This window comes from Daldinia decipiens, assembly GCF_022478715.1.
Source record: "Daldinia decipiens strain CBS 113046 unplaced genomic scaffold F4813scaffold_5, whole genome shotgun sequence".
NCBI lineage: Eukaryota > Fungi > Ascomycota > Sordariomycetes > Xylariales > Hypoxylaceae > Daldinia > Daldinia decipiens.
Genome location: NW_026054548.1, coordinates 885,582 through 939,403, shown reverse-complemented (window position 1 = coordinate 939,403; position 53,822 = coordinate 885,582). Strand labels below are relative to the sequence as shown.

The 53,822-nt window shown below is 46.7% G+C and overlaps 17 protein-coding genes across 17 annotated transcripts; 10 read left to right on the top strand and 7 right to left on the bottom strand.

Annotated features, from left to right (window-relative positions):
- The first annotated feature begins 232 nt into the window (after positions 1–232).
- On the top strand, positions 233–3,236 carry F4813DRAFT_268906 (uncharacterized protein). Its single transcript, XM_049240358.1, has 2 exons — positions 233–1,105; positions 1,234–3,236. The coding sequence occupies exons 1-2, from the start codon at positions 767–769 to the stop codon at positions 2,662–2,664; spliced, it is 1,770 nt and encodes a 589-aa protein (XP_049102921.1). The 5' UTR covers positions 233–766; the 3' UTR covers positions 2,665–3,236.
- Positions 3,216–5,393, bottom strand: F4813DRAFT_348882 (Sec20-domain-containing protein). Its single transcript, XM_049242129.1, has 2 exons — positions 4,864–5,393; positions 3,216–4,772 (listed from the first exon to the last, which is right to left on the bottom strand). The coding sequence occupies exons 1-2, from the start codon at positions 5,196–5,198 to the stop codon at positions 3,809–3,811; spliced, it is 1,299 nt and encodes a 432-aa protein (XP_049102920.1). The 5' UTR covers positions 5,199–5,393; the 3' UTR covers positions 3,216–3,808.
- Positions 5,394–5,562: 169 nt separating this feature from the next.
- Positions 5,563–6,174, top strand: F4813DRAFT_268940 (putative ribosomal protein YmL44, mitochondrial). The gene is made up of 3 exons (XM_049240359.1): positions 5,563–5,584; positions 5,681–5,869; positions 5,936–6,174. Exons 2-3 carry the CDS (start codon positions 5,689–5,691, stop codon positions 6,049–6,051), a joined length of 297 nt encoding a protein of 98 aa, XP_049102919.1. The 5' UTR covers positions 5,563–5,584; positions 5,681–5,688; the 3' UTR covers positions 6,052–6,174.
- Positions 6,175–6,384: 210 nt separating this feature from the next.
- F4813DRAFT_386362 (inorganic pyrophosphatase) lies at positions 6,385–7,478 on the bottom strand (the record flags this gene model as incomplete). The annotated part of the gene is made up of 4 exons (XM_049246403.1): positions 6,385–6,610; positions 6,671–7,014; positions 7,102–7,221; positions 7,296–7,478. 4 exons carry the CDS (start codon positions 7,476–7,478, stop codon positions 6,385–6,387), a joined length of 873 nt encoding a protein of 290 aa, XP_049102918.1.
- A 3,237-nt stretch (positions 7,479–10,715) lies between these two features.
- Positions 10,716–13,076, top strand: F4813DRAFT_269073 (uncharacterized protein). The gene is made up of 6 exons (XM_049240360.1): positions 10,716–11,449; positions 11,498–11,636; positions 11,709–12,049; positions 12,104–12,401; positions 12,457–12,651; positions 12,713–13,076. Exons 1-6 carry the CDS (start codon positions 10,847–10,849, stop codon positions 12,844–12,846), a joined length of 1,710 nt encoding a protein of 569 aa, XP_049102917.1. The 5' UTR covers positions 10,716–10,846; the 3' UTR covers positions 12,847–13,076.
- On the bottom strand, positions 13,074–15,371 carry F4813DRAFT_268833 (Ppx/GppA phosphatase family-domain-containing protein). Its single transcript, XM_049240357.1, has 3 exons — positions 15,155–15,371; positions 13,562–15,016; positions 13,074–13,506 (listed from the first exon to the last, which is right to left on the bottom strand). Exons 1-3 carry the CDS (start codon positions 15,259–15,261, stop codon positions 13,317–13,319), a joined length of 1,752 nt encoding a protein of 583 aa, XP_049102916.1. The 5' UTR covers positions 15,262–15,371; the 3' UTR covers positions 13,074–13,316.
- Positions 15,372–18,788: 3,417 nt separating this feature from the next.
- On the top strand, positions 18,789–21,904 carry F4813DRAFT_348860 (uncharacterized protein). The gene has a single exon (XM_049242128.1). The coding sequence runs from the start codon at positions 19,516–19,518 to the stop codon at positions 21,262–21,264; it is 1,749 nt and encodes a 582-aa protein (XP_049102915.1). The 5' UTR covers positions 18,789–19,515; the 3' UTR covers positions 21,265–21,904.
- Positions 21,905–23,420: 1,516 nt separating this feature from the next.
- F4813DRAFT_400096 (uncharacterized protein) lies at positions 23,421–27,302 on the top strand (the record flags this gene model as incomplete). The annotated part of the gene is made up of 4 exons (XM_049248236.1): positions 23,421–23,578; positions 23,629–23,828; positions 23,916–24,254; positions 24,333–27,302. The coding sequence occupies 4 exons, from the start codon at positions 23,421–23,423 to the stop codon at positions 27,110–27,112; spliced, it is 3,477 nt and encodes a 1,158-aa protein (XP_049102914.1). The 3' UTR covers positions 27,113–27,302.
- A 160-nt stretch (positions 27,303–27,462) lies between these two features.
- On the top strand, positions 27,463–29,665 carry F4813DRAFT_268759 (HET-domain-containing protein). Its single transcript, XM_049240356.1, has one exon. It carries the CDS (start codon positions 27,662–27,664, stop codon positions 29,528–29,530), a length of 1,869 nt encoding a protein of 622 aa, XP_049102913.1. The 5' UTR covers positions 27,463–27,661; the 3' UTR covers positions 29,531–29,665.
- Positions 29,666–29,933: 268 nt separating this feature from the next.
- Positions 29,934–31,346, bottom strand: F4813DRAFT_386356 (arsenical-resistance protein ACR3; the record flags this gene model as incomplete). The annotated part of the gene is made up of 4 exons (XM_049246402.1): positions 29,934–30,590; positions 30,655–30,741; positions 30,832–30,974; positions 31,049–31,346. The coding sequence occupies 4 exons, from the start codon at positions 31,344–31,346 to the stop codon at positions 29,934–29,936; spliced, it is 1,185 nt and encodes a 394-aa protein (XP_049102912.1).
- Positions 31,347–31,607: 261 nt separating this feature from the next.
- Positions 31,608–32,375, bottom strand: F4813DRAFT_268757 (GTP cyclohydrolase 1 type 2/Nif3). The gene is made up of 2 exons (XM_049240355.1): positions 31,910–32,375; positions 31,608–31,824 (listed from the first exon to the last, which is right to left on the bottom strand). The coding sequence occupies exons 1-2, from the start codon at positions 32,203–32,205 to the stop codon at positions 31,770–31,772; spliced, it is 351 nt and encodes a 116-aa protein (XP_049102911.1). The 5' UTR covers positions 32,206–32,375; the 3' UTR covers positions 31,608–31,769.
- Positions 32,376–33,154: 779 nt separating this feature from the next.
- On the top strand, positions 33,155–35,178 carry F4813DRAFT_348854 (uncharacterized protein). The gene is made up of 4 exons (XM_049242127.1): positions 33,155–33,626; positions 33,709–33,724; positions 33,842–34,062; positions 34,121–35,178. Exons 1-4 carry the CDS (start codon positions 33,557–33,559, stop codon positions 34,660–34,662), a joined length of 849 nt encoding a protein of 282 aa, XP_049102910.1. The 5' UTR covers positions 33,155–33,556; the 3' UTR covers positions 34,663–35,178.
- Positions 35,179–35,249: 71 nt separating this feature from the next.
- F4813DRAFT_268715 (uncharacterized protein) lies at positions 35,250–36,672 on the bottom strand. The gene is made up of 2 exons (XM_049240354.1): positions 36,136–36,672; positions 35,250–36,072 (listed from the first exon to the last, which is right to left on the bottom strand). Exons 1-2 carry the CDS (start codon positions 36,348–36,350, stop codon positions 35,847–35,849), a joined length of 441 nt encoding a protein of 146 aa, XP_049102909.1. The 5' UTR covers positions 36,351–36,672; the 3' UTR covers positions 35,250–35,846.
- A 1,032-nt stretch (positions 36,673–37,704) lies between these two features.
- On the top strand, positions 37,705–38,989 carry F4813DRAFT_348844 (uncharacterized protein). Its single transcript, XM_049242126.1, has 2 exons — positions 37,705–38,768; positions 38,854–38,989. The coding sequence occupies exons 1-2, from the start codon at positions 37,858–37,860 to the stop codon at positions 38,873–38,875; spliced, it is 933 nt and encodes a 310-aa protein (XP_049102908.1). The 5' UTR covers positions 37,705–37,857; the 3' UTR covers positions 38,876–38,989.
- F4813DRAFT_268691 (uncharacterized protein) lies at positions 38,326–41,274 on the top strand. The gene is made up of 5 exons (XM_049240353.1): positions 38,326–38,761; positions 38,964–39,160; positions 39,300–39,861; positions 39,995–40,641; positions 40,719–41,274. The coding sequence occupies exons 2-5, from the start codon at positions 39,003–39,005 to the stop codon at positions 41,035–41,037; spliced, it is 1,686 nt and encodes a 561-aa protein (XP_049102907.1). The 5' UTR covers positions 38,326–38,761; positions 38,964–39,002; the 3' UTR covers positions 41,038–41,274.
- F4813DRAFT_268641 (phosphatases II) lies at positions 41,126–43,632 on the top strand. The gene is made up of 3 exons (XM_049240352.1): positions 41,126–41,140; positions 41,275–41,673; positions 41,763–43,632. The coding sequence occupies exons 2-3, from the start codon at positions 41,576–41,578 to the stop codon at positions 43,498–43,500; spliced, it is 1,836 nt and encodes a 611-aa protein (XP_049102906.1). The 5' UTR covers positions 41,126–41,140; positions 41,275–41,575; the 3' UTR covers positions 43,501–43,632.
- Positions 43,633–49,709: 6,077 nt separating this feature from the next.
- Positions 49,710–52,893, bottom strand: F4813DRAFT_268600 (uncharacterized protein). The gene is made up of 4 exons (XM_049240351.1): positions 52,493–52,893; positions 52,135–52,428; positions 51,973–52,082; positions 49,710–51,920 (listed from the first exon to the last, which is right to left on the bottom strand). Exons 1-4 carry the CDS (start codon positions 52,634–52,636, stop codon positions 50,066–50,068), a joined length of 2,403 nt encoding a protein of 800 aa, XP_049102905.1. The 5' UTR covers positions 52,637–52,893; the 3' UTR covers positions 49,710–50,065.
- Between the last annotated feature and the right edge of the window lie 929 nt (positions 52,894–53,822).

Sequence of the window (53,822 nt, the reverse complement as noted above, 5' to 3'; positions counted from 1 at the left end):
CGGTTGCCCGATACATCTTCGATATTCTTCCAGGATATCTGAATCAATAAGATACTGATTTCTACTTTGAGACGTCTTCTTCCTTGCCCCCTTGCTGTATATGTCTCTCTCGACCTCACTCACACTATTTGATCTCATCCGCGGCCTTATCACGCCCACCACGCTCTAAGTTAAGGCATTTCCAGGTAGCTACGAACCAGCTATCAGAGACACATCCGAATAGACAAATTGGAGACTGGCTGCCAATCTACGTCACGGTAGAGCTGGTGGAGACCATACACAGGCACGGAGACGCTGTGTGCTAGTACCTCCTTGTACCTACATTCATCTTATCGGTCTTTCTAGTTCGCAACTCATATCCAAAGATAATCGCCATAACCATCAGTACTTCATCCAGGTTGACAGACTTGGGATATTGGTGGATAAACGTAATATCTATTACTCACCAGTATTTTATCTGATAATAGTTACGCGAGAGTCTGGCTGGCTATTGGCTGTTTGATAGAAGGAAGGAATAGAACCGGCAACTAGTTGACAAGAAGCCATCCTCTGGATTCCTTTGCACGTGGGCGTACGTTGACTACATTCTTGCTCAGGGGAAATCCCGCGGCTCTCTGAAAGTGGCCTCCTCATTTATCTTCAATCTTTATGGACACCCATCTTCCCTCGATATTTACTACAGTTTCTCCCTGTACGCCTCAAAGAGCAATTTCAACGACTTACTCCCACTTGTCGCATAAAAGTGTAGTAAAAAACAACCTATGATATGGAGAAAGCCAGTCCGTCATCGCCGGCACCCTCAAACAATAACAACCCCCCTTCCTCTACAATCGCCGACGACGTACTCCAAAATCAATTCCAGCAGCTTATCCAGCATAATGCGACAGCGTCGTCTATCGAGGTGCACGGCCAGATAAATTCCAATCCCCCCTCACGATATTCAAGCCCGGTTCCGGCACCGGCACCGCAGCAGCAGCAGCAGCAGCAGCAGATGGTCATGCCTATATACGACCACGCCACTACGTACAGCAGCGGATATCAGCAGCAGAATTATCAGATGGAGCCAAGCCCGTATCCTCAATTGCCCGATACAGGCTCGTCGTTGGTATGTTATTATTAGAAATAAAGGATATTGATCAACTTCAATAGTCGAACAATCAACTTGATTTCCTTTTGTTCTTTATTGTTCGTGTACTTCAGAGATCAATCTTTACTAATGTTTACTTATAAAAGACACCCCACAATGCTTATAGCACTCCTGCGACTTCACCACCAACCCCTTTACAATCAGAAAGTATTAGAACAAGAAGTGGCCGAGCTATAAATCGGACGCGCGAAGGGACACCGATGATGAATTCTCGAGGTCTCAAAAGGCAATCCCCAATGTCCGGAGGAGAAGGCATAGGCGCAGGCGCCAAGAAGAAGAAGAAGACCAAGGGGCAGTCAGATGAGCCACAAGTGGTACTGGACGCGCCTCTGAGTGTATTAGTAAAAGATATTACGACAGTGCAGGACACTAATATCGAGGAATATGTCAACCGAGGCGCGGAGGTGCGGCAAAAGGAGGTAAGGGAGTCGAAAGATGGTAAGGTGAAGCGTCCGATGAACGCCTTTATGCTTTATCGGAAGTCTTACCAAAATCGAGCCAAGGAATGGAGAAAGCATGATAACCACCAGGTCATCTCGCGGATCTGTGGTGTTAGCTGGGCTATGGAGCCACCGTCTCTGAAAGAGCAATTCGACACCTATTCTAAGATTGAACGGTCAAATCATGGCATTGCCTTCCCCGACTATAAGTTCGCGCCAGCTAAGGCTAAGAACAGGAAGACCAGTAGCAGAAGCACCACTGTCAATGAGTCGGAAGACGATGGATCTGACCTGGAGGGTTACCACTGGGATACCGCCCCGCCGTCGAGAAGTTCCTCAAGACCGATATACGATCCAGATGGTGAATACCGACCACCAGGGATGAGAACAGGGTATCAGACATATCAGTCACCCGTCATGCCTCACCAACGACTGCCACATCCAGCACACCCATCTTCGTTTCATCACTCAAACCCGGGCAAGCCTCGACCAGCCGAGTACGGAGTTGGGCTTGGACCGGGCCAGTACTATCAGCAGACGAGCGATTATATGCGCCCAAGCTACCCACATCATATGTCGCCATACGGCAACCAAATTTCGGGGCACATTACCCCCTTTGTCGAGAACGTCTATATGAACAAGGCAAACTCACCTGTGGGGTCATATCATAGCTCCCCTGTTGATCACTACGGCAATATCATGGGATCCGCGTACCCACCACCACCTCATCCGCACCAGCGCATGAACGAGCACCCCATAGACCCGTCGCTCATGAGCCAACAAGGTAGCGAACATTTCGACGCGTTAGGTATTCTCGGACTAGGGGGTCAAGGTGAAGGGTTCCAACCTCACTACACGCTAGACCAGGGAAATCTAAGCGGACACGTAAGCGACGAGCAGCACCACCAGCAGCAGTTTGAACAGGCTTTCCACCATCCTAATCACCCGGTAGCCGAGGAACGGCCATCGTGGCACGACGACGTGCCGAAGCTGGAGGGCGAGTGGGAGACACTGGCCGCGGGCACCGACTTCGACATCGACGGCATCCTGGGGACGACGGATAGCCCCGGTGGTTAGTATATCCCTGGATAGACGTGAAGATCAAAGACGGAGATGATAGATCAAGAGATCAAGCGAGAAATAAGTAAACCGAAATAAAAAGGAACGGGAACGGGAACTGGAACGCAAAACCTCTTGCGTTTGGAGTTGGGAGTAGACACACACTTTATGTATTTAAATTTGACCTTTCTTTTCTCTCTCTCATCATGTTTTCCCATCGGCGCTATTGCGCCTTGGCTTACCTGTACGTTTCTCCACACGCTTGTGTGTGCTGTGTTTATGTGCCATTTGCTTGTGTGTGGGTGTGTGTGTGTGTCGGGCTATCCGCGCTCAGAACAGTGGTTTAGCGGCGTCATCATCGTTTCGTGGACATAGACTTGGGCGGCTTGGCTGAAGTGATGATGATGACGATGATACCCTCTCCCCCTTTTCCTCGTGGCCTGAAAGTTGGTTGGAGATCTAGAATGGATGGACATAGAGTCGGATTAGTCGAATTAAGTTAGACAGACAGACAGACAGACAGACGAAGCCGCATCAGATTTTGTTTTTGGGGGGTTATTGCAAAACGGCTGCGTGCGTGCTTTAAGTAGTTTGGAGTAAAGGAGGATGGAATTTGGGGATTAAGATTAGTAGAATGAAATGAAAATTAACTGCATCAATGCATGTATGTAAAGTGTGAAGAGCACCAGTAGCTAAGCTGTAATTGTTTTAGTTTTCCGAATTAGAATAGAAGTTGGGAATAGAATCGAGAATAGTCTCTCCAGGAGCCAAGAGAAAAATAAAAACAGCAGGGGGATGATGATATATACCAAGCCACTCCGCTTCATCTCTTTTGTCCCCGTCCACACACACACACACATATATATATATAAAAGAACCTACGTGGCTCTCTACTTGACGTCGTCCACCCTCCACCAGCCGTCTTTTTCATTGTGCAAGCGAAATGCCGGCCAAGTCAATAATAAAACGGTCGAGCCCCGTCTCCCGCGCGGGGACAAAGGAATGTTTAGCCTCAACTTACAGGAGCTTTCCGCGGCGGGCGGGGCCTTGAAAGGGATTAATATCCGTCGAAACAGACAGAACTATATGCTGCGGGACGGCAATAAAGAATTTGGGGATGATGATGGTAAGGGATGTGGTATTCGTTTTTTTTCTCTAAATGTTACAGCTCATCCCTAGGTCTTTCTTCGCTGCTGGAGGATTGCGGACCAGTGTGCTCTTCTACTTCTACTTGGACTTCTACTTCCATCACGCGCTTCTTCGGATTAGGGGCTTCGTCGTCGTTGCGTTCCCTTAGCACGGTTTCTTCCTTTTCCTTTCCCTCTGCCTGCGTATCATTTTCTGCTTCCGCTCCAGGGGCTTCTTCTTCCGCCGTTTCGTTATTAATAATCCTATCAACTTCCTCCATTATAGCCTCTGTGCTCTCATGTGACATCTCCGATTGATAACTGACTTGCGCCGTCTGGACCCCTTCGTTATTCATGTGTACCTGCGGCGACCTGGATTGTGTCGTAGACGTGTCGAGGTCGGGACTCGATACTTGTGCGTTCCGTCGGGAGACCGTATTCGACACGCCAACCGCGCCCTTAAACATAAGCTTCAAGGGGAGCCAGACGAGCCACCATGTCGGACCCCAGAGCAGACGCCGGAATATTAACCAGCCGATAGTGACGACTAATATATAAAAAGCCGACTGCAAATACCAAGTATCAGTCTTCTGGCTCTTGAGCAGCGTGCCAAGCAACGCTCTCGAATTCGACAGCATGGTATCCAGGCTCGAGTAATTCTCCGACAGCTGCGATAGCGCGGCCGTCGACTCCTTCAGCGCATTATGCGCGAAGTCGCTCTTGGACAGCTCGGCGGCCATCATATCGTGAGTCCTGCGCATCGACTCGGTCACATCGCTGCTGGCGCTAAGCATCTGCTCCTCCCTGGACATCTCGGCGCGGGCGCGCGGTTTCCGTCGGCTGGGCGGTAGCAATGTAGCTGATTCCGGGGGCAAGGGGGACGAGGCGCCGGATTGGGGGCTCGAAAAGGAGGCGTAGAGAAGCTCGCGCTCTTGGCGCTGGGCTAGTTGCAGGTTGCGCTTCGCCGAGACTTGGGCTCTCCTAAAGGCCTTCCGACAACTATAAGAAGTTAGAATAAATAGATAAATAGATAAATAAATAAACAATCTCATAAATATAACTTGTGTATAATTCAATTCCCCTTACGTACTTCTGCAGCTCCTCCTCAAGCCGTGTTGCGCCGTCTTTCAGCCTATCTTTGTCGTGTTGTAAACCGCCCCCTGGCTTTCCTGGGTGGATATCTATTATTTCCTCGTGCAGCAGCTCGAGCTCCTCCTCCTGTTCGCGCAGTATCTGGTTGATTTCGGAGCTGAGTTCCGACCCGACATTGTCGTCGTCGCTCGCGCCGAGGGGCACGGAACCGGGTTGGAACTTGAAGTTGGCCAGTCGGTCGATCAGCACCTTGAGCTGGTTAGTCGCATCTTGCAGGAGCGCGAGACGGTCTTGTAGATCGGTAAATCGCTTCTCTAGAGCTTCGGGAGACATGTTGTTGTTTTTGGTCGAGTAAATCGAGCCGAAGCTCTTTATAGGGGTTTTGTGGCACTGTTCATAAAGGCGAAGTGTGGATTTATGAGACCTGTAGGTTAATAAGGTAAGGGTTACTTTTATGGAATTATTTATTGTTAAACGGTGACGTTGCAGGTTCCGTCGAATTGCAACCGAAGCTTTGATGTGGCTAGTACCTATATGGAACCTTAGTGATGGCATAGCCACACCCCCTGCATCTCGTTCTTAGGTCCATCCCCGCTCATCCCACCTTATCAGCACCAGCCACACCTCGAATTGCCAGCTCCAGAAAATCTTCCGAAGCTCCATCGTACGTCGTGAATCTCGTATCTAGCACCGGAGGGACGAGCCAATTCGATGCACAGGTGAGCTATTCAAGTCAAATAATCTTTTTTTTTTTTTTAAAAAAAAAGATCAAGCTATATATATATACTAATAAATATACACATAAAAGTAGACAGCCGGCACAATGATCACGCGCTTCATCACCGAGGTGAACACCAAGTTCAACCCCTTCTCCATTCGCTCGCGGGCCACGAGGCTATTCCTCAGCGTTCTCCCTCCCAACGCGCGGCAGAACGGCATGCAGATAAACACCACTATCCTACCGCGAACATCTACTTTACCAGCTACCCTCAAAGTCAAATTCAGTGCGTCCAGTCCCAGCGACAGCGTTAGGCGCTTGCCATTCGGGCTATGCTAACTACTTGTTTAAGAGGATGGGAAGGAGATGACCTTGGATGGCGAGCAGTTGGGTATCAAGGGCATAATCGAAGAAGTCGATAGACATTCGCGGGCCTTGCAAAAACAGTCAGACTTAACAGATGGTTAATGAAACGAAGTCCTTCTTATAATTTATCCCTCGAGTTAATAAGCATTGGCCGGCGTTTTGCTCGGATTAATTATACGGGTATATATCATTGCACAAGAATCTGTCACTGCTTTTATCGTCTATGGAATCGCAAACATGTCAGGGCAACGAATGGGAGAGCGGATAGGATAAGTTTGATACCCATTTTACGAATGTGTATTTATTCATCCTAAGCCAGCGCATGCCGTCGAAGCATGCCAGACAGATATGCTACCAAGCAGAGCTCCGCTCCTTTTAAGATTTAAGCCCATCAGCGCGCCAAACTTTTCTCTACCGGACCCAAGGACATCCAGCCTACGCGGCGGCACCGCTGATGAAAAACCACTTGTCGATCGAGCTGTCGATCTTCTCGGGCGCGAGTTCCTCATTGGGCGGTAGGGGAGGTAGCTGCTCAGGTCCGACGCGGCTAGGCGAGTGGGCCACGGTCAGGTTGGTTGTAGAGATGCCGCCAGGCTGCGTCTTGCCGGTGATCAATCGTTCCCAAGCCTCACCGCATTCGCGAATGACATCCAGGGCGTAACTACGTGCTCCGTTAGTAGTGAATCCGGTATAAAGACAGGGGTACAGGGGTAATACTCACGCCTTGTTCTTGCATTCACCGGTGAAGGCGAACTGGTTCTCGGGCTTTCCGTCGGGGATCTTGTAGATACGGAACCACTCGTTGGTAGCACGGAGGAGACCAGGGAGGTGTCGCTCGACATCCTCAACGTCGTTTAGCTTGGAAGCCAAGGGGTCGTTGATGTCAACAACGATGACCTTCCAGTCGGTCTCTTCCTCGTCTAGCAGAGCCATAACACCGAGGACCTTGACCTGCTTGACCTGACCAACGTAGCCAACCAGCTCGCCGATCTCGCAGACGTCGAGCGGGTCATTGTCACCCTTAGCCTTGGTTTCTGGGTGAATCGAGTTGGGGTCTTCCCAGGTCTATGTAAGGTACACACGGTCTTAGCAAGTATATCAAGCAAACACGCAAGAGATACACAACGACGTGGAATGTGTGGAATGTATTACCTGAGGGAAAGCACCGTAGTTCCAGAGGTAGCCCTTGTGGGGGAAGCAGTTACGGACGTATCGTAGCTTGCCCTTCTTGATGTCCTGCTTGATGGGGTTTAGGAGTTCGTCTTTGGAAATCTAATAAGAGGAAGACCTCGGTTAGTAAAACAAGCTGCGCCAATATGTTGGAGCTGCTCTAGCATAGTGCATACCTCAAGCTTGGCATTGGTCCATCGGGGAATCTCAACGATCATGTTCAGGACGGTCTGCTCCGCGTTGGCGAAGAGAGGAACGTCGTGGAAAGGAGAGACGGGAACGCCATCCTTCTCGATGTAGACTCGGTGCTCCAAGGTGTTAGGAGCACCGACCTTGCGGACGCCATAAGACGAAGCCATTGCAGAAGCAGATCCTGAATTACCCGATTTCTGGCCGATGGTCGATGAAGTAGAGCCCTTGAGGTGTTGGGCGAGTTGAGTAGTACGACGAGACGCAATCTTGGAAATCTTGGAGGTTGGGGCTTTGGGAGCTGAAGAAATAGGAGTTGAAGAAATAGGAGAAGGTTTGATATGTGGATTTGGATGGCGAGAGTTAGATTTAATTAGGGGCAAGTGGTCAGAGGTGGCAGAAGAAGGAGGGGGAGGGGTCGAAAACGTGTTGCTGCAGGAGACCGCCAGCTTGGCTGATGGGATGACGTGATTGGCCTGATAATTTCGTTGTATTACTAGTTGTTTAAGTAGTAGCCGTTTATGTGGATAACGTGGATAACGATAAGTGAGCAGTCTTTTTTCTAGAGAAAAAATCTGCTGGCCAACTCTTGGTAATGACATGTGAGATAGCCTTATTAAGAAAAAAGAAAAGAGGCAAAATAGAAAGGGATGAGGGTTAAAAGAGGTTAGATAAACTAAAGAATGGCCATGAATACCTCAAACAATAAAAACAGCTGGCTATTATCCACAAGGCGAGCCGGACTTGGCCGTTTTCCTTTTTACCGCTTTCTTTACCGTGGTTGCTTAAACAAGTGTACGATTAGATTAACCTAGGTCAACATTTTATTCCAGTCTTGTATATCCCCGAAAGACTTACTATGCGAGCCACAAAAACGGACCGGTCAAGTGTGGCTCGAACACGGACTTTATTGCCCAGTTGGGGATGTCTTACTAGCCACAGCTCCCCGCCGGTCGCATCTTCTAATAATCTGTCTAACAAACCTCCATACGTCATCCTAACTTCGACGTATCAATATCAATATCAATATCAAAACATATGCAAATAGTCGCAAACTTACCTATGCGTCGCTTGTTTGAGGAACACAAAGCTCCAAGTACGAGCGGATACATACCTCATATAAGAATCGAGCTGTCACTAGTCAATTATTCTTGAAGGTCTATATTATATTTTGTAAATGATTGATCCCGTACAAGCCTTGAGGTATGACACGTAAAGCTGTACGCTACAATTTGAGCAAACATCGTCAACCCCTCAGAAGAAAACAAAGAGTGTCGGCCACGTATTGTTATGACTTTCGGGGCAGAACTTGGCTCACGTAACTCGAGTCTCCAGACTCTAAAGATATTGCTAAAGGGCCTTCACCTTAATCAGTCATTGTTGGATCCTCAGTCCACTAAGACACTGATGACAAAATGTCTCTAGTTAATATCATTGGACTCTTCCTCGTGTAGACATCATATATCAATAAGTCGTGAATGGTGTTTTCCAACCTGGAATGTCATTTTTTTATATATATAAAAAAAAAATCCATTTTCGGATGATAACATGTTAGAGTCGAAGTGGCGCTGGGTCGGCTTGTACCCGAAATTACCTAGGTTAGGAGGTAGCTGTCATGACAAGCCCCGTCGCCTGTCATCGGGTACTCGCAGAACGGAGCCACAACAATAAATGTACTGCCTACAGGTAAAGTACCTAGCTTCTGATTGAGAAGTTCCCCGGGCCCTTGCTGACTTGATATGACGCCGTATCGATCTCGTCGCCTCTCCAATTATGTTAGATACCCCATCAATGTGTAGAGCGCGTTAGAAAAAAAACTAGGACACGGTTACGTCAGGCTCGTCGTCTCAATGTATACCGGGCTATTTCTCGGATCAGTCGTCGGTATGATTTAGCTCGGACGTAGTAGGAATGCTTACTTCGCGTAAGATCTAGGTAGCCACGGGTCCAAAGGAGACTCATATCAGCTTGGATGCAGCAGGAATGCTACGAGATCTATTCCCCAAAACTGTTCGAGCTCTTCAGCGTCGAGGCAAATATCACGCTCGGCCTTTCTTGATTAGATGAAAATAGGTTTGGAAACCTAGCTAGCTACCATGAGTGATGGTATTGTCGGAATAGATTCCCCGCGCGAGTAAATAGGAAAATACAGCTCCGAAGACAGTGCCTTCAGATAATGAGAACTGGTCGCTTACCGGACTGCTCATGCCATCCTTTCAAGGTGGAGAACATGGTCATTGTTGACCGTACTACTTACTCACAGTGCGTCGCTCTCGGAGCTCGTCGGCGACTACTACTCAGGGGCCAGTGCTAGTCCGCTTCCCCAGTCCAATTTCCACTCGGAAATATCTGCACACACCAGCAGAAGGATTAAGAGGATAGAGGAAAAGGTCAAGAGTCTGGCAGAACGGATAGTCGGGGGACCAAGGCTTTATATACCAGACCTCTGGCCCATCCAGCCCATCGTTCCATCGTTCCATTAATTAGTAACGTGGGGGCATTCCCTCGGAAGATCGATACGATTATGCAACCACTTGCCCAAGTTCGGTGAGAGACTGGAGTCTGGAAATCTGGAAATCTGGATGGGCAGGATCATGGATCAGGGGTAAGCCAAATGCTGGTACGGAAACGGCCTGCCAATATTCGATACCCGCTGCTACATGCTACATCATACATGGAAATGCACACCCTACCTACCTAGCTACCTAACCTCATGTAGGCGCGTTGGACTCGTCTAGCACTCCAATACATACACACCTGGTACGTGTGACAGAATAGTCAAAAAGTAACAACTATGCGAATTGTGCAGAGCGACTGGGTTACCTAGCAAGGCCTGCACGGTCCTTGATTGGACCCCAGCAAAATTCCCGTGTCTGTTAGCGACTCTGTCGGCAGAGCTAGGTATTGCTAGGATTTTGGAGTCTTTTTTCCTAATGTATTTGGGACCTTTTCGTCTAAGACGTCTATAATTGTCTCGAGTTAGACTATACACCAAACCCCAAATTTACGATGGAGTTGCGATTTCTCAACTCTACATAGCTTGGAGATAATTGGCTAGTCCCCAATAATAAATGTCTAAAATCGGTGCTTCAGCCCAGAAGAAATTCCGTCATGGGCTTGCATGCTGTCACATGATTTCAGGACCCAGCGCCTTGGGTGCGACACAATCTTCCGCAAGCCGTAAGACTTCCAGTTCGGTACAGACCGGGGTATCTATAGGTCAATGGGGCGGCCCTGTGGTGGCCCGGTTCTGGGGTGTAGCCAATGAGAGTTGACGGCCGCAATGCGCACTCTCAGAGGTACTCGCAGATGCGGACTTGGGGTCGTCAAGGCCTCGACATGAGACGATGTCTTAGCAGGAATTCATGACAGTTCATCACTTGTGCCCCTTTGGTCCTCAACATCACTTATCGTCGTTTTCCCCCACTTCAGGTACCGAAGCGACCCGCTGGCGTGTGCTGATTTGTCTCGTGCACGGTCTGACAAAGAGACGTACCTACATATACAGGCGACTTACACGAGCCACGCAACTGCCAACATGAGCAACAGTGACCTATCCCAGATCACCTCGGAGATCCCTGACTTTATTGGCGGGCTCCCCAAGAGGAGACAACCCAAGGTTCCTGCCCCACCGGATGAATTCGACCAGTACTTTGATTATAAACGTTTCTATGAAGGATCCCCAGCCGCCGATGCCGACTCGCGGAGCCGCTCTGACGCCTCTTCTATCCCGGGGCTAACCTCCGGTCCCTCGGAGGAAGACGGCGCATCCTCCCCCAGGTCCACCGAGGACTCTTTCCACTTCAAGGAAGCCGTGGAGCAGATCAAGCAACACGATGATCGCTTCACTGTGCCAGCTCGTGAGATCAGACCTAACGGCGTCGAGCCTTACCCATGGCACATGGATATAGACGGCACGCTAGGTTCGAGTGGAGCCGAAATCCAGGGACTCGGTAGTAGTAGTAGCCCGCTCTCCCCAGCCTCTTCCAACGGAACTGCGTCGTTCTCATATCACAGCTCCTCGTCGGGAGAATTGCCACTTAGCCGTGGCAAGCGACATCGCCCCCTAGATAACCCAGATAAGGTCGCCCAGATGCGCAAAATTGGCGCCTGTTTCCGGTGTAAGACGCGCAAGGTCCCAGTGAGTAGCCACGGTCGTATCTCGGCTTCCTTCCTAATCAACTAGAAGTGTGACCAACAGATCCCTTGCTCGCGTTGCAAAAGTGACGCCAATAAGTACTGCAACGATGACGACGGCGAACTAGCAGAGCACATGTGTTTCCGCCGTCTCTCCGCTAGCAGCGACCTCGTCTTTCATGTGATCTGGAGTATGTTAATCCCATTATCACTGTCACCTGAGCTTAGGTTCGAATGGAATTCTGAATAGCTGACCCTAGCAGAGATGAAAGTAAACCCCCCTGTTACATCGCAGAGAGGTAACCCATCATTACGTTGGGACGTATACTTCAAGCCGTGTCTTGCGACCCAACAACCCCTAGCAATTTCGGTCACGCGCAACGACAGCAGCCACAATAATAGTCAAACATGGCAGAGGTGGCAAGCCAACCCAGGACAGTCAGCTCCTCAATACGTTTTGAACCCCCATGGCGCGCCCGAGGATGTTGTACTTATAAAATGGGCTTCGTGGCAGATGCTCACAGACGAAAGCTCTGACTTCCAATCGGCTCTAGACGTTCTAGTTAGCAGATATGCCCAGGATGAACACTCATTTCTACCATATGTTAGTCTAGTGTTACTAACCCCTCACGTTGTAAACCTACTAACATGTCGCCAGTACTCTCTTGTTCGCAAAGTTTATGACATGAGGTGCATGTATAAAATCTGGCGCCAAAAGAAGTTTTTCTGCCAAAAATATCCCGGATCCGGTCTAGAGGAGCTTCCTAGTCAGATCTGTCAAGACTTGAAGCGGATCATAGTTTTCAGGATGAAGACGCTCGAGTCTGATATCTTGGCGCAGTTCTGGAAGACCTTGGACGCGGCCTTGAAACCGCATGAGCGATTACCCCTATGGGCTTGTATGATGGAATTTATTCTGATGTACCGGGATATATATGAGCTCAATCAATCGGAAGGTAATGAGACCACCCCAATTTAGAACACAAGGACCTGGCTCACATTGTTCAATAGACCTTTGCGGGGACCCGCTGCAAATCCAAACCATAACCACGAGCGTCTTCAGCAACTTAGTCGTGATGTGCGAGATCTGTTTCAGCAAAAAGAAGCCGGAACCTATGACTGAAGACGGAAGCCCGATGCTGAGCGCAGCGAAGAGGCATTTGAATGCCGATTTCAGGAGGGTGGAGATCCGCAGAGACGAGTTCTGTATGTTGCAATGGAGGTTCTCTGAAATTAAAGTGTTTAATGGACTAACCATTTACTTTAGACCAGACCATCCAAGACTGTACTACTTATCCACACTCTTCCACGCTGGACCGACTGTTCTGTGTCCTGCTGATCGGCGCACAAAGAGGCGGTACAAGAGCTGGAGCCCGAGCGCCTAAGCGAGCCAGGCGATAGACGTGTCGTCGTAGCACGAGGATCCCGGGTAATTTTATTTCTTATGTCTTCTAAACCTGGTTCGGTTCGGGGTTGGTAAACAGAGTTTCGGTATGAGTTCATTTTTTGGCCTGTTGGGTGATCGATGGTTTAGCGAAGGAGTTTAGCGACAGGCTGATACCCATTTACCGCATTTGAGCTTGCATTATGCCTCGCGATGAAAGGAGGAGGAAACATTTCAAAAGGCATACTACTTGTTCGACGACACTCGCTGCCGGTATCAGCGTCGCGGGGGTTATGACTGACATTCCCTAGTAAAAACTGCGAGGGTCGTCGTTTCGGTTGTGTTTGCATAAGTGTCATGTTCTCACCATGTTTGAAAAGTGGTGTATGATACTCTTAGACAGCTATAATAGTAGCTTGTAGTTAGAGCGAGTACACTTGCTGTGCCCAAAACATCGGGGCTATATTTAAGACGAAATGACTAAAGTTCAAGCTCCTCTCTGGACACTGAGCTCGACCTTCCTCTCGGTCGTGTCTGCGACATCTCGATACTTCCCAACGCCCTTGAAAATGCTGACCAGTTCTTCCGTATCCAAGGCTTGTAAAACTGACGGAGACAATGAAACTGTTAGTTGAACTTTGGTTTTCTTTTTTGTGATTTTCATTGTTGAGCTGAATCTATACGCTTGTTAATATGTAATATGCAAACAATTCATCATTACAAGCTACTTACTTGACGACCCTTTTCAGTCTATCGGTAGAATCTGGGCTCGCTGGACAAAGCACGGCAAGCAGATTGGCAACTGCGCCGAGATATTCCACCCAAAAGTTGGCCTCGGGGGTTGACTGGCTGACAAGTCTTTGTAGATTAGCTTGAAGTGGTTTATCAAAGGGGCCAAGGCTGGCTCCCCATCTATAACAAAGGGTCAACCCCAAGACTGCTCGCGCTAAATGACTGAAACCAGGTGCACTAGGGTCACGGTTAATAGCTTGGTGTAGTTCAAATGCTGCGTTGGCGCCACTTGGTTCTCCGATGCGCGCCCAAATATTGCTGGCAAAGAGTGGACCAAGTCCTAAGGTAAACACAGTCGGGATGTTGGAGAGATCGATATTGCTTAGTAGAGACGATTGCACAGTATCGATCACCGATTGCAAGATCTCAAGTTCCTTGCAACTAACTTGATGGAGAAGTGGCAAGGGGCTTTTCTCTCTGACGGCTTTGGGGAGCTTCATAAATAGAGCACCCTCTCGATTGCCACCACTGCAAAATGTTACCGTGTGAATTCGAGGAATGGCACAGACCAGTGCCTCTACGACTGTAGCGATAGCCGGAAATTGCTGGCGCCGTCGTTTTGACATGCCATAGATCTTGCTCTCGTATTCGGCATTTACCTTGCGCATGTGTTCGGTCTGGCTAAAGAACGAGCCTTCGACAGTGTATGCCCCAACCGCAGGGATCGGATATGGCTGGATAGGATCAACATGCATTAGAAGGCTGCCATAACCTCTAAATCCACCGCCGCACAGGAAGACGTCAACACCGCCACTATCTTGGTTGATCTGTGTCTCCCGTAATGGCGAAAACTGCTGTTGGAGCTGGGCGAAGGCACCTCGCATGCCCTCTTGCAAACTGTTCACAGCAGCAGCTTGAACCTCTGCCTCATCGCCCTCTAGGACCTTGATCAGCTTAGCAGCTCCAAATGGTAGACTCTTTCCAGTTTGCGCAGCTGCAATTTCGTAGCCATCGATAGAAGAATTCAAATAAGTCATCTGCACCGAACCACCTCCCAAATCAAGAAACAGGCCGTTCACTGTGTCGAACCCGCTTCTTGCACCCATAGAGCCAAACAGAGTCTCGACTTCTGGCGCTAGTATTTGAATGCCTTGTCCCGAACTCTCCAAGACAGCATCTAGCATAGCAGCTGCATTCTGGGCCTTCCGCATAGCTTCCGTAGCGAATACAGAGATATGCTCTGTCGGTACGCCATAGTCATCGGCGATAGACTTGAATCGAGCCAGGGTCTTAGACACCTGGGTAATGACATCCGAAGAAAATGTCAAAGGACCACTTGAAGCTGACGTATAGAGAGCGTCAAATAAAGAAATAGCAGCGCGCTCGCGATATAGACATCTGAGAAGACGACTTTGTGGAGGCGATAGATCCGAGATAGAGAATCGTATGCCATTGCTATCACAAGGTTACTAAGAAGTAAATAGAAGAGACAGCACTAGTTCGCATAGATAGATGTAAGGTGCCTTAGGCTAGGTTTCGGGAAGGACTGCAATCTCAAAACAAACAGGGTGACGATGTGATGATGTGACAAACCTTCCCATATCAACTAGGGCATAAAGGTGGTTGGAGAGGTTGGGGTCCCATCGTGGCATCTTAGATGCAAAGTTTTCAAGTGTGATAATATCAGTAGTGGTCGACATGTTGAATGTAACTACATGAGATAATATCCGAAGAGGAGACGTTGCGCCAGGGCCAATTATGGGAGTTGTTGAATGGAGTGATGGTGTAAAGCAAACTGAGGCTCCACATTGCTTTTTTAATCGACATCATTCGGAGCACAGACATTGTCAGCTGGCCAGCTGCCACATACATAAATTGGCGCCGTTTAGAAGCACGTGAAATAAAACGCTTATATAATCTATCAGTGGCTATGTAGGTGGACATTAATTCGGAATATCAAAGTGGATATCAAATATACATCCATATGCACTCCAACTTCGGAATAGATAGGTACATACGAACGGGCATACATACCTCATCTCTGTACATAATTCTCCGCAGGTCGTTCGTTGCTCTCAAACGTTTCATATTAGGTATTTATGCACTATATCTCTTACTTGATTAGCTATTTGGCAATAGTTTGCGACAGTCCTATTCTACGAAGTCTTCTAACGTTCTATTGACGCGAATTATAGCTTAAGGCATGACCAAGTTCTGATGATGCATATATCAATCGGCATACTTCGTAAGGAGAAATTAAAAGCAATATTTATCCGTTTTTGTAGTGTATAGTGCATGCCGATTATTGACCGAAGCATCAAGTTTTTGCTATGCTTTAAGAAGCTTCGTTGTGAAGATTTATGGAAGAAATTCTCCAGCCGGTTTCTATAAAACCTAGTCGCTATAAGTACAGCAAGTTCCTATATTTAAATAAATTGGTGGAAGAAGAAACCTTAGTAACCTAATGATTTCATAAGATCTGGTGATGGTGTTCTGTGACAGCGAGATCGTCACCGGGGATTGAGCACACGGCCGCTAGACCGTGAGGCGTTATGCCGTACAACATCAGCCTGTAAATGATCTCCGAAGACAGGACCTTAACCTAGAGATTTACGAAAGTGTACATGCAGGCCAGGCCATATTGATCCTCGGGGCTGTCCGGAATAGGACCAAGCCCTCGTGGTATCATGTAGGTACCTCTGTAGTATAATGGGTTGGGCTTCCGCTAAGAGAGGATGCATAAGGAACGGATTTTATAGTAAGACTAGTATTCAATGGCGTCAATCTTCACGTAATGGGGATTTACCCTATCTCTCAGCCAATCATTATTGCGTGGGTAGTCTTTATGCTCACTTTACTTCATGTATGTAAGTGCATCATGATAGAAAGTTGTCAGACAAGGTCTTTAAAAATCCACGAACCAAATAGCCCAATGAGCGTAGAGATGTTCGTATAGAATATATTCTTGACACTTATCAGGAACCGAATCAACCTCCCAGACCATGTGGAATGTACGTGGGGTAAAAGTAATGAAACCTCCCATGCTTCTTATGGAGTACAGGCATGCTTACGCGTCGATTCGCGTTAGTTTCGCGTCGTTTTCTCTCAACGGAACATTCCGATTCGTCAGTCAAACAACCCGCTAGTAAATGGGGTTGAAAGTGAGGCTACAATTTTCTTTTTCTTTTCGAGATGATATAATGGTTAACTCAAGTCGTGAAGAATATGATGAAAGTACCATTTAAGTATTTTAAGGATGTAAGCATGAATTGTCTTAACCAACTCTATACATTTCTGACTTCTCAGGTGGGAGAACCTTCAATTCTGTAGTTACACTATTAATAACGCCATCGATATCACAATAACCGCTTATATTTAGTGGATATTGAAGTCGTTGTCTACCTATGTATTCTTGCAATTTATTAGCTTAGGGTTCGTCTTATAAGCTATCCTCTATATGTTATAGTATTTCCTTAGGTCTTTGGTTCGTCTTCGTAATATCTATAACAAAGAAGTTTTATGGCAATTGGAAGCCGACAAATCTTGGGTATTATTCTATCGTCAGCTCCGTTCGGTTATATGGAAATCGCAGGTAGTCTAGAAGAATTGTTGCAGTCTACCTACGTACTAGGTAACCTAGATATGTACTTCCATAGCCGCAATATTCACCTCGAGACATTGAACGGTCGCGTCACGTCACATGCCGTCACATTCCGCCACATTTTATGATGTCTCACCTTGAAGGTCGGGTCTCGCCCGTACCACAGATCTTCTAACCGCCATCGCAACACATTCTCCTAACCTAGGTTAGTTATATCCCTAGGGTTAGCTACTGTCATAGAGAAACTTGGGTAGAATAAATGAGCGCGATCAACAGCTTGCTAGGTATGCGCTCTGATTAAACTCCACTCATATTGATACCCATTTTACTACGTGTTTGCATCCTATGTACTTCGAGTCGACTAATAGTCGATAGCAGACGAATAGGGTGGCGACAACCAAACACAATACATACATACGGGAGACACCCGGGATGCGCTAGGTGCCACTAAATTTGCCTAACTTGATCTCACAATCACAGCTTCGACTACCTTAGGTCCTTAGGTCCTTAGGTATGTTAACACTGCCTCACTTACGTTTGGGTATATTTGGGGTCTTCTAGAACTCGAAAGCCTAAGCAATATGTGTTGTTCGCAGTGGCATGTACGAAGCTCCAGTACGCGGTACTGCATAATCCAACGAACGAAATCGGCCAGGTCGAGCGAATAAGAGAATAGAGAATGTGAATTCACGCGTTGCATGAAACATTCTCGTCCACTCGATTTCGCGCTTTTGGTCAAACGCGTACAGTGAGCATACGGACAATTCGCACGGGTACGTTCCTCTGGATCTAACTGGAACCCCAGCTCCCCATTCCACTCCATCCAACTCCATCCAATTCCCCCCATATGGGCTGGCGGCTAGGGGGTCTTGCTCAGCGTCTGTGCCCTCTGCCTATCATCGGTATCCTCTTATCCTCTTATCCTCCCACTTGGCGATCACTGCATATGCATTCCTGTCGTGTCCCTCCGCTGGCCAAAGCTGCTGTCCGGAGTGCATGAGCAGCGGCGCCAGTCGTCGCAAGTCGCAAGCAGAAGTGCGTCAAGACAAGTAAGTTACTAAGTTACTAAGTAGGAAGTTAACAGTTTTCGGCCACATATCCCAAGTACCACTTCTGCTCTTCTCAAGGTTCAGCAACTTTTTTTTTTCTCCACCGATTTACAACCTTGTTAAAATATCCGCGACCTGTTTTACAGTACAATCGTACCGATATGTAGGTATCCCCCCGTGTCTCTCGGTTTCTCGTTCTTTTCTCTTTACCCCTTTGTTCAAAATTTTCTTGTTGCATGTACCTAGTCGACTAGTACCTATCCATGTAGTAGTAGCACGTACATACATAGCGGTAGTTTACCTAGTTTACCTAGTTTACCTACCTTGGTTAATGTTAGATGTACTTGCTAGAAAATAAGGTCTAAAGTCACATTAAGCCCTAGTCTTGGAGGTTTGTGCATTGGCTTGGAGCAAGGAACCCCAACTGACCGCTTGAAGTTTCCCACTCCCTGTAGTGGGGTCTCTAGTAAACCTTAGCTCTATAAACGGCTTAGCGCTGTATTTCATGCCGCTAGAACTGCCAGAATCAGCACGCAGGGTTCGCGCCAGTGCCACTCCCGCCTGCTGATTCTGGTCAAAGTACAATTCCAGTGGGCTAGTGTAAGGATCAGTACGCAGTTACGATGTACGATCGATAGATACAAGAGATACAAGTTCCTAGTTCTGTTTAAGTCTTCAATCCTAGTCTTTCCTAATCGGCCCCTGTCAGTTGCACCTGCAGCGCAACGTGATTCTACTACCCATCCACCTATTCCCTCTCAAGCCCACACCTTAACTATCCTCTCTTTCGCATCCTCTTTACATTTTGCCTCCTATTTCTTTTCAATACCTAATCTGTCGTTCCTTTTCCTCCCCTAATCTTTCGGTTGGGAGGGTGGCTACCGATTCCCCCTCGTGGTAGCCACTATTCTACCTACGCACGAAGCACGCGCGCGATCGCATACTACCTACTCTACGACTTCACCTATTCCCTTAACGTGAATCCTGCGAACGCCCGTCCACGAGCCCGCCCATTTCATTCCCGTCGAATTCTAACTATGCGCTATCACAATCGATCAACTAAGAAAACCTAACCGCGATTCTACGAGATACTCCTTCGATCTTCCCAATTGTGCGACAAAACAGATATAGACATAAACTCTTCTGGCTTCGTACTTCGAGAAACTGTGACTTGCGCCGATGGTATCCTAGACCCCGACGTCTTAATAGCCGGTGTGATTAATGAGGTGGATTTCTTGAACGGTCATGAATGCGTCTATCTGATTGATTCAGGATTACCGCGGCGGATAGTATAGGAACCGCCGATGCGCCATTCACATTCCACAATGCTACAATTCAATTCCAGTAGTCGTGGTCTAAGTCAGGGGCCGAAGACACCCGAACCTTCTGCCCCCGGCGACGAGTTTAGACTACCATCTCCACCACGGCCACGATTGAAACTAAAGAGACGACATGTGTCTCAGCACCTAAACGCGCCAACTCAGCAGTTTTTGGCGTCGGTCGCGGCAGCAGATGTGCCAGTTCCAAGTATCGAGGTAGAGGAGCCCGACAGCATGGGAATATACGGACACTTAAACGCGCCAACCTTTTCGCCCCCGAAGACACCTGCAATAGAGTTCGCGCCGCCTTCCGAAACAAAGTTCCCCGACTGGTCTGTTGGGTCCGAGTGGAGCTACTCGGATGTCGAGTCAAGTCCTGAGTACGAGTCTAGCAGGCCGTCAACAGCATTTTCCACTCAGACTAGTTCTTCGCTGTTCAGCCAATTTTCGCATGCTTCTGAGGATAGCAATTATATGAGCCCAGAGCTTAAGGCTCTAGAATTCCCCAAATTCGAGTCTGATACTAATGTAAATGTACCGCACAAAGAGAGGTCGCGAAAAGCACCATGGACCAAGGCTATGGACTCGCACCTATGGTCGACTTACATGTTATATCTACAAGACCCGCGAGTAACGCCGATACGCTTAGGTAGAAGTCGTATCCCTCCTAATGGGGTCTGTTTGCGCGTCGCACGCGAGGCTAAAAGAAGTTGGAAAGGTTCTAAGGGACATCTAACAGTGGATATGAAAAGTGGAAGCAACACCCCTACCGCGGAGTCCGCCAAACCATATATTGAATGGCCCCATACGTGTGCAGCTACCCGAGCTCACCTACGTGAGCTTTGTAGGATGAAGGCCGCCGCTAGTCCAGGGCGATACAAGTCCCGGAGTCCTACACCCTTTCACAAGGCGGCTCATCGTCGCTGGAATCGAAAATCAGTCCCAGCTCAGTCATCTGCGGCATTTTCAGCTCGCGATATGGCCTTTTCTTTGGCAGTCAGCACTTCGGATACTATGAAGCTTGATGCCCCTCTCGCTCAACTCACAAGCTCCGAAAGTGAACCCTTCCCAGAGTTCACCAAGGATGTTGAGACTATCGTTAGACAAGCACTCCCATCTCCGGAACTTGCCCGTCTCCCATCTCCGGTCATGGCTAAGAGCTACGGCCCCAGCTCATCATCCTCTTTTGTTGCCGATATAACCCCGCCACGGCAGTCAAATTCTCTAGGCTCTCGAAAGGTTCTCAAGTCGCCTGTTCGTTTGACTAGATCGCGCTCGGGAACACAAAAGCGGAGGTCGGTGAAGGACGTTGAGGACCTACCGCGAAAGCGACCGAGCCTAGCAGCCGCTTTCTGGAAAGAAGCTTCGGAAAAGGACGATGTATTCACCAAGGAAACCCATTACGGAGAGCCTTCTACTTCATCGGTTTTACACACCATCTCAGCGGCAGCGCCTCAAGACCCATTTGTGCAGCCACGTCGCCTAGGATCTCCATTCTCTGGCGCAGGTTCTAGCTACAGTTTCCCTAATAGACTATCAGCACCAATTAATTTCAATTTAACAGCTTTACGCCGACCTTTTGCGACTGTACAGCAGCCAATCAGGGAGCGTTCGGAAGCACGATCGCCATCTAGACCATCGTTGGCATCTCGATTGGCTTATCTCGATCAACGATTGAGAGAATTACGAAACCGCGGCAGCGATCGCAGACGTTCTCAATCACCCCCGTCATGAGTTTCAACAATCAAGTTCTTAACCTACTTCAACACTAACGCACTTTTTTATTTGTATACGACTATACCAGACCTGACGATTTCCTTACGATGAATGATATTTACGCTATCCGGATTATGCGTATTTAAGGCATATATCCCAGCCATTGATTTTTTTTATGCGAGACTACAGTCCTTCGCCCCCTCATATGTACCAGAGGACGGGGACATCTCAGATTTTCACAATTTCATGAACGCCATATGTTTTGGAGAATGACAGCTTGGAGACCAATTTATCAGAAACCCGGGAGCTTACCCCAGCAGAAGGAGATCCCTTCACACGACAGAATTTTCTTGATTTCCTTTTCTAATGAGTATCACGAAGGATGAATGATTGATGAGATAGCAAGAGTACCTTCTTGTTCGGATCCACGGTTACGACATGGCATATCTCTTGGCTAACCTAAAGCAATATGAGATGATGATTAGCTATTAGCTACCAGCTACGATTAGATCTAGGCGTCTTTGGCTCGGACTGAGACAGAAAAAGTACTGATGACGTGACAATAGTTCACGTGTTACAATTCTAGTTCGATAGAGGGCAATCCTCGAATAGATAGATAATGTTGATAGAATCAACACGATCTGCTATAACTTTAAAATATCTTCCATGAAACTGATTCGTGCCTGTTTGTGATACCCTTAAGAAAATATCCTCGTACATCTCCATATAATACCATATATGTACCTAAGCACTGAGTCATCGTTATTATCATCTCCAACCCGATTATATCTGTAGCTGTAGTCTAGACTTCGTGCTGCGAGGTCAAAATCAGCTATCGTTTTATACTTAGCCCTTTCGGTGTACCCATCGAAATTACCTGAGCTATAATAAGTTTTTTCTTCTAGCTGCGGTCGTATGTAGCTATCAATATATTGATTCGCTCATGCATCCACCATGTAAGTCTTCCGGGACTTTTATCTGTGGACAGTGTCGAGTTCCGACCCGTCTTGATGAACGTCCCAGTGTGGGCTCGGCACGTTCGATGACCGGATTATGAGTGTGTCAACCCTAATGTTCCTCTATGCTCGTGTCCTATGCATTAACCGCTTGAGATTTTTTATATACCAGGTAATTAGTACTTACTGTAGTATAGAGCATCCCCCTCTCAAGTGAAGGTATCTCGTCAAGCCCAGAGATTAAACCAATGGGAATAGTTGTGTTCTCCTGGGTTGGTTGAGCCCTGTGACGACGAATGAATCGTATGAATAAACGGAGACCTGGAAGAAGGCACGTTATGAGCAAAGTGGCTATCCCAATGATTGTCTCGTTTGAAACTGTCATCCTAAGTTTAGGATGAAATAACTGAAGTAAATGCGAGTCTGGATACTTACTTCTAGGGATAGCTTCATGATCATTAGAGATAGTAGGGGCTATCTTCTTATATAGTAGGAGACTACATGACGAGGAAACAAGTACTTAAACTGTCTCACTGGGAATAGGAGGCCATATGTAACCTAATTGTCGTTTGGCAGTTACATATAGGCTTATAGCATGAGCATTGGCATTAGCATCGGCATCGGCATTAGTATCAATATTAAGCATTAAACACTGGGCTTAAATAAGAAGCCGCCTTGTTACTACCGTAGTCAATTAAGGACTGCGTCAATAGGAACATTCAGAATTTGGACAAGAATTTGGACATTGCAGCAAGGCTATATTGGATCCAATCAAAGCAGTCAGACTTTGGACAATTCAATCAGAGAGTGTAGATTTTGGACAGTCCAATAAGAGAGGACAGATTTTGGACGCAGCTTAATGAATCAGCCACAAAGCTAACATATCGACAATGTCAGGATTCTGGATGAGACATCCAGGACAAAAAGGGCGTGTTTACTATGTATAGGTAGACATAGGCCCTCGTAGATAGAAGTTGTTTCCCTATTGTTTGGTCCCACCTCGTGACAGACAAGGACATATCGACGAGGACATGTCGACAAGGTAGGTAGGGTAGTATGAGCATAAAAGTCCTACGCTGCCTGATCCCCCCCTCCCTCTAAGTTTGAATATATGGCTGTCTTCCCCATTATCAGAACCAGAAAGAAGAGCTGTCCAAAAGTTCCACCATCATCAAACCTATCATCGCTATCTATTCTCTTTATGACAACTCAACCATTATGCCATCTGTCAAACGCCGCCGTCCAGATCCAGATCCTGGAGAAGGGATATGGGAACAACACAGACTCACATTCCTGAGGCTCTATCAGACAGAGCGGAGAACACTCAAAGAAGTAAAGGAGATCATGGAAAGCGAACATGGATTTCCTGTCAATTCGTATGTCAGCGTATACTATCTTCCAATTGCCTTGCTAATAATATCAACAGCTTGTTGACTTACGAAACCAAACTCCGCAATGAGCTTCACTTGCGCAAAAAACTCAAAAAATCCGATTGGGTTTCCGTGCACCATCATCGCCTAAAGAGAGGCGACAAGCCCACCGGGGTCTATCTTAACGGGACAGAAATTCCACAGCACAAAGTGTGGAAGGATATTAGAAGATCAGGAGCTCGACTGGTAGACAATGGTAAGGGGTATAACCCAGCCTCGTCCAAGCTCAAGCGCTTTACTACCTATCTATATGCTACATTGTTAGAGGCTGACCCTAATATAGGTCAAGACATCCCTCTTCCAAGAGACGTAGTTGTAAGAACACCATCACCTGTCGGGTACCTCGTGCCTCATGCCTTGCCAAAATGGCAAGAGGGATCTCAAGGCCTTTCCCCTCGGCTTCTAGCTTCTTCAATGACGATGCCACCTGCGCCATCATCGCCTGGGGCTTTGATATATAGCACGCGAAACACGATTAATTCATCACAAAGCCATATAGGTTCCTCAATAAATTACCAAGCCCAAGGAGGTAGACTTGCGGAATTGTTAGAAGTTTCTTCCTGGGGCGTTATCACTGCCTTATGGAGTATTCCGTGGGTCAAGTTCAGTAACTATATATGTCGTGAGTACCTAACCCATATAAGACACTTTATACTAACCTACATAATAATCTTAATTTCCAAATTAACATTGGTGTTAGACATGACTGCCACCTTACACTGCTCAAGTGAATATAGCAGAATACTGAACCTATCAGTAAGCTTCGAATCTCTACCATTCACTATATATTTCGAATCCGAGCTAGAGTCGCCTGAGGCATGGGGGGCTGAATTCCTACCACATAAGTTGCCTTTACCAAGTCATACGCCCTCTTCTTCGGCACTTACATTAAACATGGACATATTTTACCTCCTATCAAAAGTTCTTCATCTAATTTCCAATAATAAGTTGGAAACAAGTCACGGTCACTTTAGCAGATGCCCTAATGCTATTCAACTTTTGCTCGACCGAATTCCCCAAGAAGTCTTAAAAAGTCTCTTCCTAGAAGATCTTCCTACAATCAGGACTGCGTGGCAATACTTAGCAGACTGTGCTGGTAAATATGGCCATCGAAATGCATTTATTTCCTTGATGATGGTCGGGCTTGTCCACCGCAACTGGATTATCCCTAGGGGAGCACTGTACCTCTCTTTCGCTGCGTCGATGAATGCCCTCGATGTTATCCAGAGCCTAACGAAGGCTGGAATTCGTGCTGATGGCAGAATTAAGGGTTATCAAAACCCTGCTGTTATCGAAGCAGCTGCTACTGGCAACATAGAATGTCTGAAGCTGCTGTTAACAACATGTGACGTGAATTGTGAAGTTCGATTTGGTGTTTCTACTTTCTGCATCTTTATTTCTGCTTTAGGTACTCGGGCCATTTCAACCTCCCCAAAACGAGATCACGCATATCCACCAAATTCTTTTCGGAAATCCTACGACGAAACGTTTATGATAATACAATTCAGCCTCGGGGACAAGTCCCAAAGTCGAGCATTAGATATGCTATTGCAAAGCGGTGCGAATGTCGACGCAACATACAAATACGACTTCGATAGGATATCACTAAATCCAATCTTAAGGGATAAACGCCCTAAGAAATATTTACCGACGATCCTCGAACAAAGTTACTACTTAGATGTAGAAGCCTTTTATAGATTAGCACCGTACAGCACTCAAACAACTCGGCTTTTCTTCCGCCCGGATCTTTGCCTCTCAGCGAAGCGGGGATGCGAATTTCTCAGAGAGTATTGGACATCACGACCGGCCCGGCTTGACTCTGATGGCACTGCATTCTTGGAGTTGGTATTTGCCGAGCAATTCTTTGATAAACGTCAGGCTATCGACACAGACCTTATTCGAAGCCTCATCGAGTTTGGAATTGGCCCAAATCTTACTTCGTTGCAATTAGGTAGCGGTTATTTCCTTTGGCATATAGTGACGCATGCACGCACACACGGCTACGACGAACACTTTGCACCCATTTTAACAATATTTATTCAGTCAGGATCAGTCATAGATTCAAACGTCCTAGAGGCTGGAGTTGAGGAAGAAGGCATCGACATCTTGAAGCTCCTAGCCCAGTCTGGTGCTAATGTGAACAAATATGGTGTATTAGCATTGTCTACGGCAGCTCGTCTCGACAATTACGAAGCGGTGTCGTGGCTATTAGAAGCCGGTGCAGACATTAATGCTGTGGCAATTATCGACTCAGTACCGTGGAGTGTAATTGGATTGGCAAGTACCTTATGGAGATCAAATATATTTGAAGAGTTTCCTGAAGGGTGCTCCATGCAAGAAACCAATCTAGCAAGTTTGGCAATGCTCGATCACTTAATCGACCACGGCGCAGAGTGGAAAAGTAACTCCCACCATTCAAACGCTGCCGGATTTCTACAACGCCTTCTTGTCCATGCCTGGGATGATGAATGGATCGACCCAATTCTTCTTGATCTCATTACATTTTTTGTTTCGAGATTGGACCGTCACGACCTATCCAGCCCCGAAGTGTGTATATTGGCAGACTGTGCCACTCTATATCTATCTCCTGGACATAGCGACTTGGAGCGGCTGGGGGTGTCTTTGTTTGAATTGTTTCGTGTGCACGGTGCCCCAATGCTGAATGCTGATATACTTCCAGGTCTAATATGCGGAAAAAGCCCGCCTGGGTTAATTCAAGAATTTCTAGAGAGTCTTGGGGATATCAACACATATTATATAGGTGGTCATACCGGATTTCCTTGTACCGCCCTCCAAGCCGCAGCCTACCGAGGTAATATGGATCTACTCGAGCAGTTAGTGAGTATGGGAGCTAACATTAATATGCCCGCATTTGAAAAGAATGGAGTAATGACGGCACTCCAGGCCGCAGCCTCCAAAGGCCATATGGCTTTGGTCGAGCGACTGGTACGTATGGGTGCTAACATTAATGCTCCCGCAGGACCGGAGATGGGGTCGACAGCGCTCCAAGCTGCTTGTCTATTTGATCCGAAATCAGCAACGGATCGGGCGAATATGATAAAAGTCATACAACTCTTGATAATGAAAGGAGCGGATGTGAATGCCCTTCCGGGAATGAAGGGTTCTTATAACTTCGGTATGGCCCTGCAAATTGCTGCTGGCGAGGGGGATATGGAAGTGGCGCTCTTATTGATCCAAAGGGGAGCAGACGTGAATGCACCTTCACAGAAGTGGTCTGAAACCCGGTATTATTCTGCGTTAGACAAGGCTGCCTTGTATGGAAGGCTTGATATGGTACAATTCCTATTGAGCCTTGGGGCGCTCAGTCATGATCGAGGGCAGACAGGATACGACGGAGCAATACAAGGCGCAGAAAGTGAAGAGCATTTTGCCATTGCCGATTTGATACGGCACCATTACGCGGATGATTTCAAGTTGCTAGGCACGAATATTGCGAGGACATTTCTAGTGGAGATATAGATAGAAGCGATGAATAGATGAATTAGAATCAGCCTTGGAATTTTCACTTTTAATTTGCCTTGATTGACTTGAGGAATTCTAGCTGGGAATTCTTTTAAGTTAAGTCTAGCACTTTGTAAAACGATGCTCGAGTTAAGATAGCATGGTGCTTCGCTATCACGGTGTCTTTATCACGAGGCAAGCCTGGAAGGTATGGAAACAGTCCTAGCCCTCAGCTAAGACATATTCTTTAGGTAGGCTACACTTTGCAAGGCTTACTGCCTAATGCAAGATTCGCATATATTCGACCAGTATAGCCAATGAGATGCATAGTAACCCCGCCTTTCCAGATGTGCATCATGGTGAAAATACACATATATACCTGTATATAAGAGGTAGGTATATATTACCCAAGGTAAGCACATAACTTAACTTTATTTCTAATTAAATTATACGACTGATACTTTATATGGAATATAATCTTACGATCCGTTTAATATACTATTTTATTTGAATTAGGACTACCCAAGGTACATATCAGCGTTATAGCTGATCTTACTCGAGACTACCATGTGGCTTATCAACACGACTACTATGCGACTCGAGAATTTTGGGGGTTATGAGCCACCTTTTGCTATACTATCCCATACCTGGGGTGAGGATGAGGTTACGTTTCAAATGTATTCGGGACCGGAGGCCAAGTCGAGGAAAGGTTATCGAAAAATTGAATTTATGTGTCGCCAGGCAGAGAAAGACGGGTTACAGTATGTCTGGATAGATACAGTATGCATGGACAAGACTAGCAGCGCAGAACTGACCGAGTCTATCAACTCCATGTATAGATGGTATAAAGATAGCGTAGTCTGCTATGTTTACATGGAAGACGTACCCTGGGAATGTCCGCCTTTGACCGGGAAAGGTGGCCAGGAGAGCGACCCAGAGAGCGATCCAGATCTACAGCCCTGGATCGGCGCTTTCAAGGGTGCGAGGTGGTTTACACGGGGTTGGACACTGCAGGAGCTAATCGCGCCCCGAGAGCTTCGATTCTTTGGCCAGGGCTGGAACTTCTTGGGCACAAGAGAAGGCGCCTTACTTAAGTTGATCTGCCAAATCACAAATATAGACGCCACTGTGCTAAAGGGGTTGCGGAGCCCTTCGGTTCTCAGTGTAGCAACTCGAATGTCGTGGGCGGCAAACCGTCAAACCACCCGGCTCGAAGACGAGGCTTACTGTCTGCTTGGGATATTCGAGGTTAATATGCCGCTTCTGTATGGCGAAGGGCGGAGTGCATTCCGCCGTTTACAAGAGGAAATCATCAAGACCCATTGTGACCATTCAATATTCGCATGGGATTCTGAAAAGGCGGATTCTCTATTAGCACCATCCGTGTCTGCTTTCTCGAAGAGCGGCAACATCACTAGCTCCGTGGGCGAAACTCTACCGGACGCATACGAACTTACTAATAGAGGGTTGCGCATCTCCTTACCTATCATCGAGACCCATAGAGAAGGGACGCTGGGGGTGTTACACTGTCAAGCTAAGGGTGCTCTGGTAGCACTTAGATTGACGGCAACGTCACAGTCCTCCATAGGGGAGGATGTATTCCACGTATGCAAGGACTCAAGAGTACCGCCTTACCGCCTTCGATTTATAGACACAGGGGATGTCCTGAGTGTACAGACGCGGAGTATAATGGTGCTGTTTGCCTCGGCAAATTTCCAAGGTCCAACCGGACCGTCAAACCGTCTGTGGGTTCGGTATTATAACAAAGTCCACGCACAAAGCCTTAGACAGACTAATGCCGTTCCTGAAGACCGATGGAAACGGCATAATAATGGCATACCACAACCCATAGGCTCAGTTACAGCAGTGTTTGAATATATTCCACGACAGGGTTTGAATACCGGTGCTATTGCGGTAGCCGATGCTCTATGCGGTAAACGGATAGTTGCGGTGTTCGCCTTTAATCCACGCAATTTTCTGTTGACGCCCCTACTCGAGGTTCACGAGGATATTCTCGACCAGGAGAGTATACTTGCGTGCGAGCGTGCCGAGCAGCTATTTGCAGCCCAGCTACAGGACCGTATTTGGTCTCGTGACAGATTCATGCCGGCGGCCAGAACAGTCAAACTTGATCAAGACCGCCAAGTCGACTTCGCATTACAGAAGGAGAGCGTTCTAAACGACATGGACTTAGTGCTCACAATAACATTACGATACAACGTCCTCGGCAAAATCAAGTCCTTTTTGCTTAGTCTACACTTGTATTATATATTACCGGCTCTCTCTAGGTGGACTTGGATTCTAGTCATATGGAACATGTGTTTTGCGCTTCTGGGAAAGCTAGGCCTGTGTCCACTGGATTGGAGTTATTGGACATCACAAGATTCAAATCTTCTAACATGGACCACAAATTACTTAACTCCTAGAGAAGAATAGGATGAATATCAAGTGTATTTAGCAGCTAGGGCTCACTGCTATACCTATGGCTATGCGTGGTTTCTCTGACAGCTTGGCCATGCGAGACTTGTGATATATATAATGATACGTCGAATGGATCTATCATTTAGCTTTCTATTACGATTAGCCTTAGTGACAAACCATAAATAGTAGATACTAGTGTTATTCTTGCATTTTCGTTATATTATTTCTCGGTAAGAGAAGCGAAAAGAAGGACACCAATGACTGAGTTATAGGCTGTACCCCTATTTTTCATTTCTCGCGGCACACTATCGAACAAAGGCAGTGATCGGTACTAACAAATATTGTTTCACGTCAATGTGTTTGATATTATTTAGTTACAGACACATTATGCCTTGGTTCGAATTCAGCACCATACGAATTAGTTTTTCCAGGCCCATCTATCCCCTATCGCCTTGACGACGTACACTAACCCAAGCAGCACTGGTACCTCAATAAGCGGCCCAACGGTAGATGCCAGGGCTTGGTCACTGTTAGGACCATAAGTTGCAACGGCCACAGCGATAGCAAGTTCGAAATTATTGCTGGCAGCAGTAAAACTCTGCGTGGCGCCAAGGGAATACCCAAATCCGCACCGATACGTAATCCAGAGCGTCAGAAAGAAGATGACGATGAAATATACGATAAGGGGAACGGCAACTCGCAAAACTGACACGATCTGGTGGACGACTTGTTGGCCCTGGTAAGCGAACAGGACTAAGATCGTGTAGAGCAAGCCAACTAGAGACCACGGCGCGACGAATTTTAAGAAGACGCGGTCGTACCACTGCGAACCAGCCAAGGCGCGCAGTACAAAGCGTGACAGCATCGCCGCACCTAGTGGGATACCGAGAAAAGTTCCCACGCTTGTCGCAACGACTTCGTACGAGATGTCGAGTGGGTCGGATTCGCGACTGATCACGCGAATGAAGAAAACAGCCAAGGGGGCGAATAATACCATCTGGAGAATGGAGTTGATTGCCACGAGAATGGCACAGTACTCGCTATCCCCGCCAGCCAAACCCGTCCATATTAGTACCTTTGAGAACGAGTTAGCCTTCTATTGTTCTTGAACCCATATTCTATAAGGTAGGTACCCATACCATTGCGATACATCTACCTAGGCCAACTAGAATCAGACCTGTACGAAGCTCTGGCTTATCTGGTAGACATGCCCATGAGAGTGCTAGCTATAGGTAAAGCCATATTAGCCAATGTTGCAGAAGAGCATAGAGATAGATTGGTCTCATCGTAGTTGTCATAAACCGAATGTTACAAACCATTAGGAACGGAGCCACAATCCAATTCATAAAGATGCTAAATGCAATCTGCTTCCAGACGCCGCGGTGCGAGAATATCTCATGTAAGGTCTCGTACCGCACCTTGCATAGTATGGGGTACATCATCACGAGCAACCCGACGGCTGTGAGTGTTGTGCGTTAATACAAATTAAAACATCTAGAGTAATATATCGCTTTATGATGAGGCATAACGCACCTATTGGCACCGAGACACCGACGAATTGACCTTTCTGTAGGGCGTCACCTATCTCCGGCACAAAGTTGCCTAGTATGATCCCGATGGCCATCGCGAGGAAGATCCATATAGCCAGGAAGCGGTCCAGCCAACCGAGCGATTTGAACACGGATTGCTTCGGCGAAGTCTCTGCATCGTCGGGCTGGTCTTTGATGTGGCCGCCTTTCTCTATGTCATTGTCTGACGGAGGCTGAATCTGAACATGTACTTGTTCTGTGTTAGAGAGGTGAGGGTCGTCGCTCTTTGTGCAACTGTCCATGGTCGTCGATAGGAGTATCAAGACTTGATAGTTTAGAGAGGCAGAGTTACTGTAGAGACATAAACTTATATGCTTTCTAAGAGTCGTAGAAGATTGCATTCATGCAGTGTAGCATGTATTAGTGGGGGTTCACCAGAGTCAGTGGAATTGAAGGGTTACTTTTTGACCAATTAGAAGAGGCCGGTGACAGATCTCACATTTTTAGGCCCCAAAATTTTCTTCCGCTAGGGAAACAAAGCCGCTATATAGTATATGAATAGGGGCAACTGCAATCAACTTGACGATTTAGCTTATGTCAAATCATGAATATCGATATATTCATTAGCTTCCATAATATGGAAATGTACCTGCATGAGACTCAAACTAGTTCCATGAGCCACCCCATTTGTATAGATAACGCTGTTACTCCTTGCTTCAAGGAGGTTAAATATCCTCTACTCTGTATACTTCATACCCCGGTTCCTCATACGGATGTGCTCTATCCGCGTCCAAGTGGATAGGTAGTTAGCAGAGTTCGATAAATACCTATATAGCTAGGCGCATCCATCGACGACGTTACTCACTTCTTCAGCGCTTCGACGGCTTTTCTAACGGTATCCTCGCCGACGCAGAGTGTTTCCACTCTAGCTTCCGGGACCTCCTCGAGCTCGCCGACTTTCCCGATGTGGGGATTTGCGGCGTCTCCGGGCCGGAACTGACCGGTGCCCATGGTTGTCCAACAGCATTCCGTGTAATTGCCCGGCCCCGGATAACGACCCGCACCCGTAGAGAATATTGCGCTTTTGACGGACGCTAAGGCTGCCGGGGGTACGCGGAACACAAGTTTGAAGCGCGGGGCTGCTGAGCTGATCGTCGCCATCTTGGCCAGTTATCTTCTGTCACGGCCGTCTAACCTAGTATATACCCGCGTGTCGGTTGGGAAGCTTCACTGGCTGACTGACTGCTAGATTATGGATAAGCCGTGTCGGTTTGAGGATCCACGTGTTGATGCCAGATCAAGCCAAGCCATCTCGTCGATGAAAAAGAGGGGTAAGGGTAAGGGTAAGGGACCTCAACTATTCCAACAGCCAATTGGGTGTACATATCATTATATGCACTTCCCTTTTACTCATCGTTTATATAGTAGAAGCTAATGCTACTGATGTCGATCATGCTGATCATGCTAGCTGATTGCTAATTAGGCCAAGCGTGTTTAATGTATGCAATTTTGCAATAGTAGAAGCTGCTGCCTCTTAAGCTCGTGGCCTAAATTATCTTGTATTGATATGCCTCGCATTAACTTCAACAAGGTCGTGATTGGTGCTTCTCGGTTACGTATTGAGATGACGCTAGGGTATCTTAGTTACCTTAGGTACATTAGGTACATATAGGCAGGCATGTAGCTTTCACAGCGCTAAGTCGCGATTGGTAACTCGTCACGCATGACACGGTATAAATGTCGACTAATAGTGGCGTTAAATTGCAGATATTATTCAAAACTTGATATTCTATAGCGCGTTGCCGTTATGCCACGTAGGTAGAATACCTAAGTCTGAGACAGCAAAGAGCTTGAAACTGGAAAGCAAGATGTGCTGCATGTGTGGATGTGGATGCGGTTTAGACTCGGCGTTATGTTGCTATGACGAAAGGCTTCTAGTAGGTCGTTTGTTGCCGGCTCTGTCTGGATTGCGGCTGCCAAGGTACCTACCTACCTACCTAGGTAACATCCACATATCAGGCGGGCATGTGCAAGGTAGAAGCTACATACATTAGGTAGTGTACGGTACCTAGAAGCTAGGGCCATATTTCTTCCAACTTTGATGACGCACCGGCCACAACCGGATATGTACGTACTTACCTATGTACGTACTCATTAGGTCAACAGATGTAAAGTCATCATAAGTACGATTTGTACCTTGAATGGGTAAAGTGGGTAAAGTGGGTTGCACAAACACAAAGCATTGGTTCTCGTCGTCATTTTTCCCACCTCCAGTACAAATCTAGCCACCTCACCAGCTTCTTCAGCTCTCTTTTGCCAATACGACACAATACGACATCATCGAACTTCAAGACATCTCATACCCACCAACATTTATCCTCTCTACCTTACAACAGTAGCACGCGACTACGCCTTCATCCGAGAATATATTTTTGATACTTTTTTCAATACTTTATTTTTCCAACCGAGAATAAAGACTACCTCTGTTTCTTTTCCTGCCGTTTCCGAGAAAATGGCTCCTCCGCCCTCTGCGAGTCTACCTCTCGGTGAGAGGATTCTAGCTCTGGCCAAGACTTTACAGTGTAAGTGATTGCGAACCTTTCCCCCAAGCTCCCTATCCCTAATTCTCATGCAACTTTCGTTAACATTTAATCAACAATACAGTTGCCTGGTTTAGCGGGTACGTCAAGTCCTGTTACATTCCTCGACTCGTTTCGAGGCCCGCTTCCTCGATTCAAGGCTGGCATTGTAATGTGTAACGAGGAACTCGATTACTGACGTCTGATATATTCTATAGACACCTTCTACTTCTTTTAAGTCTTTTCCGATATTCCATCGGCCTTATCGCATTCAACTATACCTCGCGTTGGGCTCGGTTTACCTATCGCACAGCTTTCTTCTCGGCGGCCCTAACGTACGGGATCGTTGTATACAAGACATGGCGAGCTCGACAGAAGGTCGGGGCCAAGAGTCCAGGAGTTCTAGGTCTTCTCGCAGATGAGAACGTTCAATATCTTGGTATGCCAGCTGCATTTCCTTGTATCGTGTGCGAAAATGCTAATACTCGCTTTAAAAGCCATGGCAGTTGTATGGTTCCTAGCTCCTCAGTACACCTTCGCTCTGTTTCCGTATGGAATTTATTCCATATTCCACGTCGCAACCTATACGCGAAGCAACCTTATTCCCACTATCCAGCCCAATAAGATTCCCGCTGGTGCTTCTCCTGGTGCCAAACCGCAGTCCGCTAGCCCTCTTGCTGAGGCCATCGGGAACTTCGTAAAGCAATATTATGACACGTCAATGTCTGTTGTTTCGGCCCTAGAGATTCTACTTTGGTTCCGATTGTTTCTATCGGCAGTATTCTTCCAACGTCGTTCTTGGATTCTTATTACTATATACACTGCATTCCTCCGAACTAGATTCGCACAAAGCACACATGTTCAGGACTCCTTCAGAAGGCTCGAATCAAGAGTTGATTCCTTAGTTGGCGCCCAGGGTAACCCTCCGGCTGTGCGCTCTGTTTGGGAAGGCATCAAGAGCGTTGCGCGCCAGTTCCACGATGCTACGGATCTTGGCAAGTATACGAACGGATCTGCGGTGCCCAAAAAGACTTCCTAAGTCTACATGGTACACCTTATCTTCAAGAAGGCCAATCGTAATTATACGCCTACGGTGATATGGCGTAGAAACGCATCTGCCTGGGTGTGGAGGAGGTGGGCGAGATTAAGACCGTATACGATACCGCGCAACGAAGTTCGGGAGGCAAGTTGGTTGCGGTTGTTGTTGGTGGTGGTGGGAGGTGCATTAACGCAGTCAGCCATGGTCATGGAGTTCAGAATGAGAAGTAGATAGGCTCCACGCCAGGGGTAGTTGTGGATGCCCTGCTTCTTGAGTTGGTAAACGGGAAAGAAGAGCAGAATTCGACGGCTTATTTTGCCTTAGTCAAATCATTGGGCTTTTGTTACACTTGTTTCACACACCAGTTTCTAACCTGAAGTACCTAGATAACTTCGCATCCAGGTTCCTCTTATTGGCAGTTGGCCGAGGTTTGTTAATACTCGGCAAGAATTCACTAAGGAGGCCTGGAATGTAATAAACCCCTTAGTTCCAAATTTATAGGCGTTTATCCGCTGATACATCTGTCCGCCGTGATTCCTGGTGTGATTGACATTCGAAGGTGTTATGAATTATATATAAACCCCATGTCTATAAGGTAAACTTGGGTATCTAGGTAAGCTACAGGCTACATTGTAAAATGGTAAAAGCAGTTGGCCATATCGTAATTTATATTCTCATCAATAGTAAAGAGTTTAGGTATGTTATACATGTAGTATACACGACAAAAGCCAAGCAGCCCTAGGAGCCTCGTTTTTGACCACCCTAGCTAAAGTTGCTATTTAAAAAGTGAGAACAAGCGTGGCTCCTTACTCTAGGTTTATACACTATAGAGGCATATGATTTCCAATCCTCTAAAAGAAACTGAAATAATTAGAAGCAAATAGTTCCCTGGCGAAGTTTCAATATAGTTAATAAACAGTTAAACCTGTTGAGCCATAACAAGTCATACCTGTCAAGCCATATTACCCACGTATAGTATATAGGCTTCACTGGGTGTCTTTATGTGTGATATCTCCAATATCAATATAATATAACTAGATGTACATCTGAAGCCTTCATCCAAAACAGTTTTACGGGATCCCTTGCTTAAAAAGGCCTAAGCTCTGCAATGTTATCGAAACACCCGAGGTATCCATTTTTATTGTAAATAAGTTTGTCTGTTTCGAAAACTCGTCAGTCATCGCTCACGCGAACGAGACGATTTGCGGGATTGGCTCACCCAGATAGACGCCACTGTGCGCAAAAGTCCCACCATGGGGACCGATACAGTCACAGGCGTAGTAGGTTCGAGGGAGTTCGTAGCCGTTGCCGATGAAGCAATCTACACAGGGTGCGTAGCTTTGCGAAGTGTTCAACCCAATACCCCGGTTGGTCGGGACCATGATGCCATCCTCGTTCGGGGAGTAGCACCTAGGTTAGAGATATTTGCATTAGGTGCCCGGCGTTTACGGTTGGGAGAAAGGCGGTGCTTACAGGTTCAGATCGAGGCGCGTTTTGTAAGTAAAACCGTAGCCGTCATCGCAGTCTCCCGTGAGGTATTGCGGATTCATCGTTGCGTCGTCCAATCTGACTTCGCCGCAGGTATCAGGATAGCCGCCTTGAGGATAGTCGCCTTGTCGCTTCCCGAGCTCCGCAGAGGTCGAAGCTGCTAAGAGAACGAGGAACCTCGAAGCAATAGATGCTTTCATGATGAATGTTCGATGTCAATCTGGTTGGTATGAGGATTGTCTTGACGCTTATGGGCCTGGGACCAACGATGGTTATATCTTAACAGCGGCGACTCGCCGTAGAAGTAGTTCATATTAACATCCAAAAGGACGGTTGAATGAAGCATTTGCCGAAATAACTAGTCATAGTAAGCCGGCTAGAGGCGCGATAGTGCTGTATGTAGTAGTAAGTTGAGTAAGACTGAAGGTAAATGGGAAACATGGCTCTCAAAATAAAGGCCGGTAACAAATCATACATTGGTTATTTTTGGAATATGGTAGCAGTTACATTAATATTCTGCCGTGGCAACAGCTTGTTGTCGTAATAGGCTCTCGGCCGGTATTGCCTTTGGTTGGCGGATTGCTATGATTTCTTACACATTTCACCATGGTAACAGCATGAGAGTTGTAATCCACGAAATTATCTTTTCGAGAATATATGGTTTATAAGTAGGTATTCACATAACTAAACTATGTATCTTTGAAAGGGACTGTGTATTAGTGTCGTGGATCGTAACTTTGCCCAGCATTCATCACTACTGGTAGGGTTTGATGTTTCTATTTATACTTTCCTCGAGCGCATAAAGTGCTCGGGATATCATAGGGGTGCATCTGACAACTTCTCAGCAACCTTGCTTTATCGAATCAGAAGCCATGCAAATAGTACCTAGGTAGGAGGAAAGCCGCAGCACGGCTTTGAGGGTTACGTGAAGCGAATCTCGCATGTTGCAACACAGATGCGTCCGAAGTGAACGCCGTATCGGACATTGATTTGTGCTCCTAAGAGACCAGGTTAGGCTCATAGACGTTCAGTAGCCAACGCCTTCAGGAGATATTGCGCGTAAACGCCAATATGTAGCGGTCTGGGCGGTCTCATTCATCGAAACCATCGCGAAACATGTTAATTAGTGCGCAGACCAGTAACTGCACATACTCGGCAAAGAGTATCGGATGCGAGCGAAGGTTGGAAGTGAGATGGTTGACCCTGGACTATTCTCCGGGAGCTGTCGTGAGCAAGGGCCAAGCCTCTGGTTATTTACTCTTATTTTGCTAATGTTATAAATCTCCCTTGGATTTAACGTATCCTAGTAATATTGACGTGATCGCCAGGCAAGGTAGTCGATTAAACCACCAATGGTAGAGAGCTGTTAGTTGACTATGTCGTCTTTGTGCTAAAATGTAAGCAATGTAGAAAGCATCTGCGAACATGTTCGAATCCTTAGTAGAATAAAGATGAGCATTACAATCGCACAAAGAGAACGCCGAAAACATATCCCTTTCTTTGGACTATAACCTACTATCCGTCTGCGGATAGTGTTTTGATTGCTTTTATATACTTAGTTACTACCTATGGCTTCAACGGTAATATGTAATTTCGAATGCCTCCCTATAGATGTGTAGAGTCGAGAAAGCGAACACAAGCTTACAGTTAACTCAAAATTATAATTGTAGATAGTAAAAAGAGGTATAACCAGAGACATCGTCAACAATGAGAGACGCTCTTCGAGACTGGCGACATTCACTACGGGGGCGTCAAACACGGGCTGCAAAGAAGAGAACTCCCCTTGATTCTTCGTCGCAGCGACCGCATCCTCAGCCGCCAGGACCAAGCCATGAGGGTAAAATAAATCCGTCCCAACGGACGTCTAGGACTAAAATCCGACCACGCGGTTCCGTGAATCGGTTACTTGACAGACTCGGAAGTCTAACTCTTGGGCCAAATGGGTCTCAACCCACTATCAAGACCACCACGCTAGTCGAGGACCAACCTATGCCTGACGCTCCTGATGTTCCAGGGCCGCCACCTGTTCCCGCGCCACCACATGCTCGGCCGGTGTATCCTATTCCAAGCCCACCGCCTATTCCAGCGCCATCGGATAACCCAGTGCCACCGCCAGTAGCTCAAAATGAGTTGGCCCCGGACCAGGGATGGGCTGGTGCTATGAGACCCCCGGGCGATCCCGGATTTGAGGCCGCATCTCGAGCTGTCCAAGTCTCTGAGAACGGATTCAACCAACCCCAATCAGGCACCGAGTGGGCCGAAGTGCCGAAGCGTAAAACCGACGTAACCAAGCAAGTCGAACCGGGCTGGTTCTACCAAAACGCTGAGGGCTGGGGGTCAGACGCAAGCCGGTTCAAGGAGTACCATAGTGAAGGCGGTAAGATCATCAATCTCGAAGACGAGGACGATGACGATGACGACGATGACGATGACGATGAGAATGAGAATGAGGATGAGGACGAGGAAACGGATTGGGGGCAGGGCCCAACAGAACGGTGGATGGAGAACTTTGCTCCAAATAAGTTCGCAGACAGAGATTATGTTGGCTCAAACGAGCCAGATGATCCCGAAGTGTGTGTGAGGAATTCCGATGAAGACATAATGACTTTCGGTATAGGGTCAGTTAAGAGACACCCCTTAATTTCCGATCTTAGGCTATGTTTTATTATCACTTCAGGATGCTAATTATACTGCAGTACGTAGCGATACTGGTTTCCAATCATAACTGAGTCCTCTTTAAGCCATTCTGCAGCTATGGCCAAGAATATACGTCTCGAGTATCTTTACACGCTGTTGCATACAAACACTAACAGGTAATAGAGCTCGAATTTCTCCTCGCAGTAGCCTCGAGCATGACAAAAAGACCTGGAGAACAGTATCGTATAGATCCACATCCACGAGAAAAGCGTTGGATATCACGAAAGCTTGAATCTCACGCTATCAATCGCCGGGATGACGACGACTTAGAGACAATATATTTTGTACGATACGCTACCAGGAGACTTGTCAGGTTCGTAATGGTGCCCCCATTTCTTTTCGTATTTTTCCCCTCTCAACGTTCATACTCTCCTCGGAAACCATGATTCTTCATTCTTCATCTCTTCAAATAAAAGAATACCTAATGGCTAACGGTGGGATGATCACAATAGACTGCTGCTGCGAAACAATGTACCAGCCCATGAGGGTAATACGTGGACGTCCTTTGAAGATATATCAGAAAGCGATTTCACTGATGATGAAACGCCGAATTGGAAGAATGTTCTGCGAAGATTTACCGTCAACGCAAAGTACGATGCTAACCGAACACATTACCAAAACGGGTCAATTGGCTTTAGATTTGTTGGCGAATTTTGCCGTTTTTGTGAAGCCCATGATATCGATATCATTAAATTGAAGGCCGAGGATATTGATTTGGTACGCGAGAGGGTAGAAGAATGTCTTTATGATTGGCCCAATAACTTTCATCGCGATCAGTTAACAGCAAACTTCGAATTTAAACTCGCCCAGAGCTGCGAGGATAGAAGATCGTTAGATAAAACTGCACTCGCCACAACAATAGATCCATTGCATGTCCCGATAAAGGGCTTAAATCCGAATTACACAGCGTGGTCGGTCGTGGAAGATGTTTCGGTAAATGGAAACGGTATGGTACCTGGCCGTTATCTTATACCTACGTTCAACCAAAGCAAAAGGCCAATGAGAGACTATCACGTAGGTAACATCTAGATCCCCTAGACCCCCCTTTTGGAGTTCTTGAGACTACCTGGGGGGGCTATCTCCTTGAAGATATCCCCAGTCCCTAGAGCACACATTTAGAAAATAACTAACCAACGTGTCTTTGTAGTGGTTTGGTGCGGAGGTAATTAGCCCTCCGATGTCCCTTCATGATAAAGAGGCGTTTGAAGCCATTCGAAAGGCTTGCACTGCAATTCGTGGAAGCCTGCGTTGTCACAAGCCTATGGAGAGCTCAACAGGACTTCACGTGCACCTGGGCCATAAGCATGGATGGAACTTATTACAGATCAAGAGATTTGTCACGCTCTGGGCGCTAGCGGAGCCGATTCTTATACATCTTCATAGGAAGGACCGGGGCTCAGCTCGGATGGCGAAGTGGTGTGGTAAAATATCCGAGGGCACATGTCTCGGACAGGCTCTCTCCCATCGCGATCCGAATATTCGTTATAGGCAGAGTGGTTGTTTACCACGCTCTACCCCAGCTGAGAGAGATCGTAGTAAAGCAAGCATGGCCGAACACTTTGATATTTCGACCGTCGAAAAAAGCATAAGAGAATTCATTTCCAACGTGTGGCATTATACGTCAATTAGCGATTTGACGGATGCTTTAGCCGGCGGTGAAGATGATGAGAACGACTATATCAGACCGGCTATTCGAATACGCATACGAGGTGATAAGAAGTCGGACGAACCGAATGAGAACAACCCCGCGACGATAGAAGTTCGAACGATGCACGGAACGCTCGACGCTGACCAGTAAGTGATGACCTCTTAAGTCCTATATTGGAAACAGTACTGTATTAGAAAGAATATAAGCTGACTTGGGTGATTAGCATACTCCAATGGGTTATCGTCTTGGAAAAACTTCTGGCGCTTTCGCGCAACGCTCCGAATGCATTAATTAATGGCACAGTAAAGCTCATGATGGGTGCGTTAAATCGCACCAATGATAAAGTACATCAATTACTACTCGGACTTCAACTTCCTCCAAGAACAGTACACTACTTCATGAGCGAGGTTAATAGAACTGGGAATGCTGCCCTTGGTGAGGACTGGTGGGTATATCCAGATCGGGATGTAGTTGATTGGCTTGATCCGTTCATGGCTCCTGGGCACAAATCAACGCATGGACAAAAGTATGACATTGTTTAGAATATATTATGTTGGGATATCGTGGCTGGAATGAAGGTTGTAAGTTGTAAGTTGGGGTGAAATAGGTACCTAGGTATTGAAGGTGACGGATGAAAATTATTATGTAAGGTAAATACTACCTATCAACCTTAAACCTTAAACGTCATAGACCCTTTCTCTTTCAAGCCACATCTCTAGCCACAATTGCCACAACTACCAAAGAAGCAGCTGGACCCGTAAGTGATCTAACCTAACTAGTGATTTAACCTTGTGATCTAACGTTCTCGTCTCAATTATTGCCAATTCCATGTCTGATGACGTATAGACTATCTCCTATGTAGAAGCTACCGGCTTATAGCCTCGAGCTGTCAATTGAAAAAGAAAAACAAGGTTGCTCTCTACCCTACATTATGTATAGTACAAGGTACCTTCAAAAAATACATAGGTAAACGTCATGTACGATAACCTGAACATCTACTTCGATGTTTTGTAGAGACGAGCGGTTAGCCCACAATGCCAGTACGTCGATCAACTCATCCCGATAAAGAGACTCGAAAAAATGGCTTCTTTGCTGCGCCAGATCGTCGCAGGACCTCGCGCCAGACATCCCGAAGCAGGGTTAGATCTCTGTTATGTCACAGATAATATAATTGCAACGTGCGTACAGCTTCACCCCTCCTTTCTATTACTTGTCTTATCACTTCGCTACTGTAACCGACGAAGTGCTGATGAGATCCTGTCGTCAGGTCCGGTCCCTCTCAGACATACCCCCAACGTGCCTATCGCAATCCGCTCGACCGCCTTGTCGAATTTCTCGATTCTAAGCACGAGAAGAACTGGGCGATATGGGAGTTTCGCGCCGAAGGTACCGGCTATCCGGACGAGCTCGTTTACAACCGGATCCGACACTATCCCTGGCCGGATCACCATCCACCCCCGTTCATGCTGGTACCGATGATCGTTGCGAGCATGCGGAACTGGCTGAACGGAAACGACCTCGACGCCGATAATGTAGGGACTCCCGGCGAAAAGAAGAATATAGTCGGGAAGGTCTTAGACACGTGGAAAGATAAAAAAGATAAGAAAGGTGGCCGTGTAGCTGTTGTGCATTGTAAAGCCGGCAAGGGCCGCAGCGGAACGATGGCTTGTAGTTATCTCATTGCTGAATGCGGCTGGACACCGGAGCAGGCACTTGCGAGATTCACAGAGCGAAGAATGCGACCTAAGTTTGGCGCAGGCGTGACCATCCCGAGCCAGCTACGATGGATAGGATACGTCGATCGCTGGACCAAGGGAGGCAAGAAATATGTTGACCGAGAGTTGGAAATCGTCGAGATACATGTTTGGGGGCTGCGCTCTGGTGTTAAGCTTTCTGTTGAAGGTTATGTGGACGGAGGCAAAAAGATCAAGATCTTCCACACGTTTTCGAAAAAAGAGCGAGTCATAGTTGAGGGCAATGCACCAGGTGACACCGGAGTTTTGGATATGATATATGATATGGCCGGTTATGGGATTAACTCTACAACGGGCCAGGAAGCCCTCGACGAGGCAAAGGAAACCGATCAAGTAAATGATAATGAGTCTGCAGTAACGCCTCCAAAGCAGACCTCACAGTCGCCAACATCAAAACTATCAATGAAGCCGGTCCCGAAACTTATTTCCAGTCCCCCCCGGTGTTCATCTACTGAATCCGTACATTCTGCCCGTAGTATGCCCGAAAACAGTCCCCAATCCAAACCCACGATCCCCACCAGTCCATCTTCGTCAACTTCTAAGAACGATGCTGACGTCGAACCTGGTGGCATGGCCGTCATTTTCAAACCTCACAAGCCGATTAAGTTACCTAATAGCGATGTAAACATATGTATCGAACGACGCAATCGTACGCCAGCCGCAATGGGATTCACCATGGTCACTGCCGTAGCACATGTATGGTTCAATACCTTTTTCGAGGGCAACGGGCCCGAACAGGACGGCAATCCGGATTTGGACGGAGTCTTTGACATCGACTGGGATAAGCTGGACGGAATAAAAGGGTCAAGCCAAAAAGGCACACGCGCTGCTGATAGAATCGCAGTGGTGTGGAGATCCGTCGTGTCTGGCGGTGAAGCGAAGGAATCAGTCATGCCTATGCCCAGCATCAACACACCTGTTCCGCAGATGCCAGCCGCCAACTGGAAAGGCGGCAACAACGAGGATCCATACAATGAGAGACATTTAGGTCTACGAGTACAGAGTCCCGATAGTGCAGATGTCAGTCAAGCTAGCAGCATCAAGGACGGAGCTACTGGGGATGTTAAAATTAACAATGAAGAGATGCAAGAAGACATCGTCGGTACGAAATCTAATATGAAAGAAGATGATGGAAACCTGGAGGGCACATCTGAGCATGCTATAGAAGGGACTGGAGGGAAGCAGAGCAGTGACGAGCAACTTGCTGCATACATGGACAAGCTGCCTAAACCTGAGGGAGGTGGGAAATAACACGGAAGGTTATGATAGATCGTCGCCGCTTGTCAATATAGATATGAATTGGCCGCAGTATCATGACAAGACTCATAACGACAGCGCGTAAGCGTGACGGTTTAGTTTACGTAGTTCCTAGCATACAGGTCTTCGTACTCAAAAGGATCTACAGCGGGCTACCCAGCTCAAGCCGTATCTCTTCCCAAGCCGGCCGACATTACGGTCTTCCTAGAAGCCCGAGTTCGTCCGGGATCTAGTACGTGGCTGTTGAACAATTGATTATCACGACGATAGATATACTTCTATTAGGCGAAGCAATTGATCTGTTGCAGCAATACCTTCTTTAGTACCTTTGCGTATCTGAGCGTAATTCTCTTTAGCCCCTCTCTGATGATCTCGCGTCTCCAACGTCAACCCGCCGGAACGTGGGTTGCGTTTGACGACATTGGTAAGATCATCGTCGTTCGAGGTAGATTTGCGGCTGGACATCGTACGAGAGAATAGGGGCGGGAATTGACATGGAAACTGATAGACATCGCGTATATACCTTATTGATGAGGACCAGGTGGGAGGTGGGAGAAGATCGCTGTACGGCTGGAGGCTTTGCGTTGGTGGGCTCTATGTCGAGGGCCGTTGAGTTGTCGCTTGGGTCTTGCTAGAGCCTCCTCTCTTTTGTGTTCTAGCCGGTAGGATTATATTTGCCATGCTACTGTTCGGGGCTAGGGTAAGCCTGGCCTACACGTAGCTAGTACCGGCTGTTGTCAAGATAATAGGTTGCAGTAGCTACCTATCTAGGTACGGACGAAATCCAGGTCTTTACGTCAACTGAATACCTACCTATCACCCGTTATGGGCTACTCGAAGCTTCGCCGAAATACGCGATATTTGACGAGGAAAACGACTTGCAGGGCTCTATAACGTATATATAGGGGGATATAAGCAGGGACGCTGTGTTGAAGTAACATTATGTTGGTAGGGTATAGTAGAAGAGCAAGAATATAATACTACAGAATCTACTAGACCATGGCAACCGGCTGAGAGGAAGTCTTTACGTCCCTTTCTATCATCTCTTGTTAACTTACCTATTCTAGTCGACAAATACGAGGGTCGAGATTGTCCATAGCAGTCGAACATGGGAAAAGGAGCTCCAGAACCCTTCCACGTACTTAGACGGGTATATTATGCTCTTCTCGGTCGTGTGTAGTCCGAGACCCCGAAATGTGATTGATGGAGGGATGATGTTATATTTGACACCAATTCTCAACGCTACCTACACCATTCTGTAAGCAGAGTCTTCTATCAGCCACCCTTCTCATTACTAGGCCGGTAGGTAGTCTTCGAGGCGGCTAATATTCACGTCGCACAGTAACTGGGACCGAGTGCGTTGATGGGGATCTCTGTTTTAGCAGAGGATCTTTTGTAGATTGTAAACCTGGGGCATGAAGCCAAGACGTTGCAGCTAAGAAAAAAAAAAAGGCTTTTACAGTACGCATAGAAAAGATGTAATGGCGTATGAAGCGGCATTGGGGGTGAATAAGTGACATCAATTATATGTTCTAATTACAGCATCGCGAGCAGATGAAAAAAAAAAAAAAAAAAAGCATTGCCAAGGGTCTCGTTCTAGCAAATCTAAACTCTTTTAATATATGATCCCTTACTGAGACTCTGATAGTGACATCTCTTATGAAACTGGCGACCAGAACGATCTTATAATATAAACTGGGCTTCTTGATTGGACATGCTGATAAATAGGCTTTAAGGTCGCAGATCTAGAATCGAAAGGGATGCAGGTTACGACTTTCTGCTTCTCGGTAAGAATTTGTTGGGAGAGATTCAGGTGCTCTATCGTATGAGGTGTTGTCCTACCACATTATGATACATCCGATGTGATGGCTTTCTTTCCATAATCCTATCCTTCTTCAGGCTATCTTATTCAGAATCTTCGAGGTAAACATTTCCGAGTCTCCGAAGATCGCCGTTATTCTATCCTGATAATGGATATTCCGCTGAGACTTTTCTTCGGATGAAAGACTAACTCTACGTGAAGGGAAAAATTCTCCTGATCTTGATGTAAGAGATGATCTTCAAAGATTCGGAATTCCATATATGGCAACTTCGCTATAACCAGAGCTCCGGGAATCGTCTCCAATCTTCTTTCCTTCCTTCTTTGTTTAGCGAAAAGTACAGGTCTTTTCCAAGAAGATAACGGAGGTTGTTTCATGCAGTCTGCATGCCGCCTACTGATAAAGGCGAAGATCAGCCTTAATTGACTTCTTCCGTGCCTGGGTGCCTGGCAGATGGGTAACGCCAAGAAGGACAAATATTTCCCTTGGCTGGTAGCGAATCTTGCATCCTTTACCACCTATCGTCCCCGTTATGATAGGGCACTGAATCGCGATTAACAGCACGCTATGATCGGCACTTGGATTCCCCTGTTGATGCTTCGTAGCCTCCCTCCATCGTCTTTGAAACGAAACGCTTTACGGAATTGGGAAGCTCAGCCCACGCGTTTCGCAGAGAATGGGGGTTACATATCAACAGTCATGTCTAGGTATTCTTGCCATCTATCTCTATATAAGTTCCTTATAACGCAATAATGCACCGATGACAAGTTGAATTATAATCCACCATACGCGGCAGAACATCTCTTATTAGGTCGTATCACGTTGTAACTTATATGCTTTGACTCGTACAAAAGAGACGTAAATAAATTATTGTATGAAAGCCGGCACAATACCCCCTTAAGTTTCTGATTTCTTATCTCTATAGAATATCGCAGGCCGGAAACATAGGTAGGTCCTAAGTATCTCGCCAAGGAGCTAGACAAGCTCCCTAAGCTTTTACAATTTTCCCGTTCTTCTAATGTAACCCCTGGGCCCCGTCACCGGCGGTTTTTAATAAACAGGAACACCACCGGCTAGGCTTTACATAGGGCCAACGAGTTAATGTTGTATCACCCCACCTGCAGAGGACCCCTTCGATATTGATTGCCGGTTTAGTTCTCCTATGCACGTCGAGTTCATGTAGTAGACCTCTATCTCGATGGGAATTCAACCGCACGCTTTCTCGAATAATGACGACTCCGTTATAAAACACAACAAGAACTGTAGTTTAACTCAGCGATGACTTAGTGTTTCACTCCGAAGGGCACTGTATGCGTAACCATTTAAATAATTGATTTATAAAATGAGTAGGGTACCTATTGCTAGCTACATCGACTCAAACATCGTTACGCAAAGTGGTATCAACTGCTTGGAAATAGTCGTTCGAACCATTACCAAGCAATGAAGTTCGAGAAAAAGGCAACGTGTAGACTAGGATGGCGAACATGTACATATTATACTTGGCCAAGCATGTCACGTCGCCGCAATCGCTTAATTGGTAACCGAGTGGGTAGTATGAAACGCTATCTACTTCTTCCGGTCTGGGTCAGAACTGCATGATTCGCGCCGCGTCTATAGCTACAGTAGAATATTTTCTCATGGAAGATGATAGGATAAAGCTTGAGATGGTAGTTAGTACTCACCGACCACCCATGTCACCACCATCTGAACTTTTAGGCATGCGGCTGCTCCAGTAGCGCCGGCTGCTGATCTTTGAACGCAGAATATTACTGGTTTAGCATTTTGCCCCTGGCCTTGCCCTGGCCCTGTCGAGATAGGCATTAACCCCGGTGGGATTGGTCAACGGGATGGGTTCGCCTGGGTTGGTCTCTTTGAAAATGAATTCATATATGTAAATGTTGCTATGAGGTAGTAGATGTGAAGATTTATCTGGGAGCATCAGTCATTAGTTACGAATACTGCAACTCATATGCCGATCCTTTGTTGTGCGGTACGGCCGCGAACCGGCCTCGACCATAAAAGGAGGTCCGCCTGCTCACCTTAAGTTGATGAGAGACCTCACAACAGTTCCTATAGCGATTTCGCCACCTACATCCGCAGCTCTCAACTCTCTTGTCACTTAACTGTCAATAAAGTCCCTCAAAACATCAAAAATGGCTCGTTTCTTCGCTGCTCTGCTGGCCGCTACCGCCATGCTCCAGGTCGGCTCTGCTGCCCCTTTCCCATTCATCAACGGGACTTCCCTCACTACTCGTGCTTCGTCGGCACCGGGCATTAACAGTACGGTCTCACATGAGGTCCACAAGCGCCTACTCAGGGAGTACCCCATTACCCTCGTCCGACCTTAGATGCATATCTCTGCAAGCACCGTCCGGCTGCAACCCGACGGCGTGCTACATTGGGGAGCACGGTGGGCGACTTCAAGCCACCGGCCCATTCACTAAATCGGATCCGCCGCTACACTAGTAGAACCGGCGTTCGCTGTCTTCCAATTCGATTTCGGTCCTCCCCGTTCCGATCAATCTTACAAAACCGAAAACGACTAGTATTTATATTCATGTCAATAGACGATTTCACGACCACTGGGAACGTATTTCCGGTTTCCAATTATCGGAAAACCGGAGGGAAAATAAAGGGGCCCGCTTCGGTATATATTTAATAGCCGGCCTCTAAGTCTTGTCAATGAGGGAACGGGGGAGTTGGCTGCTAGTGGAGTTGAGCGGAAAGATACCATCGCAAGGTTTACTGTCCTTCATTTCCGAATTCCATAGCCAATTCAATTCGTTATATAGTATAATATAAACCTCCCTCGCTATACTCTTATTATTGAGTATGACTTGAGTTTATTTGATTGCATTAGTCTTACATGTTGCCTTCTAGTAACTGTGTTCTTGGTAACCTACCTGCCTATTACTATAGTCTAAAAATATAATACAATATAGTTTTACAACTAAAGTATCCTAAGATAAGAAGAGACATTTGATAACTCCAGCTATGAAGGGTAGACTCTAAAACCTATAAGTTGTCTCATTGGAGGATAAGGTATGATCATATTTACCCCTGAACCTAGAACTGACCTTCATAATGCTAGCGTACTACATGCTTTTCACGGGATCGCGAGTCGATTGTTTCACTTAGATTTAGTCACTACCTATTAAGAAAGCCGTGTTAAGTTCTCTGATATGTTATAACTAATAAAACCACGTGTGTGAAGAATCTTCTGTAACCGAGCCGCATAAGCTGCCGGTAAAATGCAGGAACGGAGCAAGATTACCGCCAACCCCATGTTTAACACATAACCTCAGCGTACCAGAAAAACTACAATCATGGATCAAGTAGTCTTGGCTTACGGACTATAGAGCTCTTAACGTATTGATCCTAGTTGAGCTACGGACAGTCCTGATTGTTCAAATCGTTACTTTCAACGGGTTGAAGCTACTAACCTAGCGATGATGCTACATAAAGCAAGAAACGAAAGAGAGAACCACTAAATATATACCTAGGTATATATCTAGTGGCTCACAGATTCTCAACTATACTTACCTAGGTAAGTATAGTTGAGAATCTGCCCAAGTACGTTGCCCATTGGTAACTGGCCCAGTTTTAGGAATTGCAACTTGTACACTGCCTCGCGTCATTCGCTCTAAACTAGACATAGGAGCCGAAGGCTATACATACCAACGGTATCCTTTCTTCTAGACGACTCATCGAAAATACTAATACTTATAACCTAGTAAATGTTAAAGTAAGAAGACCTTATTTCATACCTCTGTACCTAGGTTTAATGTGATATATTTACCACACGCCAGGTCCGTGCCCTGTGGGCGTTTGGGGTACTAACAACAGGATGTGTTTATGAAATAACCATAACCTTTATAGTTTTTTTCAACTTCAATGAACTCAACGTACGGCACACGGGTAGACCTCGGTACGATGTATCTAAGAGTTACTATACGTAACAGTTTTGCTAGTGATTCCTTCTCTATATATAGAACAACCTGTCCGCTGTATAGATACCTCATATTGGTGGTCTTGTAGGTATCCACTTACTCAGTTGGGCATCTCCCTCTCATCTCATTCGCTCTTCTATCAACTACCCTAGTCCTCATATTTGATGCGGCCTTTCCCTTGCTCGCCACTCTAGGTTTCAGGAACACCAATGTCCAGTCCTTAGATATTCTAGATATTCAAGAATGCTAAAAAGGCCTAGTCATGTCAATTAAATACGTATTGTAAGGCATCACGAAAAAAAAAAAAAAAAAAAAAAGACCCTAAATATCTCCCCTAAAACGTGAACTTACCTCCTTGTCAATGCTTGAAATACAGCTTAGAAAAACAAGAATCAAATCGATCTTACCATATACGACGAAGACATACTTTTATCCAACCACTAAATTCTACATAGTATTAGCGTCTCAAGGATGCATGCGGCATATAAGCCAAAAAATTCACAACCAATGCATCATAGTATCGTTCGGGTATATATGATGATAGAGCTAATGGCCGTAATACGACACTCCTGATTCAATCGCTCTATTCACATGTATCTCTTCATATCACTCACTTGGTGACAAACAGGGATGGATCGCATCAATCTCAGCTGCATCCAACTCCTGTATCCGAAAGCAAGCCGCCAACGCCAATATGGTTATCGTAACGTCCATCCTATCATACCCAGACCCGCACTATAGTCATTATACCTGGCCGACCAACCTAAACCTAACCCAATTGTCCCTCGCCTAGTCGACGATAAGGCCTTCAAGAGCTTGCATGGCTCTCGTTCCTTCTTTCTCAAAGGCTGTAACCATGGTCTCACACTCGTGTTTTAACTTCTTCTCGGCTTCCTCGGCGTTGTGATAAATCCACTCCTCGACAGTCATTCGCTTTTCAGGGCTAGTGAGATCAGCACCACTCTTCAAGAACTTCGCTGATCCTGAGGTATTCTCTTTATCTATATTCTCGAAAACCATATCAACGTCGACAGTAGTCCAGGGAGTATTGCTCTGTAACCCAGCCAGGACATTTTGTTTACACGGGGAGGTGCGTACAGGCGTAGCAGTAATGGGAGCCAGGACAACCCGAGAGCTACTTGTGGTATTTGAGGGCTTCGAAGATGGGGGCTCGTTTTCAGCATCAGAAGCCTGAGGCGACTGTGAAGGTGATAAAATCGCCTGATTTGCGGCCGGGGTTGGAGATGTTAAGGCAATAGGCGTTGAAGGAGGCTGGAGCTCATCCGGCTCCATTGGAGGCGGAGGTAAAGGTTTACTGACTAAAGGAGAAGACGTTGCTGCGGGGGAGAGAGTCTTCGTCTTTGTCGCAGGTATTTTTTCAGCGGAACTGCCAACGTCAATAGCTTCGGATGGAGCCCTGACCTCAACATCGGCAAGTTCATCAGGATTCGGGTCTGGAGTTACTATTGAGGCTTTTTTACTAGGCCGACCACGTTTCCTAGGAGCCGCATTCGACGCAAGGCTAGTTCGGACCATAGTTGAGTTGCTAACAATACTCACGTCATGACCTTCGGCCAATTCATCTACAGTTGCCGTCTCGACATTTGGCGCAGCGGACTCGGCCTCTTTAGCTTTCTTTGTTGTTTGCTTCGAAGTCTTCTTGGAAGTTACTTTACGGCCTTTCTTTGGAATTGGAGGTGCCTCGACTTGCTCAATTTCCATCTCGGCCTCTAGCGCTTTCAGCTCATCTTCAACTACTGCCTCGTCAATATGAGGGGGCTGAGGGTCGAACATAGCATGATCACCCGACACTTCGCCTTGACTTGCAGGGTCCTTTTTCTGAACGGCAGCCTTCTTGCTCTTATGCTTAGGTGGGACTTTCTTTCGGTCTGAATCTGAATCGGCTGCAATATTTTCATCGTCTGATAACGGTCGGTCAAGATCGGCCTGTAATTGTCTATCAAGCTCTTCATCATCCATCATGTGAGCAGCATCTCCTTGGAGGGAAATATTTGATATAGTAGACGCCGTAGAGGCTTTTCTAGTCTTGCGAGTGATAGTCGATCTGGGCTTCTTTCCTTTCGCTTTTGACTTAGGAGCTGGATCTATGTCGGACATCTCCTGGTCGGGTTCTTGTTCAATAACGGATGCCTCGGCAATACTCGCCTTTCGTGTGCGCGTGGCTCTCTTCTTAGCTGCTGGGACGTCCGCCGTTGTCAGCTCCGAGTCTTCAAGGGGGTCACTAGCTCGCTTGCGTCCACGAGTAGCCTTCGGTGGCGGCATTGGGAATACCAGCTCCTCTTGTGGTTCTGGGGAATCTTCAAGCACCTCAACCACCTCTTCCTTCTTCGCTCGGGTTCTCTTTCCCTTAGAGGCAGTTGTCTTTTTCGCCCTGCCCCGCTTTGTGCCACCTTGGGTCATGATGGACGTAGTAGTCATAACACTGTCATCATGATCGACATAAGGCTCAAGTAACGATGTTGCGTCAGATGCAACAGTCGTAGCAATGGACTGAGAGGATAGTCTGGACGACTGGGAGGCTCTGGCACCCTTTCCTCTACCTTTCTTCTTTGCTGGACCCTTCTTATATTGGTTCAATAATGCAAAGAAATGGCAGTCCGGGGACCGCCTATAATGCTCATCCCTATTACGGCACGTTAATAAATGAGAGAGCAATGAAAAAATGCGCTGCTTACAATGGGTTATCTTTGGGTTCCCAACCATCAAGTGCAAGAGAACAGTAGGTGCAAGTTGCCATATCGTCCGAGTCTGCAGTCGGCGTGTATTTCCAACCGGCTTCCACAAGCTGCATCGATTTAGCAAAACCAGACTCTAGATGATGGGGGACATATGCTGACCTGTTTGGTTTTGCATTTCCATCCTCTCTTCCCTTCATGAGGCCAGAGCCCCCCGAACGTAGCTTTTCGCGCTTCAGCCATTGGTACATCGTTAGGATCATCAAAGCCATAATCTCCTAGGCCCGCCTCGATGGCGGCCACAATAGCCCAGCCGCAACGTGGTGATAATCGTAGGTGCTCCTCTAACGGGCTATCATTCTCTTCCCATCCCTTGAACGCCTTTACGCAAAGGAAACAGACAGTGTTGTCGGGTGCTTCGGGGGAAGGGTCGAAGTAGAATCCGGCTTGGGCAAACTTTGAACAACAATGGTTAGTATTTGTATAGGCTAGTGAAGCCTCTGTGCGCGTAGAGACTTACTTGGGCTGGGTCAAGTTGTTTGTGTGGCCAAGTGAGTGCTTTTGAAGCTTTTCCTTTAGTACCAGATGGTCGATATGTAGATTGAAATGACGCCAATCTACCATCATAGGTAAAGTAACGATCGGGAGCCTCGTCAGTATCCATGTCTTAAGAAGCTGTCATGCGAAAGTAGTTGGCAAAGGAGGTTGATGGGATGGAAACGGTATCTGAGCACAGCGGACTTTACGAGTCTACCGGCGCGTCGCAAAAAGTATATTCGAGATTAGAGTGGAAGAAGTGTGTATCATATGCACGAAAATAGCATCATATAACTGCGAAGAGCAACACGAGTAAAAACTGCAAAGGAGAAAACAATTGCTTGAAATTTGGTTGTGAAGTCGGCTGCAATGTGATGTTCAATGTCAAACGGGTTCAATTGGCTACTCGACCGCGTTTCTGTTTACTTTCCGTTCCGGTCCCACCTCCATTGGCCCCACCGTTACCTCAGCCACAAAAAATAATAATACGTGCATTAGGTAAAATGCCCATTTCCATACATGTATGGAACCTACTCGAGGCGGCTCTGTAGTCTGTACTGTACGTACCTTGAATACGTACCTTAAGGCTTAAGCTTCCTGGAATATTGCCAATGAGAGATAAGCTGACAACCTAGGAACTATTATTTATTGTAAGATTCGTCACCAAATTATACACACATGAGAGCAGGCAGATTCAAAAGACGAATAAGTCGAAATGTAAAGTTTTGGTAATGCCTGGGCCGATGCATCGAAATTAGATGCTTGGAACAAGTTTAACACATGCATGGTCTTTAAACAAATGGCAATACGTCTACCAGGGCTTATACTAGCTTCAAGTACGCAGCTTTAAGCATTGTAATTTATGCGACGATATACTTGCGATAACAAACAATAAAATATAATACAAATACATATAAATATATATATATATATTCTTCAAGCAGGAAGACTTGCGGATGGGCCGATTTAAGGCCAAATATTGTCTCAACTACATCCTTACCTTAGGTAGGTAATCTTGATAATTGCCTAGGTTAGTAAGTTTTCTAATAATACTCTACGTGTAGGTAGGCTTAGTTGATAGTTTATTTACCGATTGATGTAATAGCTAATTCATCACCCTCATACTCAGTAAGCTGTGAGGTGAGATTGCTAGGACTAATAATTGGCCCCTTCGCACCCCATAACAAGATGTGGCGCCTATTTCTCTGTCATCAAATAGCTGCAGGTACAAGTACCGAAAATCTGGGGATGTCCTCATAAGAGTGAGTAAGGCTTTCCCAAACTACCCACCAACACGAGTTGCGAACGAGTAT

Coding starts and splice junctions, on each gene's coding strand:
- F4813DRAFT_268906 (XM_049240358.1), top strand. CDS start 767: ATGGAGAAAGCCAGTCCGTCATCGCCGGCACCCTCAAACAATAACAAC. Junction 1,106..1,233: donor CCGATACAGGCTCGTCGTTG/GTATGTTATTAT, acceptor TACTTATAAAAG/ACACCCCACAATGCTTATAG.
- F4813DRAFT_348882 (XM_049242129.1), bottom strand. CDS start 5,198: ATGTCTCCCGAAGCTCTAGAGAAGCGATTTACCGATCTACAAGACCGT. Junction 4,773..4,863: donor CTTGAGGAGGAGCTGCAGAA/GTACGTAAGGGG, acceptor AACTTCTTATAG/TTGTCGGAAGGCCTTTAGGA.
- F4813DRAFT_268940 (XM_049240359.1), top strand. CDS start 5,689: ATGATCACGCGCTTCATCACCGAGGTGAACACCAAGTTCAACCCCTTC. Junction 5,870..5,935: donor TACCCTCAAAGTCAAATTCA/GTGCGTCCAGTC, acceptor TACTTGTTTAAG/AGGATGGGAAGGAGATGACC.
- F4813DRAFT_269073 (XM_049240360.1), top strand. CDS start 10,847: ATGAGCAACAGTGACCTATCCCAGATCACCTCGGAGATCCCTGACTTT. Junction 11,450..11,497: donor GTAAGACGCGCAAGGTCCCA/GTGAGTAGCCAC, acceptor ATCAACTAGAAG/TGTGACCAACAGATCCCTTG. Junction 12,050..12,103: donor AACACTCATTTCTACCATAT/GTTAGTCTAGTG, acceptor ACATGTCGCCAG/TACTCTCTTGTTCGCAAAGT.
- F4813DRAFT_268833 (XM_049240357.1), bottom strand. CDS start 15,261: ATGTCGACCACTACTGATATTATCACACTTGAAAACTTTGCATCTAAG. Junction 15,017..15,154: donor GCCCTAGTTGATATGGGAAG/GTTTGTCACATC, acceptor ACCTTGTGATAG/CAATGGCATACGATTCTCTA. Junction 13,507..13,561: donor AGACTGAAAAGGGTCGTCAA/GTAAGTAGCTTG, acceptor ACAAGCGTATAG/ATTCAGCTCAACAATGAAAA.
- F4813DRAFT_348860 (XM_049242128.1), top strand. CDS start 19,516: ATGCGCCATTCACATTCCACAATGCTACAATTCAATTCCAGTAGTCGT.
- F4813DRAFT_268759 (XM_049240356.1), top strand. CDS start 27,662: ATGTGGCTTATCAACACGACTACTATGCGACTCGAGAATTTTGGGGGT.
- F4813DRAFT_268757 (XM_049240355.1), bottom strand. CDS start 32,205: ATGGCGACGATCAGCTCAGCAGCCCCGCGCTTCAAACTTGTGTTCCGC. Junction 31,825..31,909: donor GCCGTCGAAGCGCTGAAGAA/GTGAGTAACGTC, acceptor GGACGCGGATAG/AGCACATCCGTATGAGGAAC.
- F4813DRAFT_348854 (XM_049242127.1), top strand. CDS start 33,557: ATGGCTCCTCCGCCCTCTGCGAGTCTACCTCTCGGTGAGAGGATTCTA. Junction 34,063..34,120: donor TGAGAACGTTCAATATCTTG/GTATGCCAGCTG, acceptor TCGCTTTAAAAG/CCATGGCAGTTGTATGGTTC.
- F4813DRAFT_268715 (XM_049240354.1), bottom strand. CDS start 36,350: ATGAAAGCATCTATTGCTTCGAGGTTCCTCGTTCTCTTAGCAGCTTCG. Junction 36,073..36,135: donor ACGCGCCTCGATCTGAACCT/GTAAGCACCGCC, acceptor TCTCTAACCTAG/GTGCTACTCCCCGAACGAGG.
- F4813DRAFT_348844 (XM_049242126.1), top strand. CDS start 37,858: ATGAGAGACGCTCTTCGAGACTGGCGACATTCACTACGGGGGCGTCAA. Junction 38,769..38,853: donor ATAATGACTTTCGGTATAGG/GTCAGTTAAGAG, acceptor TGCAGTACGTAG/CGATACTGGTTTCCAATCAT.
- F4813DRAFT_268691 (XM_049240353.1), top strand. CDS start 39,003: ATGACAAAAAGACCTGGAGAACAGTATCGTATAGATCCACATCCACGA. Junction 39,862..39,994: donor GGCCAATGAGAGACTATCAC/GTAGGTAACATC, acceptor GTGTCTTTGTAG/TGGTTTGGTGCGGAGGTAAT. Junction 40,642..40,718: donor GGAACGCTCGACGCTGACCA/GTAAGTGATGAC, acceptor TTGGGTGATTAG/CATACTCCAATGGGTTATCG.
- F4813DRAFT_268641 (XM_049240352.1), top strand. CDS start 41,576: ATGGCTTCTTTGCTGCGCCAGATCGTCGCAGGACCTCGCGCCAGACAT. Junction 41,674..41,762: donor ACAGATAATATAATTGCAAC/GTGCGTACAGCT, acceptor TCCTGTCGTCAG/GTCCGGTCCCTCTCAGACAT.
- F4813DRAFT_268600 (XM_049240351.1), bottom strand. CDS start 52,636: ATGGATACTGACGAGGCTCCCGATCGTTACTTTACCTATGATGGTAGA. Junction 52,083..52,134: donor GGAAATGCAAAACCAAACAG/GTCAGCATATGT, acceptor AAATCGATGCAG/CTTGTGGAAGCCGGTTGGAA. Junction 51,921..51,972: donor GAACCCAAAGATAACCCATT/GTAAGCAGCGCA, acceptor GTGCCGTAATAG/GGATGAGCATTATAGGCGGT.